At 39.5% G+C, this 61,674-nt stretch overlaps 1 protein-coding gene across 3 annotated transcripts; it reads right to left on the bottom strand.

The window, feature by feature from the left end:
- Nucleotides 1–28,732: 28,732 nt before the first annotated feature.
- On the bottom strand, nucleotides 28,733–59,818 carry sema3d (sema domain, immunoglobulin domain (Ig), short basic domain, secreted, (semaphorin) 3D). Of its 3 annotated transcripts, XM_085412069.1 has the most exons (19): nucleotides 59,511–59,818; nucleotides 59,243–59,286; nucleotides 53,114–53,370; nucleotides 50,341–50,501; nucleotides 48,247–48,309; nucleotides 48,008–48,127; nucleotides 47,819–47,912; nucleotides 47,336–47,464; nucleotides 45,408–45,544; nucleotides 43,483–43,597; nucleotides 43,169–43,238; nucleotides 42,940–43,084; nucleotides 42,210–42,432; nucleotides 41,909–41,997; nucleotides 41,669–41,710; nucleotides 40,123–40,280; nucleotides 35,332–35,396; nucleotides 34,671–34,810; nucleotides 28,733–30,665 (listed from the first exon to the last, which is right to left on the bottom strand). In XM_085412069.1, the coding sequence occupies exons 3-19, from the start codon at nucleotides 53,334–53,336 to the stop codon at nucleotides 30,201–30,203; spliced, it is 2,439 nt and encodes an 812-aa protein (XP_085268195.1). In that variant the 5' UTR covers nucleotides 53,337–53,370; nucleotides 59,243–59,286; nucleotides 59,511–59,818; the 3' UTR covers nucleotides 28,733–30,200. The 3 variants fall into 3 exon arrangements, with proteins under 3 accessions (XP_085268195.1, XP_085268196.1, XP_085268194.1); XM_085412070.1 differs by lacking the exons at nucleotides 59,243–59,286; nucleotides 59,511–59,818 and adding an exon at nucleotides 57,406–57,496; XM_085412068.1 differs by lacking the exon at nucleotides 59,243–59,286 and having other exon boundaries at nucleotides 28,734–30,665; nucleotides 59,511–59,817.
- Between the last annotated feature and the right edge of the window lie 1,856 nt (nucleotides 59,819–61,674).

The raw sequence follows: 61,674 nt of genomic DNA on the forward strand, positions 1-61,674 counted from the left end.
AGAAGAACAAGAAGCACTGGAAGTGATGGTATGGCCCCATCAGAGCCCTGATCACAACATCAACGAGTGTTTCTGGGATTACATGAAGAGACAGAAGGATGCGAGGAAGCCTACGTCCCCATAAGATCTGTGGTTATTTCTACCATCCAAGTTCCTTCAAAAACTGTGTGCAAGTGTACCTAGAGGAATTGATTATGTTTTGGGTGGTCACACCAAATACTGATTTGATTTAGATTTCTCCTTTATTCACCCACTGCATTTTGTTGATTGATGAAAACAAATGAATAACACTTCAATTTTTGAAAGCATTCTTTGTTAACAAACTTTTGCTCAGTACTGTATGCATTTCATCACTTGATCTGTTGTCTCTTTGTTCCTTTAGAATGACTCACAGAAGCATTTTTATGACTGATGTTCCTATCAGTGGGATGTGATCAGTGATTGTTGAGTTGTGAACAGTATTTTTTAGCAAGATCATGGTTTATCATTACACAGTCCTACAGTCCTTTTGATCATTTTTTCCTCCCTGACTTCCACATGATGCAGACTGTTGAACCATTACATCACAATTAATATGCCTGCTAGAGGGCTTTATCACTTGAAAGCACAGTTATCCCAATCTAACTGATGTTTGTACTTTAAAGCAGTGCACATTTAAGTGTATTCTGGACTGTAAATCAACAATGTAGTAAATCCCCTTTAAATTTATGTTGTCATTTATTTATTTATCATATGATCTAAAGCAATTTTATGTAGTAACATTTAATTGCCCTGTTATAATGTGCTCACAGTGACGAAGTTTAACAATTACTGCTGTTTAATAAAAGCATTGTGACTTACGTAGAAGGAAATCATTTTATCTTTTGAGCTTAATATGTAGATTATAGCAAAACCCCAAAGCATTTCTTGGCAATTTCCTTTGTTTACACTTTTCAGAAACAAACCCGGAGACAACTCACAGTGGGCCAATTTTTCAAGAGCCCCTTCATCGCTTGTTTAAAGTTGGAGTTAAACTGTGTGATTAAATATTATTTAGTCTCAGTGAAACTATTTCAATGAAAGAGTGCTTAACAAATCTATCAGACCACCATCCAATGGAAGGTTTATGGCACAGCTGTCCTAAATTAACGGTGGTGGTAATTACCCAAATCTTGTTTTATGTTTCTATCATGGTAAATCCACCAGTATGTGCAAGCCCTTTAAACGCAGTGAAATGCATATTGATTAATTTTTGACTTATATAAAACATCCAACAGCTGTTAACGATCAAACATTTGTGCAGGTTGCACGGTCAGCTGTCATTTCATTTTGTGGGTAAAAGCAAACACAGGGCTAACTAAGCCTTAGCTACTTGTATGAAGAGTGACAGAAAACCAAAGAAGAGACAATGCTTTCTGTCCGGTGTTAATGGAGTTGCTTTTTTAAACTTGAACTTTATAGTGATATAACTTTTGAACCATTTAAACCTGGTTGAGAAGTAGCAGATGCGTTAAATTCACCCCTTTTACCCTCACCTCCATGTGGTAACAGTCAGCTACACTTAATGAGAGGTACTCTGTTGTATTGTGCCCACAGAAAGCAGTGCTGTGTGCATGGTTCTGACTTTGAAACAGCTGACCATGTGAGAGGAAAAATTTAGACCAAATGCCAGGAGACAAAGTGTTTTCAGTTCATGCTGGCCCAAATAGAACGGAGAATCAGCATGTTGTGAATCCTAGAGAGTGCATTTAGAACTTTGCAGGCGCTGGGACATTAATAATGGTGTTTGCTTTATTTGATTCTGATTTTTAATCGTTACTTTGTGTTACTGCATGCAAATATACAAGTGGTCCTGCTGAAATAAGTGGTCCAAGTGTCCCTGTCTTAGTTTTCCTCTTTGCTCTTCTGAAGACAGGCAGCTGTGAGCAATCTCTAGCTCTCTATAACACATGAGGCTCTGCTCTCTGCTTGTGCGTGTACATGCGTGTCTGTGTGTGCGAGTGTACGAAGCACATGGATTTTTTGTGTTAGAGTATTTGGGCATGCTATTTGGACCAACTTGAGCCACTGTCAGCACTCTTAACAAGTCCCCAGCATGCAACATGACAGTAAATAAGCTTCCTTGCCTTTCAGCCACTCACTTAAAGGCACTTGAACTTAGCTTTTAATTAGAGACTTAAAAGACCACTGTTAACACACACAAACATGGGGTATACTGCCCAGAGGACTGGAAAATTTACACAACATATAGTCTTTTGCAGTTTTAATTCCTTTAACAATCTGAAAAATACCCAATGGGGGATGGGTCATGGGAACGGACTTACAGATTTGGGTATGTGTCTGTGGAAGGGAGAGTTTAATGTACATGCTCAACAAAGTTTATAGTGTGCAGTAGAAAGATTACTAAAATAGCAAATACGTAAGACACTGTACTTTTGGAAGGTTACTAAGTAAATAATCTCCACAAACAGCTGCATGTGATTATGGAGAATCGGCTCTGGTGTCCATTTGCAATTTACAGTACTTGAAGAATACTTTGAATCCTTTTGACCAATCAAATTTGAGCAAGCTTTGGTTGCATACAGGTAAAGTGTTCATATATAATGCAAAATAGACAAGAACTGAGCTTCCATTGATCTTTTTTTAATTTATCTGCAAACATAAGCAATGAGCAGCTAGGGGAACACAAAGTCTTGGCCCTCAGTACTGTGATAGTTTCCCTTTATAAACAACAGACTCAAGAACAATATGTTAATTATCAGAATGCATAGACTTCATAAAAGCCTCCGGTTTATTACTGAACACTGAACTCTTCACAATTCCATTAACTGGCCGGGCATCATAAATCATGCACACACAGTGTTGCTCTCCTGGTTACCATGATGATGTTATGTACACACTCAGAAACGCACCAGGTTTTGTTATGATATCATACAGCACGTCTTCTGCCCCCCAGGCTAAATTTTCAGGCTCAGTTTCCATCACCCCAACAACACCAACAAACTGTAAATGAGACTTTTTTTATTGCCATGACAAAAGATGTGATCACCGAACTCCTTTCCCCGACAGCGTGACATTAGCAACGACAAGACAATAGACCTTCCCTGCATAACTACCAACAAGTGTCCCATCTCTTACCAAACACTGACATATCACATCTCCTCTAATAATGCTGGAAGAATGCCGTTGAAACAAACAAAAGGGTGTACACTTACAATTATTAATCCAGATCGATGTTTCCTCCGAGTCCATGGTATTTGAAAGAGTGTGTGTGAAAACCTTTGCCTTCAGGGTGTGTGAATGAGAGCGCATGTGGATGAATGTGCAATGAGTCTAGCTTTGTGTTGGGGATTGGAGTAACAGAAGATGAGTTTAGACGAGCAGTAATATCAGCCCTTTCTACATTACTATTGCTTACCATTAGTATTTCTAATTCTCTGGGGTTTTTTAAAGGTAAATTGCACTTGTATTTGTGTATCTTTCTTCAATAGTTACAGGCGATATTGAAAAACAAGCATACTAATGTGTAAAACTGTTATGTGTCACAAAAGCACCTGGGAGGAGAAGAGTGGTGACGTCAGCCAGTCTCAAAGGAGAAGAGGGCTGATACTGGGCATGCCCGCCTGCTACCTTGGGCATGTACTCCCAGGTTCCTTGGGGAACCTGGGAGTACAAAGTATTTAGCAAGAGTAAGAGATTGGGAAGCAGGTGAATGAAGAGTGTAGACTGGGAACTATATTGTACAGGCAAATGCCTCCCAAAGGAAAAAGAATGTGATAGGATATAAACAACGTACCACTGAGATTGAACCAATAAAAAAAGACTCATCAGTAAATCATTCATGGAGTATGTCTGACTGACTGTGAGTTCCAGATGCCACAGACATATAAAAGGCTGCAGTATGTACAGCTTGTGGTTCCCAAATGACAAAGATTTACAACTTTCCAAAGTGCTGTACACAGTAGAACAGCCTGCCTGGTAACCATTCAGAATATACCAACAGAGCAGCAAATATTTCCTTCCCAACTGTCCAACTCATGACTTCATGTGACCTGTTTCTTGTAAGTGCTCATTCAGAAAACACTCACACATAAAAGAATATCAACGGCTATTAAGCAGAGTTGTGTCATGACATCAAATTAGCGTAGTTCTCTGTCAGAGATCATTAATGTTATGCCCACTGGGCCTAGACTGCAATCCGTTGAGCTTACCAGCTTGCACACACACACACACACACACATACACACACACAGAAATAGAACCACATAAAGTCATGGTGTTGCATGTGGTTTTCATCACCATCCGCTGTCACCACCATGCGGCAATGGAACAGCCACATCTCCTGCACCTACAAAGCAAGCAATTTTAAAATAGCTCACATCCCAGAAAGGCCACCTCTGAGGCAGCATTTCCTACACTTAATTTATTTGCACATATTAGTCTCATAAAGTAAAAACAGATGGATGACACCGCGTGAAAATTCTGTCAACCCACATGTAATCTTATATGTTTAGATTTATTTAATTCTGTCTGTTTGCATTATTAAATTAATATCAGAAGATGCAAAAACTATGATACAGGATGTCACAACTATGGTGAGTCGTATGTGTTAGTACAGTACTCCTATTGTATTATTACAAATAGATGTGAGAGAGGAGTATAGATTCATTTTGGAATACAATAAAATTTCAATTCAAGCTTTTGACCCAACCCATCTTTGTGAGCTCTGACAAGTTCATAAACCCTGTAAGACCCCTTGAGAGCATGTTAGTATTGTGAACTTAGGATACTGTTTAGCCAATGATAAGTAAAGAAACCACACCACAAGCTTTAAATTCCACAAAGACAGAAAAAGAGCTGTTTTCATCATGTCTCAATAGTGGAACTAAGGTAACTGTTTTTATATACAGTACTGTGGAAAATCTTGAGCCAGCCCTCATTTCTCTTTATTTTTTAAGAAAATTTTAAATAAGTACAGTGATTTATTGAAACATAAGTTAACATGGCCACCTTTGTTCTTTAACACAGTCAGAACTCTTTTGGACAAGCTTTTAATTTCTTCAGGTAGCCTTCGCAAATAGTTACCTAGGATGTAGAATAATAAAAAGCTTTCTTTATTGGCTGGTTTCTGTTGTATTCTCTGTCAAGAAGATCCAACTCTGCTTCAATAATATTGAGGCCAGGGCTTTGGGTGTGCCTTACTTTTTGTTTGTCTATTCATGCATTAGTGTGTTTGCAATTGTGGTGTAGAAAGACACTAGTGCACGTCACTTTCCAGATAATAATGCGTGGTTGATATTATCTGACCATTCTTTTCTGCATTTATAATTCCATAGGTTTTCTTTTCATCTCCAACACAACTGGCTGAAATAAAGCCTCAAATCATGACAAAACCTCCACCATTTTTACAGATGGCTGCGGACACTCACCGTCTTACCTCTCTTTGTGTTCATCACTCCATAATATCTGTTGCTACTGATCACTGTTTCAACTCCTTAAGAATGGTTTCTTCCATTGAGACTATTTCTGATAAGCGTTCAAAAAACAAGCCTCTCTGGTCCTATCTTTTCTTGATTTTTTTTTTCCATTTCTTAAGGACATGACTCTCAGATACTGTTCAGCAAAATACTATTTTATGCCTGTCAAACTGTGTTAACTTTGGCATTGTTCATAGAATCAACTAGAGAAATGGGGACATAATTATGTGTTTTTCCAACAGGTTTTTGCAACTGCTAGTCACAGGTATACAATTTAAAACTGGCTCTAATCTATATTGTCTGTTATGTATAAACACAACATGCTGGAATGATTCATAGTTCAATGTGAAGTATCTTAACAAACACAAGGTATAATGAATTGACTGGAAATGAATAAAAAGGTGATTAATGTAAAAAGAAAGAGCGTAAAAGACGTTCAGAAAGTCTGGAGAATTATCATTCAAGACCACTTTACAAAGATTACAAGAAAGTCTGGTTCCTTTACAGAAAAATATCAAGAGTGGGTCAAAGCTTTTGCCAGGTATTATGCATGTCTCTTGCAGCACATTTGAAGAAAAAAAAAAACATCAAAAATAATGAGTCTAAAGCTATGTTTTTATTTAGTACTATGCAGTCATTTCTGCTTAAGTTGTCTCCAACAATGTATACATGCATGCAGTCATTTGGGGTTGGTATTATTGCTGTCTAGTAGTGTGAGTATTTATTTCTAAAATCAGGTCATTACTAAGACCACAGCAACCAATGCAGACTTGGCATAAGGTGTGTGAGTAACTGTTAAAATTTTTTACCATTGTTATTATGTTTTTACCACATGAATGATTTCACAACATGATAAACAACTCAATTATGCCCCTAAAATAAATGGATGGAATTATTGATCAAATGGCTGCAAAAGTGACTCAATTCTTACAAAATCATTTTCAGTTAAATGTGTGTCTATGTAGAGTGGGTAGAAGCTGAAATGGGTGTCTGTCCTGGTCCCTGTCCCAGGCTGCGCTCACCAGGGTCATGAAGTTATCCAGTGTCACCACAGGACTATTGGATGGCTGTCAGCACGCTAAATTAAAAACCACAAGCACGCAGCATTTAATTCTGGTGTTTTTACCCCTAATGGAGTGGGACTGCTTGCCGCCATGGTGCTGGGAGATGTGTGTGTGTGTCTATACATGGATGAATGTGTGTGTTCTTGATTACCTGTACAAAGCCCCTCTGTACTAACTGTTTTACTGTCTTTCCTGCCTTTCTTCATAATGTAGCAGAGCCAGAAAGAATGATCCAATCTAGCACTACATAAAAACCACAGATGAATCCTTTATCGCCTGTGACCCATTTTTTTTCAGCAATGTCTAATTTAAATCAAATTACTCCAAATGGCAGGATAATTTAAGCTCACCAAAAAGTCACGAGTCTAATGAAAATCAAGGAACAAATAGCCAAGAGACAGTACAAAGTCTTTAGAGATAATTGTATGTCTGCACAGATTAGCATAGTGTTGGTGCACTTGGTAAACAACAGCTACTCAAGGCTCCAGTGTGATTTGTGGCTTAACAACAGAAGAGCAGTAGACCCCGTTAGAATGTTTACAAGCTTAAAATTAAACTTAATCGCCTAAATTGGACACTGTTGAGTAATTACAGTTATAAGTAGAACTTCTGTGAAATCAGCAGTTTTGATTGAATGAATAGAGTTTTGGTGTGAGGATGTTAATGTGAACTTTTAAATACTCCACATGCACGGACCATAGCAGACCTTTGACTAGTAATAAAGCATATTTGTGTTCAGCCATTTCGGATATGTGACATTTCTCCGACCTCCATTGTAAAAGAGCACCGCACAATCAAGATTCTGCAGATGGCCTTTAACTACCTTGGTAATGGAAAAGTGAAGAGAGAAATGAATGCGACTGGACATTAAAAAGGGGGATAAAATTGTGATGACATAACTTCTAACCTTTCTGTGTGGAGTTGGCATGTTCTCCCTGTGCCCGTGTAGGTTTTCTCCAGGTACTCCATAGTTTGAAACTGCAGCTTCAATAGGATATAAGCTCCATTTGGGGATCCACAGGAGGATGCATGAGATAAATGATAAACTATTATTTTGTATGTAACCCAAAAAGCTGCTTTAAAGGTTTGACTTTGTACGTTTTTGGGGGATGTTATCTACTTTTATCCTTTTCCCTACAGTGTCAAATTGTATCTTATGGAATAGTTTTTGGAGAAGTGACAACGTTTGAAAATGTCTTTTACATCCCATCTTTATGTTCAGCATCAACAAAATAATAAGGACTAATTGCTTGCAGCACTGAAACTGCACAGCACACAAATATAATAATTCTGGATGAATTGAGACAAAATTCCTTTCCTCTACTTGGAAATTTGAGACCATGACAAACTGATTATTATCTTACAGTTAATCTCTGACGAATTGCTGCATAAAGTATTTCCTCCAAGAACGTTTACACAGACATTAGCAAAAGCCTGGTCAAGCTTCAGTATATCAAATAGTCAAGATAGTGTTTATAATCTCAAGTCAAACCGTTAAAAACTAAATAAAATAGAAAAAACTCTCCAAGTATGCCAGGGAAAACTTTTAATAAAGGCTTGGGACAGCTTACCTGTCCCAAGCCCAAAAATCTATGATTGGGATAAAATACACCTTTTACAATGTGAAGTATAAGTTAAAATTCAAACTTCCCTCTGCAAGAGTCTTCTGTGAAATTCCTTAATTACCACAGTTATTGGGCATCATGTCTAAGGACACCCACTGAACTCTGTCAGATGTAGCTGCATGTTGAAAGCCATCTCTGACATGGTACCTTGTGTGTGCAGTCATGCAAAGAGCTGGTGTTTCCATACAGATTTTCATCTTGTCAACAATTAGTCTGGATTTTCCTTGAGGCATTCATTTATTCCCATATGGAAAATAAATAGACAAAACTTATAAAAGACTTGCATAAAATGTGGCCTACTTCATATAGTGAATCAAATAAGGCTTATATGAAGTGGACACTTTCATATATTGTTTTAGTAAGTATTCAAAACATACAAGTTTCATTTATATAATTTTTCTAGGGATCTTATATCTGTTTTCACTCTTGTATGCTTTTCATAAAAGTTTCACATAAGACAGATACAAACTTTATAAGATTTATATATATCTTTTCCATATGGGTTAGACCATATGTTTTTATGGTATTTGCTTTACTGGGAATTTTCTCATCAGTTTTACTTATTAAGAATAGTTTCAATTAAATTCAGTTAAATTCAATTTAATTCTATTCAGTCTTATTTATATAGTACCACTTCACAACTGTCGCTTCAAAGCACTTTATAATGCAGGATACAGACCCTAAAATTTTAAACAAAACAATAGAAGAAAAAGAAAAGTTGTTGTTTATTTCAGTTTAAATGCTGTCTGTGAGATGTAAAATATGTTATTTGACATTGTAAATCCCTCTCAGGTTTTTAGAGTGCATCCTCCCATTGTGTTTACGCAGACATATCAGAGCTCTGGTCAAGCTTCAGCATATCAAATTGCTGGGATAGAGACAGGGTACCTTATGTAGTTCATTAGAGTGGAACCATCTGTAGGGCATTAGAGCTTCAGTATGCACTTCTTGTCCTCAGCTGTATATAAATACACACTGTTCTCTCTAATCTGGCCTGCTCAGCCTAACTGTTTATTTTTTTAACCTGAGACGGAAATGTTTGGTAACTGAATCTGCAGTGGACTTGTGGACTTTTTAGACTGTAGGTGACTAGAAACTGAGGAGTTTAGGTGTGTCCAATACTGATAGCAATTGCAGTTTCCTTTAAAAAAGCCATTTTGGCCTTGAGCAGGTGTTTTGGACAATAAGCTGCTTTAAAAGCACAAGAAGCTTGTTTGGTTCAATTACCAGTAAGTCGTGGATTTTTTTAAATCCAGTCTAAGTGGCATTCATAAATGTTAATCTTATACATTGCATGGAGTTTTTGAATAATCTGAGAAACTCTAAGTGACACGTTTTTTCTAACTGTGTACACCAACAGTGTATGTGAAGCTGAGCAATTGAGATGTCATTGAGCTGACTGTAGACTTAGAGTTTTAAAATGGTCTTGGTTTAATTACTGTAACTCTTAGATTTACATACTAAGTCCTAATTGTAATCAGTGTCGTGGTTGTTGTATAAAAAATGCAGTGCATTACTTAATTAATTGCCAGAGAAAGTAATTACGTTCTCGTTACTCCATAAAATGACCCGAAACACGCTGTCACATAATTACCAGTTAACAATATAAACCTTAGGCTAGGCAATAAGGACACACATATAATCTTTCTTTTAGTTTTTAGTAGGAACATAAAGCTGACAACACAAAAAAAGAAAAAGAATAAACAACAAAACAGCCCCAAAACACTTTGAGGTGATCACAACATTGTCTGAAAAGGTGGAAACAGAGAATTGTCTGCTCATCAGAGAATTGTTACCTGTCGAAGTTCTGCTGGGCTGGGGTCAGCGTGCGCTCAGCTTTTTGATTTGTAATGATGTTTGCTGTTTTGTTAAGTTTATTTAATATGGGTTATTGTGTTGTTTTCTGTTTCAGTTGAAAAATATTACTGCTTCTGTCCTTTGTCCTCTATAATTATGTGTGCATAATTATCAAACTATTATTATTAATCGCTCAGTGAATTTTAGTTAAAGCTTCCTTCAGTCTTTCCTCCTAATCTAGCCTACTTGTTCCAATGCCTGAGACCACTAGTCGCCGGGCTGGTACAAAGTGTCAACATCTTGTCAGCTTTGTTACAGACTAACACCTCTCTTAATTCCAAGTTGGCTGTGAGCTCAAATGGTTCACAGTCAGAATAAACTGTCATCTCCTCTGTTCCTAAATTTAAATTAAATAAAAATTCATCCATGTTCTGATTCCAGACAGCTACTTGGTTCTCTTGGGCTTCAGCCAGTCCACCATAGAAGAAGCAGTAATATTGGTTGGATCCAACAGATCCAACAAATCAAAGTCAAAGTCACACAATACCTAATCACAAGCACTGCTGCATGTCAACAACATTAGAATAAATAAATACATTAGAATAACAAGAAGAAATGTCTAAAAATTAACAAACACAGAAATATTAATCTAAGTGAGCTCTGTCTGTTTGTTCTACACTGAGGTATAAGGTAACGGCAACCTGAGAGGAACTTCCTGAACTCAGATGACAAAACTTGTTCGGCATGAATAATAATGGTTTTTTTGGCTTTTTTAATCACTCGATTTTCCCAGAATGAACACAAATCTGTATCTATTCATACACATAAATCCCTGTGCGTTAGTTTGGTACCATGTTAGTGCAGTAGTTAGCACTGTTGCTTCACAGCACAAAAGAGTTCAGCTCCACCATCTAGCTGGGGCCTTACTGTGTGGCTTTTCCATGTTCTCCCCTGTGTTTGTGTGGGTTCTCTCTGGGTACTCAGGCTTCCTCCCAAAGTCATACAATTAATGAGTTTAGGTGAACTGATGATTCTAAATTGCCCACAGGTGTGCTTGTGAATGCTTGTCTGTCTCTGTGTGTTAGCCCCGTGATAGCTGGGATAGGCTCCATCCCTGTTGTGACCCTGATAAGGATAACTGGAAGATAATAGATGGGTTCTTTTTTATTTATGTGTGAGTAACTTTCACTACTGTTACTTTTTTCCTCACTACTGCTTATACTGTATTTGGATCCTCACGAAACAAAATATTTTCACAGTGGTATAAGATAATTTTTTCCTTTAAGTAATGAATGCTTTGTTCAACAAAAAAAGAACAGTGGAAGAGCAGAAAAGAAGCCATGTCATCTATTCGTCCACTCTAGTTTCACCACTCCCTCAGGGCATTTTGTCACAGGTGGTTACCGTTTGTATCTGACAAGGGGGTGATTTATACTCAAAGCAGGAGTGCCACATGGTAGCCATGGTAGGACCAAAGAAACCCCCAAAACAACCTTGTGAGCCACACAGTAAAAGTGAGAGGATAAAAAAGTGAGGGTTATTAATAAAATTGAAAATTAAGAGTGAAATATTATAAACATTTTGGGGGGCTTGGGGGCAGTTGGAGCTTAAGTGGGAGTGAGAGGGCACATAAATTTACATATTAGCACTTACTGCCTTTTTATCCACTTAATATTAAAGACATGTTTATGTAATGTTTTATTGCAGCTTAAGCATTTACTACCTGACAGGACCTTTTAACAAAATGAGAACCATAGGTCTTCCCACTACAATCAAAGCATGCTGGAATTAATTTCTCTTTAGTTTTACTACACAAGTTTTACAAATTTTATAGTAAAAGCATCACATCTTCAATAATAAAAGTAAACAGATTTCTTTGGTATTAACACCAGGACTGTAACTGATAAAATGTTGCAACATGTTTATAAAAAAATGCTTGCACACAAACACACAGACTGATTATAAGTCATGCAGGACAGCTGGTCATCTGTCTAGCCTAAGAGCAAATGAGTAGTTAGCCATTTCAGGACAATGGCCACAGTGTCCATTTGGCTCTGACCCCTCACACACTCCAGGGCAGCATGGAGAAAACATTCACAGCACTGCGGGAGGCCTCAACCAAATGCACACAATACTGGCCCCTGTGACACTGTCCATGCATCCTGTTGCTGTCAGTGCTCTTTCATCTCTCACTCTCTCTGTTTCGTGCTTTCTCTCACTCTTTCCGTGAATTTAGACTCATTTCAGCTACTAATATTTAAAAGTCAAATCACTGAAAACCTTTCTAACCTTAATTGCTCAATTTAACAGTTAATCAGGGAAAAAAAACTATCAGCTAAATAGGATATAAATAATTATATAAATTTGAATATCAGCAATAATGGCAGTGAGTTAAATGATGTGTTTTTTCCTTTCTTAAACTACATAATGCACTGCTTTGCCAAACCACTAACCAGAAACAATGGACATCAGAGATGTGAAACTAGAAAGAGGAAAAAGAAAAGCAGAGCCAAAGCCATGGGTGTGAAAACAGGTCATATAAGCTGTTGCGTTTGTGTAGGACCAACGAAGCAGGGTGGGGTGAACAAAAACTATATATAACTACTGTCATGGTCCTGGGCCATGTTGGCCCAGTGTTCTTAGTTTTCTTGTATGTTTGTATTTTGTTCCTTGCTTAGGCCATGTTTTCTGAGTTGCCCTGTTGTGTTGTTCCCTAAGTGTTTTCCCTTCATGGCTTTTACCCCCTGTGTGCCCCTCTGTGTATTTATGAGCCCTCGTCTCCCTTTGTGGTTGTTTCATGTTTTCCCAGCCCGTTATGTCTGTGTTTTCCCCGTGCTCTCTCTCCTCCGGTCTGAACCTCTGTGCACTTCCTGTTTACTTTGTGACTCTCACGCCCGTACATGTCATGTTCAGTTCACCCCGCCCTGTCTCGTTATGATTATCAGTGTCACCTGTGTTCCCCGTGTGTTCCCACTTTCCTCGTTAACCCTCTGTGTATTTCTGTCTGCGTCTCCCTCTGTTCAGCGTGACGTCGTCCCTCATGTTGTGTGAATCTCCCTGTGCCTTCCTGCGAATGTTAGTTTACTTTTTCCCAGTTAGTTCTGTATTTCCTGTATTCTGCCGTGCCAGCATTAAAGCTGTGTTCTTTAAGTTCATCCCCGTGTCTGTGAGTTTTGCATTTGGGTCCTCCTCCTGCTTGCCACACAGCGATCCATGACAACTACAGTGAGGGTACTTTGGTGTGGCTGCTCATCTCTTCACCCTATAACTGACTCCAGCTCTATAAACTAAAGAGGTACTATAGTACAACCACAACTCTTCCTCTTACCTTTTATTAGAGCCAAAGTTATACAGAGACTGAAAGCTGTGCTGGCTTTACAAAACCATTCATAAATTCATACTTGATCTCAAATAAACAGGTTTCCCACAAGTAATTTTAAAAGCAAATGATTTTTATTCACTTCACTAAAGAGTTTAGAGACAGCTTGTTCCAGTACTTTGTTAAGAAGTAGTGAAATAATCACAACCACATCCTAGTTTATAAATAGCAACACTTTTTAAACATTGGAGCATGTTGTGTTTGTTGTAATGGACCCATTAAATGGTCCATGTTTTTGCAAAGGTAAAGCAAATTTTTGTTTGTTTCCCAAGCCTGCAATAGAAAGCTAACCTGTGCAGCTGTCACTGTGACAGCTGGGATGGGCTACAGCCTCACTGGAAAAGGTGATGAAAATGGATGAATGTTTCTTTCCAGCTTGCCAGAATGGAAGATAATATAAGAGAAGCTAGGGCAGCACTTCAATCTGGGTTCCTGCTGGTGATTAATGTGTGTGAATGTGAACCTGAACTTGATGGCTCACCTTTGAACACTGGAGGCCACATGCAGACACTAGTGAAAAACGCACAGACACCACACACAGAGTGGGAGAAATAAATAGCTCAAGTGTGAGGGTGGTGAGTGTGTACATGGGTTGTATCTGTAGTGGGATAGCACTTTTACAGAATTTCAGACCATGCTAATAGAAAATTAGTTTGCTACTATTCATGGCAAGATCATGTAGTTTCATATTCAGCAAAAATCTTTTTTTTTCATGCACTGATGAATGTGTGCAAAGGTCTGGGGCAACTTACGTCATAACTCTAACCTGAGTCCCTCCTTGTATTTGAATCCATGTCAAATTCTTTATTCCCCATTTCACACAACATCATAAAAATTCTTTATTCCTACCTACCCTCATCCTGCCAACTTTCCCCTTGTCCTTACTCCATTTCCTATGTCCCTGGGCTTCTGTACTTCTTTTTCCCCTCAAGCACCATCACTTCTTCCCCTCCTCCCTCCCACAGGCTGCACAGTAAAACAGGAGCATGCAGGCTCATGGGAGGCCATTAACCACCAGAAATGCTGTCTTACAGCTCTGCTGCAGTGCAAACGACTGCAGATTCCTTTACACATCCATGAGCCCAATGTGGTAGACCAGCACATAATGTAGCCATACTTCAAATGACTTCTGGCCCTGCATATTGAATACCTACTGAGCTGTGGTCACAAATGTTTGCAGGTGTGTAAAATAGAGCGCCCCAGTTAACTTCCTTGTAGTATTTCCATTATAGTTTCCATGAGTGTAAGTGACTTTGAGGAAAAGAGGATTGCTTGGCCACAGTCTTTGTTAGGACAACAATGATGAAATTAAATAAAATCTTTGTCCTCCTAGCTCTTCCACTGTCACGCACACAGACACACTCCATAAGGCTGAAGCTGGCTCCCAATTTTGCATGTGGTCTGTAAGACAATACCATCATTATGAAGTGGTACATGCCCAATTAACCTTTAACCTTAATAGGCAATATATTTTGGGGGAGGCTCAGCTGTCGCTGATCTCAAAATGTGTACATACACATACTGTAGACACACACAGGTTAAACCTTAAAGGAAAAACATGAGGCATTTTCAGACAGTCACATAAAATAGCTTAAAGAATATATATATGAAACATCTAGTTATGAAGCTGTCAGTGAGAGGCTCGATTAACATTAGTGGAAAATAAGAGGTAATAGCATCACGTTTGGGTTTCCTGCAGCACATGCAGAGCTGCTACCTCCACTTTTTAAATGGAGAGTTTGCAGGAACAGCAAATGTATACGAGCACAAGTACAGGCCTTTTTTTCTTTATGAAAGAATCCAGATTCCATTTCTTTGACCTTGCGCCTTTACGTTACCCTAAAAGCTACCTTTAAAATGAGCTATAAGCTGTTTTTTTTTTTTACAATGTTAAAAGAATAGAAATACAAGCAATTATATATTTAAGCTCTTAGTGTAAAACAGCAGAGAAATATGATCTAGCTTGTAGCTAGTAAATATATGATTGCATTCCTAATTGAAATGGGAAACACATGGTACAAAATATATTGCTTTACAATAAATTGAAGTTATGTCCTGTTCTTACTACTTAATGTAAAATAGAGCTACTGTTGATTTATGCAGATGCTATTGACAATACCATAAAAATCCCACTGAGGTATCAGCTTTCTGCAAGATGAAAAATATAATAAGATGAATACTGCTTTCTCTTCATTGCATCAGATGTGAGGCCGTCACCAGTTATATTTCAAGTACAGACAGCCTGCTTAGTTAACATGATCAGCATAACACTTAGTTAATTTAAGTTTTCAATAGGAACATAAGTTTGTACTTTATGTCTTTCTTCAAATTGGCTTCACAGGTAAAGATATTATTATTATTATTATTATTAAAGAAGTGTCTTAAGACAGTGTGTGTAATGTAACAGAGCCCCGCTTAACTGCTCCCCAGAGACAGGCTTGAAACTGAAGCTAAGAATAGCCCTGGCTGCATTACCTCTTGTAAAGGGGGAGATAAGGGTGAGTTGGAAGGAGAGGAAAGAGTCAAGGGGGCAAGTGACACTGTGCCGCATGGGAGATGACAAGTAGACACGGGAGCCTTAGTCCATTGCAGGACAGCTCTTTTACCTGGCACAGATAGTATATACACATGACCTAACCAGTGACCCTTCCAACCTCTCAGAGACAAGAATGCATGCATATGCGCACAAACACATGCAAACACACACATTTTGAAGGTTTTTGGGCACCTTACATGTCAGACATGCTTAACTTTTGTTTTTTGGAAATTAAATTTAAATTTTTAGCATTTTATTGCTTGAGTAACAGGAAGTGGTGTTTAAGATGCCCAATACCGTTAGGTTTGATGGCATGGCGAGTAGCAGGTAGGTGGAGATACATGAAGGAATATAGTGGCCAGACGTTAAGGAATAAGTTCTTCATTTTAGAATTGTAATGATCCAGTATTATTAGCATTTTTTAAAAGACAGATGAAAGCTGCATTACTACTTGATCACTGCTGTAATTCCAACATGTGCTTCTATAACAGACCAACAAGGATCTTTTTGCTCGTTCTTCATTTGTTTTTGTTTTTCATTTTTTACAAGTGTCTGGGTTTGAGGATAGATGGATGGGCACACAGACACACACAGAGGAACGACAAAAACAACATATCTCTGGGTGCCATACAGTGTGATCTGTACTACTCACATGTCACACTGACACATATGCACTCACAGTCTTCTCAGATGTCAGGTGAGAGGTTGTGACCCTGCACTAACAGCTCTGTTTCCTTTACCACTGAATATGAGAACCTCCTCCAGGATCTCTGAATGGTTCAAAAAAGGAAACGCTGCACTGAATGACCTGTCAAAATAGGTACACGGCAGCACGCCAAGGAATAAATGCATATGTGTACAGTTTTGTGTGTCTGTGTTGACATTAAGAAAATGGAGACATGAATAGCTATATTCATCCTGGCAAAACAGCTACTCCAGGCGATGGTGCTACAGCAGTATTGGTAGTGATGTCTGATAATCACCTGTCATTTGAGATAATTGGGTAATTGGGGTAATGGACTTCACTGTGGTCCACTCTGAGCTCATCATTTCAAACAGGTATGGAAGGTTATATTTATACCATCTACACTAGCTGCCTAGGCATACAAAAGGATGAGCCAGAGGTAATTAGTGCCTGCTTCTGTTTTCATTTTACAGACCAGAGAATGACCACTGAGACAGATAGAAGAAAAGGATTTGAGAGAAAAGGAGAAAAAATAAAGAATGAGCTAAAAACAATAAGCAGAATAAGAGCTAAATAACATAAATAAATAAATAAAGCAACCGAAATGCTTTGCCAGGTGTTTAATTGGGACTCGGGGTTATTTAGTGTATGACACAGGGAAAGACAGAATGCATTACCATAGCAGTCTAACATTATGGTCCCGCTGCTATTACAGATTTAATGACACGCTGTGTGGTAGCCAACTACATTTAACCCTCTCATCTGCATAATAGTGCTGCCCTTACAACACTCACAGCGGAGTAATACCTCATTGTAATTAATCTCCCTCCCTTTATCTCTCCCTTGCACCCATTCATGTACACACACTCACACATTTACGCACAAGAGAAATTGACCATTAGCACACATTTTGCAAAAACGAAAGCACTATAAAGTTTATTCTGCAAATTTGTCCATGTAAAATATTATCAAGCTAAACAAATGTATCCCTCTGACATTACATACCACGGGTTATTACGTGGGCTATTAAAATCATGGCCATGTGGGAATTTACTCTATTATTTGTAACTAAAGGTGACAAAGCATGTATAGTTGTTGGGTTGGATGCAGAAAAAATGTATTATAGGAAAATATTTTATTTGCAATCTCAACATTGGTGATGTAAATGAGGCAAGCAGCCCAGGTGAATGAACTTTGAGTCCATAGTCTTTGAAACTTTCTATCATTGCCTAGATAGGTGTCAGGCACAAGTGACAGCAAAGCCAGTAACCAGTGAGCAGCAGTTAAAAACTGGAAAGACTGAATGAATCGTATAAAACGACACTTTTCGCCGAGAATGCTTTGCCATTTATCAAATTTATTGAGACTTTTATTTCTTCTCTTTCTCTTAATAACACTCAGCCACGCACACATGCATACATACTTATATACTGTAGGGAGCAGGAATCTGAACCACCATAAAATTCATAGCAGGTTGAATGTGACCTCCATTTCTTGCGTGAAATACATTCTCTGCTTATTCCTTCACATATTTCAACTTTAAGCATGGCCAAAAGAACCATAAAAAGGCAATGAGTGCAGTCATCTATCATTTGCAGAAGGCTACCGAACATTGTCTGTTCTGATGATAGCAGTGCCCTTCATGCTTGCCAAAACTGGTGCCTTGGTACCTCCTTATTATGCAGACACTGGATGTGATTGTAAGCATTTGGTGTTCAGATAAGGGTTAAGGTGGGCATTTGCTGATCCTACGGACGATTTTGGATGTAAATCCTTTAACTAAATAAATAGGCAACTTTATGCTTTTCAATATATATAGATATTTGCAAATTTGTTTAGCACATGCAGAAATATTAATCCATCAGGCATTTGTGTGTTTTGTGTTGGTTGGCCCTCATGTTGGAATGCAGGAATGTGCCTGCCATGAAGCAACATGACAACCGACATGCACATGGATTTCAGAAAGACATCAAAGACTGAGCCATATGGGTAAGGTTACCAAAACCACAGGAAGGAAGACGGCAGGAAGGAAGCCGAAATGAAAGAAAGCACATATATATATATATATATATATATATATATATATATATATATATATATATATATATATATATATATATATATATATATATAAAAAACACAATTCATTTTACATTCTAATATAAATAATAACCATAATAGACTACCATGTGCCTGGTGATGATTAAGGAAAGTAATTAGTTTGCAATGAATGTAGAATGAGCTCATTAAGACAAATGCAGGGAGACTGAGGCTTATCACAGTCAAAGACACACTGGCAGCTTCTCCTTTATGAAAGCACTGAATCATCCGTCTTACAAATCTGTTTAAAAAACCAGGAAGCTGTGTGGCAACCTACTGTGATCACCAGGCCATGACAGCAGTGTTTTGAATGATGAAGTAATGCATGGGTTGAAGAGCAATGGATGTCATTTTTCATTTACATATCTACACAAAAGGCCTGAAAACTGGACCATTTCTCCTTTGATTGCTGTTATTTTCTGAGCCATCTGAATGAATGGCAGTTCACCGAGAAAAGGAATTTCCCTCAGTATCAGCATGGCCCACCATTTATCTGTACAAGTAAAGCTGATTAATACTGAGAATGCCAATATTCACTTCTTACACTCTACTACAGTGCCGTACCAGCACCAAGCGTTGTTGGCAATTGTAAAGAAAAAAGTGTCACATCAAATATATGTCGATTTAATATTGCACTCTGCGTGCAGTAACATTACTGCAATATACCTACTGAGATTGTGTGATTTTTGTTATTATTAAGCATGTGGTCTCTCATTTTATTGCTTTTTCTGGAAGTGAACTTTCCCCAGCTTTGGTCTTATGTAATCTTGTTGTGAATTTGGCTCGGCACCTGGCAGCTTAAATCAAATTCCCCTTGGTCTCAATAAAACAGTTCTGCTTGGAACTTATCCACTGTGAGACAGAAAGGAACATTGTGCGTGCTATTGCAAAAGAACAACTGATTCTGTGAAAAGGCCAGTGTGCCAGTGGAAACCAAGGTAAGCATGCAGAAGTTCTTGCATAAATGTTTTGAGTTTAAGTAAACAGACTCTCCAAATTCATTCAATAGAGACATGAAAATCAAGGCGTGAGTACTCTTGATTGTGCTTAGCAGTACCAAGTGGAAATCCACAGCCCTACAGCTGTTATGGTGACAAACATTTTATTTAAGCTTTTGATCTCCCATCACTGGCAGCTCAACACCATTCACACCTCTGGAAAATACTTAGATCATTCCATGCATGCACATACACGCATACCTTGTTTGCTAATGTGTTAAAAAGGGCAATGATACTTTTCCACTGCAAAGGTCCTTACTCTTCCTACTGTTCCACTAAAATTTGGGCTCTGCAATTTTTTTTCTTTAGCTCAATGTAATTTGTAGGTCAGTGCAGGTGGAAATTGTAATAATTAAACATAACATATAGTACAGCAAACATCAAGATCAGTGAGTATAATGCATTTAGAACTATAACGATATCGATGGATGTTTATTTTTTCTTAAATTAATGACAATAAATTTTAAATAAATCAGTGTAAGTGTAACAAAAAAGAATAAACAATAAAAATAACAATTAAGCACATGTAATATATGAAATTAAGTCCAAATAGCTGTAAAGCACTGATATACTCAAACAATTCAAACCATGTTTAAGGTGTGCACAGGTCTGTGATCAGGTTTGGTGATTTTTCACATAAAAGCTGAACCAGCTTAAGCACATATCAACTGTGTATGACTCAAAATCAATCACAGAGAAAATGCAAAAATAAAACTTAATTTTTAAAAAACAAATAACAAAACAATTAAGAAGCAGTTTTGCACACACTTAGCTCTGTCACTGAGTAAGCAAGACAAGCTTCAACGTGATTTTTTTTAACCAGTTGTCACTAGTTATTCTGCTTAACAAGTCCAACAAATGTCTTACCATAGAGTAGATCGAAGTCAGAGTCAAAGAGGAGCATTGCAAGGTGTTTGGTGTCAGCTGTCAAATCCTTGGTGGCATAATGTCATGTGCTTTGACTGATAAAGGAGGAGATGCCATTACATGCCACCAGGCAGAAGAGGTATGCTACAGTAATTCCCTCAAAGTATCCACTTTTCTCTTTCACCTCTCCCTTGCTCTGCTGTCTCCTCTCCCTTTCCTCACATTAACACCTGATAGCTGTGACCACTTATCAGGTATCCTACCCAGTCTCTAAAATCAAAATGTTTAAAAGCTCTCATGGTTTTCTTATATACTCTTATCTTCCCTTCTTTTTAGGGGGTCCCAGCGTTATTTTTCAAGATTTTTACAACTGTCAGACAAAAACATCAAAATTACCTTTACTTCTGTGTCTGTATGTGTGTGGGGGACAAACTGACACTCATGGCTTAACTGCTTAACCGCTCTATGCTGGCTGGCATTTTGTCCATGACTCCTAACCCTGTCTAACAGTAATGTAATAGAGACAAATCAAACATACTTCTGTAGATTAAATGAAATATAAACTGGCTGAAAAGAAATGAGAGTAGACATCTGCGCATCCTTTTCTTACAGTCAATATCTATTACATCAGGAAAATATTTTCCAAATGAATTCAGGGCAGGTCATGTGGCTTGACAGCAAAACAAGGATAAAGTAAAGATATGTGACCAATTGGAAAACCAGATTAAAAGGCTAAAGGTCAATGAGGTGTGGCATCAAACTGCACTGAGTCATATCGATTTCATGGATATGTACACTGTGGCCCCTGGGATCTGTGGATGCCAGCAGCAATATGAGACACACACACAAGCAAGTGTGCACACACATGAGGGTGCAAACTCCCATAGTAATATATAAGCGCAACTAGTTAGGAAGATTTTCTGTTCTGGTGTTACGTACACAAACAGCTACAGTGGGGCAAAAAAGTATTTAGTCAGCCACCGATTGTGCAAGTTCCCCCACTTAAAATGATGACAGAGGTCAGTAATTTGCACCAGAGGTACACTTCAACTGTGAGAGACAGAATGTGGAAAAAAAAAAATCCATGAATCCACATGGTAGGATTTGTAAAGAATTTATTCGTAAATCAGGGTGGAAAATAAGTATTTGGTCAATAACAAAAATACAACTCAATACTTTGTAACATAACCTTTGTTGGCAATAACGGAGGTCAAACGTTTACTATAGGTCTTTACCAGGTTTGCGCACACAGTAGCTGGTATTTTGGCCCATTCCTCCATGCAGATCTTCTCGAGAGCAGTGATGTTTTGGGGCTGTCGCCGAGCAACACGGACTTTCAACTCCCGCCACAGATTTTCTATGGGGTTGAGGTGTGGAGACTGGCTAGGCCACTCCAGGACTTTCAAATGCTTCTTACGGAGCCACTCCTTTGTTGCCCGGGCGGTGTGTTTTGGATCATTGTCATGTTGGAAGACCCAGCCTCGTTTCATCTTCAAAGTTCTCACTGATGGAAGGAGGTTTTGGCTCAAAATCTCACGATACATGGCCCCATTCATTCTGTCCTTAACACGGATCAGTCGTCCTGTCCCCTTGGCAGAAAAACAGCCCCATAGCATGATGTTTCCACCCCCATGCTTCACAGTAGGTATGGTGTTCTTGGGATGCAACTCAGTATTCTTCTTCCTCCAAACACGACGAGTTGACTTTATACCAAAAAGTTCTACTTTGGTTTCATCTGACCACATGACATTCTCCCAATCCTCTGCTGTATCATCCATGTGCTCTCTGGCAAACTTCAGACGGGCCTGGACATGCACTGGCTTCAGCAGCGGAACACGTCTGGCACTGCGGGATTTGATTCCCTGCCGTTGTAGTGTGTTACTGATGGTGACCTTTGTTACTTTGGTCCCAGCTCTCTGCAGGTCATTCACCAGGTCCCCCCGTGTGGTTCTGGGATCTTTGCTCACCGTTCTCATGATCATTTTGACCCCACGGGATGAGATCTTGCGTGGAGCCCCAGATCGTGGGAGATTATCAGTGGTCTTGTATGTCTTCCATTTTCTGATGATTGCTCCCACAGTTGATTTTTTCACACCAAGCTGCTTGCCTATTGTAGATTCACTCTTCCCAGTCTGGTGCAGGTCTACAATATTTTTCCTGGTGTCCTTCGAAAGCTCTTTGGTCTTGGCCATGGCGGAGTTTGGAGTCTGACTGTTTGAGGCTGTGGACAGGTGTCTTTTATACAGATGATGAGTTCAAACAGGTGCCATTCATACAGGTAACGAGTGGGGGACAGAAAAGCTTCTTACAGAAGACGTTACAGGTCTGTGAGAGCCAGAGATTTTCCTTGTTTGAGGTGACCAAATACTTATTTTCCACCCTAATTTATGAATAAATTCTTTACAAATCCTACCATGTGAATTCATGGATTTTTTTTTCACATTCTGTCTCTCACAGTTGAAGTGTACCTCTGGTGAAAATTACTGACCTCTGTCATCATTTTAAGTGGGGGAACTTGCACAATCGGTGGCTGACTAAATACCTTTTTGCCCCACTGTATACTGACACTGTGCAATTCCTAATACAATAAGCCTCATGCTGATATAGACATTCGGTTTAGATTGCCATGCCATTAATCACATATAATGAACTGTATAACAAATGTTTTCTCCGGCTCTTTACCTACACAGAATCTAGAATTTCAAATATGAAACGTGAGTAAAGTAGATTCAGACATAGTAATGGTCTAAAAATGTATTCACAGTAGCCATTCAATCAAAATTACAGAACCCATGGACTAAATCTTTATAACAACTGGGAATATCAGCTATGCAAATATAGTCAACAAGGGAAATTATTACAGATTTTTTTTTGTTATTATTCTAAAACTATAAAATGTTCAGTGTTACATTTATTGCTGTCTACACAACAACTAAACAACTTGGTAAAGTTGTACCTATTGGCACTTTTACTAGGAGTGCATCACAAAAACACATAATTTGTTCTCATTTCTAGAACCTATGAAAAATACCAAAGATAAGAGACTCTGACGGGCATAAAATATGTATTTTTGCACCAACAATGTGATTCCCAAAGAGCTATTGGCCAAAAACATGCCATATCTCAGTATGCTGTTCAGTGTGTCCTTCTGAAGAAATTGGAGAATCAGAGGACGAAAGGAGAAAAGACAGGCCTAAACAAAACTTGCAACCTAAGATGAATCATATCTGAAAGTCATATCCTTAAGAAATGGGAAAGAATCCAGCAAAGAACTTACACAGGACCCGAGAGATGCATCTGGCTCATCAGTTGATTCATCTACTCTTTGTCAGGCCCCATATAAAATGGCCTCAGTGGAAGGATGGCTGTCAAGAAGCCATTCTTAAGGAAGGGAATTAGGGAGAAAAGCTATGGTATGCAAAAATGACACAAGAACTGGACTGAAAGTCAGTGGTCTTATGCACAGAAAATTCCAAGTTTGAAATTTTTGGCAGGTCCGCCGGTGTCTGTAGGCATCTGCAAAACACGGTGGAAGCTCGGTCATTGTTTTTCGACATGCATGTCAGCCAGTGGTGTTGGAGAGCTTTTCTATATCGATGACTTTATGATTGCAGAAAAACACAAACGGATTTTAAACCATTTTGCAACACCATCTGCAAGAATTCATTGTTCAGCATGACAGAAATCCCAAACACATCCCCAATGTAGTAAAAGCATATCTGGAAAGAAACACACAGTGGAAGACTATCAATCATTGACTGGCCTCCCCAGAGGCTGAACCTCAGTGTGGAATTATCTTGACAGCTAATACAAGAAAAGCCAGGACAATTAAAAGTCCTTGAAGAAGCCCAGAGAGCTATTCCTGAAGACTACTTAAAGAATTGACAAGAAAGCTTATCTAAGTTAGTCATACAAAATACTACAACAAAGCATCTTAGAGCAAATTTGTTCTAGCACAATGAAGAACAAACAAAAGTTTCAAGAATTATTTTTCTTCACATTCCCAGTCATCTAAATTCCAACTTCAACCACAAACAATTGTTTTTTTTTTAACCTTGATGAATGAAATAACCACCCAGTCATATTGAATACTAATACCTTTATACATCAGTGCGAGACTTGTCAGCAATAGATTAAAGTCAACAAAGTATTAAACTGTGCCAATGCCTACCCAGAGTAACTGACAAGAATCTGACACTTTAAACACACACTGTCTATGTTTTGACATAGCTGAGTTCATTACACTGACAACCAGTCTGGAAGTTGAGCCTGAAGGCTGTTTGAAAGGAAAATATAAAGAAAGCAAGAGGGACCATTTGTATATTGATCTCAAAAATCAAGCTTGAAATCTGAGTGCTTTCGTGACACCCCAGCATGGAAAACTGTTGAAAACCCTCCATCAGATGTTCTGGAGGTTTTCCATGTTTACTAAAGCTCATCAACTCTCTTGCTGATTCGGGGTTCCACAGTACAGAGCAGACACTGGAGACGATTGCTTCCAGTCATGCACATTAGTCCAGTGTCTCTTCCCCTTCATGTAATATTTCAGTTTCTCTTTACTCTCATTGGGACTCCTCTCTTCCTCTACAAACCAAGGTACACATGACAGTCTCACATTTAACAGATGAACCTACACCAAACAGATGAACCAAAAAAGGAGAAGAAAGATGAGAGGGGGCAAAAAGCCAAAACATGCTGGTGAGTAAAGTTAATTTGTAAAACTCTGGTAACCAGTAGACCTTACATAAACCAGACATGGAAAAACAAAGCAGAAAATTTTGAATAAATATTGTTTTTACTTTAATGGCACAAGTGCCATCGCTTAAAAATACAACTAAAGAGTTTTTAATTATATTCAGCGGCACAAATACGGAGGATGAATTCTTTTCAGAGACAGTTTCAGGCTCATTTGTTTTGTTTTCATTTTACTTGCGTCAGAGACAGCATGATGTGGTGGACATGACAAAAACCTCTCTCTCACTGAAGACTTGAATTTGTGATCATCGCCTCATCTGTGGTTAAGCTTAGGAAACAAAAATCTTTAGCAGGGCAAGGATTGCAACACAGAGTTTGGGGCTTGCCAAAAACATTTATCTAACAACATTTTCTCACAGTGTTAAATAGAAAATATTATGAGGTAACATTGGCATTTGTTCACCCATTGTGCCATTTCAGTTATTATTTTAGGGCTCCAGCTCCTTTCACTGTAAACTAAGGATCTGCACATTAAGCTTTCTTTGTGATATATATGAAATTCAAGTTAAAGGAATTGTGGAAAATTCGGAATAGTTTTAAGATTTGTGTCTTTTTCATGTTCTGGTAGTGAAAACCAATTGCCAGATAAACTAGATTAAGCTATAAGAGACAGATCAAATAAAAAGTATTCACCATTGGTAATCAGTATGTGAGCCATGTACTGTATAATTTATTTTAATACAATTCTTATGTGATTTTACTCAAGAAACTTGTACGAACAACCAAATAAGAACTTGCCAGTACCCAGGGACTTTTAGACTCTGAGAAAAACTGTGACCTGATTAAAATCTCTCTAAAGGACAGTATGTTTGGTATATGATATTTAACAGCAGTAAACACACTACACCCAGTGCAGGTAAACATACATCCTGACTGAGCCCTGTTTACAAAAACTGTCCACAGCAAGGGAGACCAACAGGGCAGAGGCAGACATCTCTTCTGCAAGGAGGTTCAAAGGAGCTCTTTGTACAGCAGATGAAAACATCTATCATAGGGGGTGTTTAGAATATTGCATGTCCTGCCACAGATCCCGGAGAGAAGAGAGATCACTTATGTCTGTAAATGAGGCTGAGGGAGTACAGGTAGTCATTACTCAGAGGAAACAACTGTTTCTACCTCTTACTCACATACCTCTCCCCTTCCAATACCCGCAGGCCACCATCAATACCGCCCAACCCGACAGCTATCATAGACCACTTGGCGGTCTCCACCCATGCTCAGAAGTTCACTGTCAACGCCTGACAAACACACATCTGCACAGCTGTAAATGCCCTGTAATATAGAACCAGAAACACCTCCTTGGTCTGACATCTCAATTCCGCTCTGTTCTCCCTCTAGTCTTCCTGTCAAAGTTTTTGATATCTTGATTCAGGCATGGCACTGTGGAGGTTGTGGAACAGGGTTCATTAGAAAACACCTTTGCAAAGGAGTTTTGCACCTGGGCACATGTGCATAAAGTGACGTTAATACTTTCTCTGTGTTGTCAGGCTAATGGAAGCTGATAGATTCAGGTCAACAGGTATTGCTATGTGGTTTTTGTTTTTTTGTTTTTTCTTGGTCTCAACTAATGCCAGGCAGTTTCACTTACACTATTGATAACTGTTTTTGATGTGTATTTTCACTTTAAATCAATTGAAACACTGGAATGTGTTGTTCAGTTGACCCAGGCTATAAAAAAGGGAAAAACACTGCTGCTGACAGTTTTATCCTTTAACACTGGTAATGATTAATTCTTGTTGCACAAGTCAATATTAGTTCATATAGTGCCAAATTACAACTGCCACCTGTAGGTGCTTTATGTTGTAAGGTAAAGACACTAAAACAAGCACTAAAACACCTACATAGCTTTGTAGATCATATCTAACCTGTAGATCCCATCTATAGAACCAATTCTTGCTGTAGTTGCCCATGTGGATCACTGATCATAGAGAAACCAATTTTTACAAATGTAACTGATTGTCACGGTTCTGGGTCATTTTGACCCTGCTTTTTCGGTTTCTTGTATTTTGGTGTGTTTCCAGATTGTGCTCATTATAATTATGTTCTGATTCTTTAGCTATCCTATGATGATGATGATTATTATTTCTGGGTTTAGTTTAGGTTTTGCCTGTGCTTAGTCTTCTCTGCCTGTATGTCCCTCTGTCTGTCCATGGTGTCTTGTCTGGTCCTCTGTGTCTGTTAGTTTCCTGTTTTATTCTGAAGGTCCCTGTCTTATGTGAGTGTGTTCAGGTTACATTTCCCCTGTCTCGTCAGCTGTGATTTCTCCCAGGTGTGTTCCCCACCTGTCTCTCATCCCTTGATTACTGCCGTGTGTATATAAGCCCTGTGTTTCCTTTGTTCTCTGTCGTGTCGTCAATGTCTACTCACCCTCAGTTTCAGCTGTGTGTTCTGTTAACTGTATTTACCTGCCTGTTAGTTTATATTTTCCAGTTTAGTTAGTCTTCTGTTTGATCAGCAGCCTGCAATAAAGCAGTTTATTCTGAGTTTACTTTTGCCTCCGTGAGTCCTGCATTTTGGGTCCTTCCCCTCTGCCTTCCTGCACACAGCCATGACACTGATGGAGAAAAAGAAGTATACTGTGTACGTGTGCCTTTGTCTGTGTGTGAATACACTGTAAGGCTTCGCTCCAGGGGCTCCTAAGCACACTTGCTTGCTCATTACACCAATCACATCAAATTAACCACTTCCTTCTAGAAATTCTGGTTCCTTTCCATGGTTCTGTTTCCTCATTTAACCCCCACTGTTTCTGTCTGCCTGTCTAGAACAGCAAATCACTTCACTCATGGGTTGTTTTCCAGCCACATGTGAGGGTCAAGTTAACTCTGAGCATACATAGTATGCTTATGTCTACAATTACGATCTCTTATGGCATCTGACAACAGATCTTCTGTGCAGGATAGCACATTATCATTCAGCCTTATATATAAATAAGGAACACTAAGTTGTAATAAATAATAAGATAATAAGTTGATGCTGTTGAAATGAAACCATTAGCAATAGCAACACTGAGCAGTGAGCTGATATTTTTGACAGTTATCACCCTTAGTGGTCTTTCAAATTGTTTTTTTTTTTTTTTGAGAGTGTGGTGGTACTGTGGCAGTTGGCTGTGATGGTCTAAAGAGGGGAAATGAAAATGCCACAGTACAGGACGATGTGAAGTATAAATAAATGTTTGGTAAGCTGAACTAATTTTGATTTAAGAAAATACATTGTCTTAAAATATGCATGTACATTTGTTTATGTGAAATAAGTTGATAAATAATTTAATGTAAAAAAAATGTGAAAAATAATATTTTAATGTAATAATATTTAGAAGAAAAGATTTTCTAGTTTTTATAAAGTCCTCTTGCTGTTTCCGTTCGGGGGAGATGCAGTTTATTCTTTACAGCTGACTGATAAATAAACAATAGACAGAGAGGAAGCATTTGAAATATTTATTGTCTTTGTTACAAGAAGCTCTGAAAATCACTGTGGAAAAGCACAAAATGGTAGACCTATTTATACAGTTAGATAGGGAGAAAGTAAGCACAATAAAATGTGTCTCTGTAAGAAAAACACAGTGTCCATCATAAAGGCAGTTATAGCTATTTATGATAGACCAGTTATGGTCTATGAGGCAATGATAATAATATTTCTAAAAGTCATATTTTTTTATATATATATTTGAGTTTGAGACTAATTTTCTATGTGACTCTTCTTCCAGTATTTCAGCAGCTCACTCAAAATGAAATTTAAGATGTTACCACTAAATCAATTAAAACAGGACTCCCATGACTGTGATGATGCCTTTCACAGAAGAGCCTTGTCATTTTATTTTCAGCCTGAAATACAAGCACCGTGTATCATATTACTTCCATTTCTTTGTAAGTCTGTACATAAAATTCAGGCCAGGCACACTGGGTTGCATAATGCTTGGTTTTCATGCTCATGCCTCTGACACTGATGCCATCTCAACTTTTTATTTTTATTTTGGGAAATCTGTAACTGGGTTTGATCACAGCCTTTTATATTTCAAATGGTTTCTACTGAAGTTGCCACTTTCTCTTCTTCTTCTTGTCTTTTACACATTTACCTTTACACGCTCACACACACAGGGACACACACTAAAAAACAAACCAGCTGGTCCTGAATCATTCTGACATCTGCATACAGTGTACAGGGACCCGTGTTGCTATATCAGGAGAGGCTCAGCTGAGCTAACCCTAACTAATTCCGAGTATGCCTGTCATATACTTGAGACTGCCAGTAACTGCAGCAGTAAAGTTTTTGCATACTGATTTTATCTGTGCACAGAATATAAGTAAGCAATAAATTTAAGGAACAGAGGCTCCAAGACACATTTATTTAAATAACGTTCACAAACAGTTATAATAAAAAAAAAACCTCTATTGCACCTACAGTACACAAGAGTAAATGGATTGTACAAAAATATGTCATTTTTTTTAGAATAACATCATAAATGATTACTGTTATAGGTCAGTAATAAGACTAAACTTAGCATGCTATGTCTCCTGTACATGTCATATCAATATTTACAGTCATACATAATGAAAGTAATGGCGTCATCTTAATTCCAATATTACAAATCCTAACTTTTAATGTCATTAAGTGACCAAATGGAATATTAGCCCTATGAAACTTTGGAGTAAAACGAGCAACAGCAGTCTGTCAAACTACGGAGGCTTGAGTGATATCAATGGATAATTTATTTACAAAGTTAACTGTGCGTTTTCCTGTAACATACCTCTACTACTTCAAGTTGCTTGCTAAGTATATTGCATTTTTGCACTGCATATTTCACTGATCGTCTTTCATGTCACTTTAAGAGTTAAAGTTTACTTGCTCATCTGACACTGCAGTTTCACAGTTCTGAGTCACATTAGCTTGATCCTTAAACCAGTTAATATAAACATCCTTAATGTTTCTATATCCTGTCGCCTATTGTTCTGCTGTCCTCACTACCCTCCCTTGCTTCTGATGTTCTTTCTTTTCCACATTCTCTCTGTGGTGTCTCCTGTTCCGGCTTTTCTTCATTTCCTGGATGTGTTTCCATTTGCCATTTCCTAAGCCTCGCCCTCGAACCCTCAACGGCCTCTTATCCAGCCACAGTGCATCGCAGTACTCTTCTAGAGAGCTGAAGGGAGAGCTCATCGCTCTCAGGTAGTCTTTATATCGCTGACGTGCCTCTGTTCCATGGTGTAGCCCCCCGGCAGAGTCGTCACTCGGCTTGGCTTTTCTGTCTAGCTGTCCATTTGTAACAACTTGTAGAGTGACACGGAGGAGAGTATGGGTGAAGTGTGTGTGCTCTTGAGCTACACAGATATACACACCGGCATCAGAAGCATGAAGGGAGCGAATTAGGAGACCTCTTTCCGTGTGAATTACTCGATCATCAAATCTGACCTGAGAGACAACAAGAAACATATAAGAGCTACATAATGCCAACCCACCACCACAAACCCCAGCTAACACATCACCCTCCTAGGGCTGTTCGATATAACGATATATATCGGATGACGATATAAAAACGTCTATCGTTTCACATTTTACGCTATCGTTTTTCGTGGTGTCGCAAAATAAACTGTTTACGGCAATATTTTTTCATTATTTTGATGGTCACTGTAGTGGCCATCAAAGAAAACAGCGGCCGTTATAACTTATGTCTAAAAATTTATTATTTCATGCATCAGTTAAAACACTCGACTCCAGGTACGACGCCCAGCTGGAAACACTTCACGCAAGTCGAGCTGCCCGAGATTCACAGAATTTACAGAAAATGTTACATTTTTGTGATTTCTGTCGTTATGGGACGATAGATGTCTTAATATCGGGATATGAGATTTTGGTCATATCGCACAGCCCTACACCCTCCTCAAACACATACATTTCTGAAGATTTGTAACCAAGTTGTGTTGAACAAGGTAATGACCCCTAAAACGGGAAGCATATGGAATTAGGTGTGGCGAGTATAGTTCACGGCGTGGGTGGGCACAGGTCATTATGTGATGAGAGATCTTTAGATGCATAATGAGAGTAAACGTTGAGCGCTGCTGGGAATGTATGTGCTTGTTGTTAAGGTAAGTGGCATGCTAATGTTTTTGGCCCTATTTCCGTCTAGCATCCACCACGGTTCATCGGATGATGTGACTGCTGTCAGAGCCTAAAAAAACAAAGCTGTGTTAAGAGGACACAGAAAGAGCATGAGGGAGTGAGTCCAGCATGTGTGAAAGTGTGGCTGCTTCAAAGGGATACCTCCCACAGCTGCACTTTGACCCCCAGAGGTGTAACTGATAAGAAATGCAGAATATTACCATGTCTTTTGCCCATGTGCTTGCTGTGGTCTTGTTTTACCATTTTTTTCTTACATACACAGGTGTCTCTGTGTGTGTGTGTGTGTGTGTGTGTGTGTGTGTGTGTGTGTGTGTGTGTGTGTGTGTGTGTTTGGATAGCTCTGTGGTGGTTTCCAGATCTGACACTAATGATGTGTAGTCAAGGCAGAGGCACACCCACAGGTTTCAGAGTCTTTCTGGATGTTGTCTTTTGCACACATTAGACCTACTAGCCAGTCTCATACCACATTCTCATTTCCTGACACACCTGACTGACTTGACAAAACATATGGTATACGTATTAAAAACATAAAAATCACACTTACGTGGCTCTCTGTCCTCTGCCTTTTAAAATCATCCAATTAGCATTCATGTGCCTATCTGATTGCTTTTTAAGTCGCCTGCACTCTTCCATCCAAAACCAAGGCATCTGTGACTAAATAGCAATGCCAGGCTTTTAAACTTAGCCAGATGGTCTGTCTTTATTTGTATGCCTGTGTGTGGATATGTCTGTGTGTGTCTGGGCATGCAATCACATCAGCAACTCCTACAAGGGAAAGCAATCCAGTGTATAGTGTATAGTGGTGTATAGCGTTCATAAACACACTTATGCTCTTCTGTTTTAACAACTTTGCATGAATGTGGAGTAAAGCAATGAAATGTTATTTAATGATGACGTTTAAACTGTTAAATGAAACACAGGCGAGAATATTTGCAGTCTACTTCTAAGTTAATTTGATGCTTTAAGTATCAAATTAAGAAATTCCCACCTAAGCTGAGAAATAGGTGCTTTGTGCTAATGAGCATTGAGCAACACATTTAACCTTTTCCATACTTTTCTTATTAGAGATTACCCAATGGGCTAGCATTGCAGGCTCCAGGAGGTAAACACGTGTGCACAAACATGATGTGAGAAAGATGGCAACATTTCTTCTAGCTCACATCTTTAATAGCTGAGTTTTACTAGGAGATAAGAGGAGGCACTGGATAAGGAGATTATGAGTTGAGTAAGTTTTAGACTGGGCTGCAGGTGCTATGAACAGCTGGCTGAGGTTGCCTTTATCAAAACCCAGAAACACAGGAGGGAAAACTGTGGGAAATTGTGGACACAGCATGAAAGTTTTGAGGAAGCTAAGTAGGCAAGGAGTATTGGGGCAGGACGTGAGCAAAGATTAGGGTCGGGCTGAGGAGGAAGTTAACGGCCAGGGAAGATAAAAGGATGACAGAAGAAAACAGGGCAGAAAAGAAGAGATTGAAATGTGCAAGACACTTAAATGATCACATGCTTTGCAGCTGTGAGAACACATAAACCACCTTACACAGCTAGAAGGCCAAGATCCAACTACTGTAATAGGGATGTAGTTTCAATTCCGCATCCAAAAAAGGCCTAAAAACATAGATCCAAACTTTATACATAACACACATATCGGCAAACACACCATTGCCACTAGGTAATTAAAACAAAGAGAAAAATTAAGACAGTTAAAGAAATCAAATGGTATTAGTTGCAAGAATGCTATCTGAACATATTCAAGATATCGCCCACACAACTGACTATGAATTCCAACATCTGAAAAGTGTGCGCTCCTCTGACCTCCAGCTTGTTTTTCACTTAATCTCCATCCTTTTTATGATCAATGTTTGCTGCTTTGAAGCAGCACAATCTTGTGTTTACTATAATTGTACGTATAAACCGACATGACAAAGAAGTAAAAAGGCCAATAATTTAAGTACCAGAAATTATTATATAATTACTTTATGTTGTCTGAGTTCACAAACGAGAAAAAAAGTGTTTTAAGGCAATATTGCTCATAAACTACTTTGCTCTTCCACTGTTCAGTTTGCAAATGTATTTGGAAATACTATAGTATAATATATAGTAACTATGTATAGTCACATAATAATCTCATAATCATGCTCCAGCTTTGGCTGTGTTTTTTTGTAATTATTATTATTTTTAGCTTATATAGCTTCCCTGTATTTGTCTAATCCTTGTCATGATTATCTTATTATCATGTTTTTCTTTTAGCACTGTTTTCAACCTATACTCAAAATTATCTCCATTATATTTGTATTTTAACTCTTTTGCCTGCAAAGTACTTTTATGGTATGAATCCTAAGGAGCTATGTGCTTACTTAAAATTCAAAACACCTGAAATTTTAAATCACTTTTCTTTATTTGACTCCATCCAAGCCGCCATCACTTTGTCAACAGTGCAACAGGTCACATATTATTCATCCCTACACACACAAACACAGAAAACACCACATTGTGTTTATTGCACCAAAACCCGTGGCTGTCCCTGGGGAGTTCTCTGTTATAGTTTTTCACTGTAGGGGTACATAAAGAAACACAGACACATGCATTCATCCACCCACAGACAAAAAGCAGAGCTTTGTGCAGTGTGAGCCCATAAAGAAGCACATGGGTCTTTAGTGGCCTATGCACCTGTCACTGTGCTTACATTCACCCCTGAGAGAGAGGACAGAGCACAGTGGTAGGAGGAAATTAGTGTAGTGGGAAGTAGAGAGGTTAAGCACTAAAAGGGCCACTTGCAGTGGGTGCAGGATAGATTGTATGTTTGGATAGGGGGAGGGGAAGGCACTGAGGTGCTGAGTAAGCACATCTCTGTTGTCTCAATCAGGAGACAACTGTCATCATTATTTAGTTCCTTTCCACACCTCAAATACAAATATATTACCTCTTTCTGCTTTTATGCCTTTCTGTTCCCACCCTATTGTTTTTGCAATGGCTGGAAACTTTGCTGTCAAGGCCTTAGACATTATTAAAAATATGCGTATGCAGAGATTTTTAGTACAAATAATTGCTGAGAAGTTCAACACTCCAAAAGCAGTGCACATGAAGTCCGCTGTGGTGTGTTTTGATGTTTTGAAGCATTTCTGTGAGAAATTAGTGCCGCTGTAGCAAACACTGTTCCTAGGCACTCTAACCTTTCCCCACTTTTTGATGTAGGAAGAAAATAAATGCAACCCCTTCAACATGAACCCAAGAAAAGCAAAAGACTTTCAGACTACAGAAGGAGAGCTGAATCTATGAAAAATGCAGTAATATTCTAACCTCCTCTCTGCGTTCAGATTCCAGTCTTTGCATGTACCATCGAATCCGGGCCTGCTGAGATTTGGGGATACACTCGAAAAATGTGGAGTTGCTCTGCACCCCAAAGAGAATTTTCTCCTCCACACTCCCAGTACCAAGACCTGTAAAAACCAAAAGTAGTGTCTATGTTTTCTCAGGTTCTAACAAAGATACAGTATCTGATGTATGTCTCATAATTAGATTATTTTTTGTGACAATTATGCAGTACCAGGCAAAGGACATCACTGTCATTAAAAACATGTTTGTTGCATGACATGAAAACCCCAACAATGGATACACAAGCACACAAATTTCAGCTGTGTCAGCCAACATGAAAGTATCTTGGACATATTGTCATATTTCTTTGAAAAACTTCCGTTCTCCGTTGATTCTGTCTCTTCATGTGATCCCAATCTGACTCTGTAATCTTGACATCGGAGCTCCGTGGGAGCCATACCATCTGTTGCAGGATTTTTTTGTCTTTCTTGACACTGTTTATAGTTCTTCTTGAATCTGTCTGCGGGTTTAGGTTCATTATCAAGCAGACAGAATTTGAAGTGATCAGATGCTTTCCTGATTTTTTAAGAAATGCTTTACAAAAACAAACAGTGGCCGAACCCCTTAAGACATAAAGTGTACATACTGTCTTCTGTGTCCCAGCACTGCATGGCAGGGTCTCCATTCTTGATGTCCTGTCTTCTAGCTCGCCTTGCAAGTAAACACAGAAACAAAGCAAAAAACAAGGAAGCGTATGACCACTTTAGTCTTCAGTATTGAGATGCAGAATTTAAAGTATAAAGAACTTATATGCTTTACGCTCACAGTCCAGTATTCTCCACGAGGGGAGTTTCACAAAATTAGCATCTAGCTAATTTAATATACATTGTGTACATTATATTAGTAGATTATCCACTCATGAAGTCCTTATTAGACATTTATCTGAATTCTATTCTATGAATTACAATTTTAGCATCACCATATTATCACAGTTAAAGGTTCGACAGGAATTAGACATTATAAAACAAACAGCCATAATTAGCCAAAAAAGCCAAAATCAAAGTTGGTAATAACACTGTTATATGAAAATTATGTGAAATTCTTTTCAGTCATTAAAGTAAGTAAATCCAGATTGATGTTAACACTGCAACATGCGAAAACTGAAAAACAAAACAAAACAAAAATCAGAAAAAGGGTTTTTAATACCTTTATTTGTGTTTCTCAATACTGCATTTTGTAAATCAGTCAAACAAATAGTTATTAAAATGAATGTTTCTGACACACTTCACGTGAATGCCAAATTTGCCATTACTTGTGATAAACCTGTGAAGAAATTGTCTGAGAATTACTATTTTTTCAAAAGCACTTAAAATGTAGGGAGGCATTAGCTTTATAGTTGTATAGCTAAAGAAGAAGAACCACTCCATTTTATTCCATAAGATAATCTTGTCTATCACTACAATAGGATATCAAAAAAAAAAAATATATATATATATATATATATATATATATATATATATATATATATATATATATATATACCACTACGCTATCCAGCCTTTGGAACAGAGGATCGCAAGTTCGATTCCCGCCTGGGGCGTCTGTATCCAGTAAGGGTCCTAAGGCTAGACCCCCTATGCTAAGCAAGCCTACCGCAGACATGAGCGAGACAGATAAATATGAAAGCATGCCGGCTCGGACGTCGCCCGGATCAACAAGGTCCGCGTCAGGTGTTGAGGAACCAGGGCACCCTGATGAAAAGTGGGCTACTGGAACAAGAAGGCATCAGTGGGCAAGAGACGAAAACAGGGCGTTGTTGGAATGAGATGTTGTTAATGCAGCACTACGGACAATACCTACAACCACGATTACCGACACTAACAAACTGATCTACAATACGGCAGCAGTGATCAGTGAGATGCTTGGCTACAAGTTGAACAGCCACAAGGGGCAGTACCCTCCATGGAGAAGGAGGCTAGAGGGCAAGATCAAAGTAGCACGGAGGGAGGTTAGCCAACTAACGGAGCTGCAGAAAGGTGCGACAAAGAAGGTGCATAAGAAATACAGCAAGCTGTCCATACCTGAGGCCTTGGAAACTGCCAAGCAAAGACTCACAGCCTTGGCCAGCCGCTTGAGGAGGTACACCAGTGAGATAGAAGGCAGGAGAATAAACCAGCTGTTCTCCACAGAACCAGCAAAGGTGTACTCTCAGTGGCAAGGGAACAATAAGAGAACAGCACCACCAAGGCTGGAGACGGAGCAATACTGGAAGAGCATATGGGAGAAGGACGCAACCCATAACGGCAATGCTCAGTGGCTAGTGGATCTGAGGGCAGACCATAGCGACCTCCCTGAACAGGGTCCAGTAACCATCACAGTGGCAGATATCCAAGAAAGGGTCTCCAGTATGAAGAGTTGGACAGCACCAGGGCCCGACATGGTTCACGCCTACTGGCTAAAGAAGCTGACTGCACTCCACGAGCGTCTGGCAGCACAAATGAACCAGCTGCTAGTTAACGAGAGACACCCGGAATGGCTAACTGAAGGTCGGACGGTCCTGATCCCCAAGGACCCCAAAAAGGGACCGGTCCCCTCCAACTACCGACCAATAACCTGCCTCAGTACTACATGGAAGCTCCTGTCAGGCATCATATCGGCTAAGCTGAACAGGCACATGGGTCAATACATGAGCGGGACACAGAAAGGAATTGGCAAGAATACCAGAGGCGCAAAACACCAGCTACTGGTAGACAGAACAGTCAGCCGAGACTGCAAGACCAGACTGACCAACCTGTGCACGGCCTGGATTGATTACAAGAAGGCCTATGACTCAATGCCCCACAGCTGGATACTGGAATGCCTAGAATTGTACAAGATCAATGGGACCCTAAGAGCCTTCATCAGGAACTCAATGGGGATGTGGCGTACAACACTAGAGGCCAACTCCAAGCCCATAGCACAAGTCACCATCAAGTGCGGGATCTACCAAGGAGATGCTCTGTCCCCACTGCTGTTCTGCATAGGCCTGAACCCCCTCAGTGAGATCATTAACAAGACTGGCTACGGATACCGACTACGGAACGGAGCAGTTGTCAGCCACCTCCTGTACATGGATGACATCAAGCTGTATGCCAAGAGTGAACGAGACATCGATTCACTGATCCACACTACCAGGCTATACAGCAATGACATTGGAATGTCGTTCAGACTGGAGAAGTGTAGTAGGATGGTAACAAAGAGAGGGAAGGTAGTCAGAACTGAGGGGATTGAACTACCAGAAGGCAACATTGCAGACGTAGAGGACAGTTACAAGTACCTGGGGATCCAGCAGGCAAATGGGAACCATGAAGAGGCTAGAAAAGCTGCAACCACCAAGTACCTGCAGAGGGTCAGGCAAGTCCTAAGGAGTCAGCTGAATGGTAAGAACAAGATCCGGGCCATCAACACCCACGCCCTACCCGTGATCAGGTACCCTGCTGGGGTAATAGGCTGGCCAAAGGAGGAGATAGAAGCCACTGACATAAAGACAAGAAAGCTCCTTACCATGCATGGAGGGTTTCACCCCAAGTCCAGCACCCTGAGGCTGTACGCTAAGCGGAAGGAAGGGGGCCGGGGACTGGTGAGTGTCAGCACCACAGTCCAGGATGAGACAACGAACATCCAAGAATACATTGGGAAGATGGCCCCAACTGACCGAGTGCTCAGTGAATACCTCAGGCAGCAGAAACCCAAGAAAGAGGAGGGAAAGAGGAGGGAGACGAGGAACCATCATGGAAGGACAGGCCCCTGCACGGTATGTACCACCGGCAGATAGAGGAGGTGGCTGATATCCAGAAATCCTACCAGTGGCTGGACAAAGCTGGACTGAAAGACAGCACAGAGGCACTAATCATGGCAGCACAAGAACAAGCTCTGAGTACAAGATCCATAGAGGCTGGGGTCTATCACACCAGGCAAGACCCCAGGTGCAGGCTGTGTAAAGATGCCCCAGAGACAATCCAGCACATAACAGCAGGGTGCAAGATGCTAGCAGGCAAGGCATACATGGAACGCCATAACCAAGTGGCCAGCATAGTGTACAGGAACATCTGTGCCGAGTACAACCTGGAAGTCCCAAGGTCAAAATGGGAGATGCCCCCAAGGGTGGTGGAGAATGAACGATCTAAGATCCTGTGGGACTTCCAGATACAGACGGACAAAATGGTGGTGGCTAACCAACCGGACATAGTGGTGGTAGACAAACAGAAGAAGACGGCCGTAGTGATCGATGTAGCGGTTCCGAATGACAGCAATATCAGGAAGAAGGAACACGAGAAGCTGGAGAAATACCAAGGGCTCAGAGAAGAGCTCGAGAGGATGTGGAGGGTGAAGGTAACGGTGGTCCCCGTGGTAATCGGAGCACTAGGTGCGGTGACTCCCAAGCTAGGCGAGTGGCTCCAGCAGATCCCGGGAATAACATCGGAGATCTCTGTCCAGAAGAGCGCAGTCCTGGGAACAGCTAAGATACTGCGCAGGACCCTCAAGCTCCCAGGCCTCTGGTAGAGGACCCGAGCTTGAAGGATAAACCGCCCGCAGGGGCGTGCTGGGTGTTTTTTTATATATATATATATATATATATATATATATATATATAGACACATACACACAGAGTTGAGGGCATCATCTTGTTGGCATTTTTATCTGTTTTCCTGCAAAAACATTTAGTGTACCAGTTTTGGTTTTTTTTTTTTAAAGAAGAAAGAAACAAGTTTCTTTGACCTCTGACTTGTGTTGCTCACTTGGGCTCCTTCAGTTTGTATTGATTTCTTCCTCCACTTCCTGCTAGTCCTGTGTGGTGGGACATCTGTAGCCTACATTCCCTGACACTCTGAAGGTCTGCTTTCAAAGAGCCCTGGAGGGCTCCACTATTGTACAAACCATAACAAAATCCCTACTGGGCAATAATATGGCACTATGAACCCAAACTGTAGGGCACAGTTTGTTCAGAGCTTGGATTCATGCAAGCAAGCTCACAAACAAAAACACAGAACAGGATTTGATTTTCACCTCAAGGACCACACTCTGCAAGTGTGGAATGACAGTGTCAGCCGAAAACACGCTGAAACATCTTTAATCATTGCCTGAGAAAAATAATTACCTAATGGCTTGGAAAATATTGTGAGGTGAAGAGAATGAAAACAGAAAAAAAATTTAGGGAGAGCTATGAACGTCTGAGAGTTCCAGCATTAAGAACTAGCCTTGGAAACACACACAAACAGACACACCCCCTGGCAAACTATGGAACCAACGAGTCAGTGTTCACCGGTCCACATTTGCACTCTAATGATTTCCTTTTATTTTGGGGTTTGTTCAGATACTTGTTTCAGGCTTACTGCTTTGAATTAATGCATGAGGACATTTCAAAAATACAAAAGTACTACAAGTGTCATGTGCATACCTCTTAGAGGCAGGGATATATCGTGCGCATGTGTGTCCATCCCAGGCACAGTAGGGATCTCGTGCCAGGCAGCATTCAGCACAAGCCTGGCCATATAGGTGGCATCTGCTGAGTGAAACCTGGGCTAGACCCTCACTTGAACCCACGTAGAGCTGTTGCTATGGTAAAACACAACATTGCTTCAAGACATACAAACATACAAAGCACCTTCAACTTTAACAATTGTACATCATCAACAGAGGACATATCACTATGTTGCGTAAATAGTTAATTAGTTAAGTCTGCTAAAGCTAAAACTATTTTTTATGGAAAAAATATTTGTTCTATATTAAAATTATATTTATTAAAAAGTTTTCCTCTTTCCGCATTAGCATTCTTCATCTATCAGAACATGTTTGCTTTAAATGAATCACACAGAGATTTAAAGATTTCCCCTTCTTAGCATAACATTTTCTTTGTACACTATGTACTATTTTTATAAAGAAAAAGATTCTACGCAACATTAAATACACTACATTTAAACTGCTCTGAGTGAGTAAAAGCCGGCTTCCACTAAATTCTTGATCTGTTGCAGATAAAAATCACATTACAATACAGAACGAAGATGGCATTAATCAACAGAAACAAGGCTGCTAGGACAACAAAACATAAACACCTACACAGAACAGTAGACTACAGACGGAAGGCCTTGAGTGAACTATGTGAGGTGATACTTGTGATTTGAAGGCATTTTTGCTTCAGTGTAGTATGGGATGTAATTACAGAGTTGGCACTGAAACAAGTTCATATAAAACAGATCTGGTAGTTTCTTGAAGTTGTTTCACCAGCTTCGTCAGCTCTAAGCTTGGAATTTAAGAAGAAGCTTCTTGGATAAGAAGTGAAACGTCTTCAAGAAACTTAAAGAAATCTTTGCTGCTCTAAAAAGTTCGGTTGCAAGGTTGCTATTGATCTAGTATGCTTTAGTGCATAGTCTTCATATGGTTTCCTTTGTGGTGTAGGACCAATTTAAGATAGCGTATACTGCTGAAAGAATGGCTGCATATAGATATGAGTCTGATATATTTTTTATTTTATTAAAAGCACATGGTTAAGTTTCTTAAATGATTACTACTTTTTGAAAATCAGGTTATAACTTAAAGAATACTCCAAGATATTCTTAGGTTTCTGTGAAGGCTGACATTTGGCTTGCAAAATGAATAGGCTGAATTTCGCAGTTGCAACTGGATCTAGTCTGACTCGCCTCAAAACTCTAGCGGGCAAGCACACAGACACAGGTCAAACACTGTTGGTGATTAATGGAAGCTGTGATTGGGGTTGAAGTGTCTACTGACATTCCTGACCCTTATATAATGAGGCGTAAGGGTGAGAGAGCTACAAGAAAATGGGGAAGACTACAGACAGAGAGGAAAACCAAAACATGAATAACAAGATAAAAACTATATGATTTGTGCCACACAAGCCATGTGCATATAACTTAATGCATGTGGCTTAATCGAAGCGAAGAGCAAATTTGCACGAACAATTGCACAAAGTGTGCAGAACAAACCTGTTTAGACGAGATCTCCAAACTAAGGATAGGCGAGGGATTCTGCAAAAAGAAAACAAACTCCATCAACTTAAAAGCTAATGGATATTAATTATTGGAGGTCAGTTATGTATTCATTACATATAAATATTTCACTGTCTTATAAGTCACTGACAGCTACACTATGAGGAAACAAAACTCAGCAAATCAGTGTGTAACATATGTGTGTATTTATTTAAATAACTGTGTTTTGAACTAAACCTGGAACACTTGAAGCTCTTCAAGAACCACTTCCTCTGTTGACCAGTTTTCTTGAGTGATGCTCACTACCTTAAGAATGGAGCCAACATCTAGGAGAGTGAGACAGAAAGAAAGAGGGGTGAAATTACCACCAGAATATCTTCAGAGAGTTGTTTGAGAAGCATATAAAACATAGACTGCATATGTTCATTTCACCCTACACAAAATCTGTCCAATGCCAACGAAAACAACAAGTAATATACTGCCCTCTGCTGGTCAAATGTTGACTTTCACAAAAACTAGGAGGAGAGGTGTGACTCACCTGTTCCCACGAACATAACCTCATACTGGCCATCATCTGCCAAAACTCTGTCCACCACAATGTGAGTCAAGGTGTAGTCAACTTTGACACGTGTGAACACAGGACGACCAGTGAGAGGGTAGACAGAGTGATACATCAGAGGGTGGAATCGAATAAATCTGACAACTTCATCCGGGAAGTCTTTAGTGGTCTTGATCTTTGGATCATATGTTTTGCTTGGGCACTAAAATTACAAAAAAATCACAGCTGATTAGTGACCGTGTTTTCTATATTTCCTTCCACCAGTTCAACTATGGAGCAGATTCACTCAAACAATTTATTGGTATGTGTCTCCTTCTAGAGGCTAAAATAAGAACAGCAGGAGACAAAGCATATGTGAAACATCTGTTTCACACTTGATGTCAGCACCAAATTGTCCATCACATTACTTCGCTTAATTAATCTTTTTTTTTTTAAACAAAATGAAACATGAATCTGATTAACTTCTCAAGTAACCTCATCAAAGTGTAAGTGAAGGTCATGCATTACCAGGCTGCATGTGCAGATGTAAGTATGCCCTCCAGCAAACCTTTACATTAAAGCCATGTTTATAATTTTTCGATTAGGAGGAAAATTAAACACCTTATCCAATATATGGAAACAGAATAGCTAACAGTGATAAGTGCAGAAGGTACAGATGATTTCTTTTCTTTTTTTTCCTTTATGCTCTTCTCTTTGGCATACAACATACCGTTCCAGGACGGGGATATGGTATCCTCCCCTCATATTCTACCCAGCGGTGGTCAGGCCCCTCCTTGTGGGCATAAGGTCCATTAAACACAGCCCTTATGTCTGCCATGCTATAAACACACACTGCTGAGCCACGGAAAATGGAACTGGAGGAAAAGTAAAAAGAACAGGTCAGGTTAATGCTTGGAGAAACAGGAAAGGACCTGAGGTTGTGTTGATAAAAATCATACCTAGAGGTTGTGAAGACTGCATACACTATGGGGTTTTTGTCATCTCTGGTTGGGAGTAGAAAGACATCCTCTACAAAATAAAAAAGAATGAAAAAGGGTTTTTTTTTGTTATCAATAACCAAACAGAAAAGATTTAGGCGAGCATCCAACAATAAATTGCAGTATTGAAGAACTGCAGTTGGTAGCACCATTAGCCATGTGGTACTGTTGATGCATTTCCGTCCTTGTATGAAATTTTCTCCGAAGACAATTTTTAGAACATATAACTGACTTTATTGACCAGATTTTCAGTTTTTAATCTTACAGTCACTTACGGAGCTGATCAAAGTGTGTGTCCACGCCATCTGGCCCAGGGATGGAACACACAAGTCTGGCTTTGAGGAAGGTTGTCCATTTATTGGTCAGACTCCTCAGCCCACCCACATCATTCTGAAACACAACCACACACTCTGTAACAAACCATCGTCGGAGAGTGCAGCTGTCCAACGCGGCTGAACACGAACTGTAATTAATAATATACATTTGAGCATAAACACTGTAATCCAGCCAATGCGGTTGGAAAGACAACACAGAGCATCATAGACTGACTCAGGTTTCCTTCACTAATTATGAAAATAAACAAGTGAACCACATGCCTCTGGAATACATTTGCTTGTTTAACTTGCACAAAGAAGACCTTCAGTCAGGAGTAACTGAAAAGTGAAAGGAAAACACTGAGAAGGGTGAAAAACATAAAAGGAAAACGAACGAAGGGGAAGTGCAGCGTGATGAAGGGGAGAATTCAAATGCTGATTAATAATGCAGGTTTTACTTTAGCATATGAATTGCTGTTTTAAATTGAGACCTTTGACTGAGGTATGGTAAGAGGGTTCAAGTGTATCTCCTTGTCACGCATTGAAAACTTAAAAGACCCCCCTTGTTAAGCTTAGCCAAGTGGTGTAGAAAGGGCTGTTATGGTTTAACACACAAAAAACACACTTGTGCTTAAGAGACCCCCCAAAATGTAAGCACTTAATGGGGATCTTTCACAATGGTGATAATCTTCAAAGAGGATTGATGTAAGGAGCTGTCATTCACAATGCAGATAATGAATATGAACCAAAGTACAAAGTACATGAGAGACACATGGCTCAGAGAAGAAAGGGCCGTAATTCAGACGAATCTCCTTCCAGTCTGCTTTACGGCTTATTCTCAAGTCATAACCACGCTGAAAGCTTTTTTCTAAGAATGCAGTCCTGGATCGTGCATGCTAATATTAAACTGCCATGTCACCTAGTTCCACTCTGAGAACTAATTGGACACTGTGTTATAATGCCTGGTCTGTTACATAGAGTTGAATCTTTTGATTTCTGGATTTTGTCATTTATTGGCTGTTTTCTGTTTGGTCTTATAGCTTGTTTGTTTTTTTTAAGTATAGGTTGAGGGCTTGATTCCTGTTTTGATTTCATTTTTCATCCTCACAGTTATGTTTAAGCATCTTTGAAAAGGTGATTTACAGTGGCTTGTAAAAGTATTTGGCCCCCTTGAACTTGATCTTGTCTCCCTCTCTTGATTGCCTATATCCGTCTAGTTTGCCCCAGCTGTCTCCACTTCTATAGTCTCTATTTTGTTATTTTTCTTATGCACTTTGTATTTATGGACTTTTCATCAGCCATAATAAATGGCTTGCTTTTTGTTGTGTTTAGTCTGCCTCTTGCGACACACGGCGTGGTGCACAGAGAGCCTCAGATCATGCAACTGCACTGCTTATGCCCACAGTCAGCGGTGCAGCTAAACTTATAGTTGTTTTGACGTGCTGTCAAACAGAACCTAAGTGGCAGTGACACATTATCATCAAAGGTCTTTCAGAAAAGAAATTACCTATATTGACCTCAGTGACTGACTAGGTAGTAAAAACACAGCAAAAATAAGAATTCTAACCATGATTTACTGCTCCAGACAGAGTTGGATGACCACAAAAGAATTGGGATAAAATTGGGAACGGTTCCTCCCAGCCAAAGATTCACACCCGATCAGGACACCATCTCTTATTTTACAAGGTCCTATCTACTTTAGGCTGTCTTTTCAAGCACCAGTTCTCTGCTACTACCACATCACTACCTGGGCCTCAGCATCCATGTACAGCATCATACTGTCTTTCATTGGCTTTGCTGTTGCTCATTAGTTATATTGTACCAGCCCCTTCACCCCTCCACCATATATCTCCTACTTTCCACACCTCTCTCCTGTAATATCTCACCTTGCACACACGAGCCACTCGGGAGAGGATGCTTTTGTCGTTGCCTTCCCAGGACACCTCGCGGAAGAAAAAGTATACTTTATCATCATCTGGATTGTAGGTGTCTGCAATGGGATGGGCAGCTATAAACCTGGCCTCTGAAGACACAGAATGGAGAAGACAGAGAAAATAGCATTAAAATGAGTCATAATGGTTTTGGCATGAACTGCAGTCTTAAGGTAGCATTAAAACTACACTTAGCATGTGTTTATTTACAGTCGTCTTCTATTTCTGCAGAGAGATTTGATGTATTACTCTCTCTTTACTAAGTGTAAAGCTGAAATGGGCTGAACATAAACTGCACTTAGGTACATGCAGCAATTGTAAAAGAAGATTTAATTGACTTTAAAAGCAGTTTTGTTTAAATTTACATGATTTTCAGTATGTCAGGCAGTATCAATTATGCATCAGTGCAGCATAAAGATACTCTTACACACCCTGGGTTAAACATCTGATTTATATGTGAGCATCTATGACAAGTGTATATGTCCTGTACTTAAAATCTTTGTTACTGGTTTTTTTGGCCTCTTTGGGACGTGAAAGCAATCTATCAACATGAAACTGACACGATACTTCTGGATGTTTTAGCAAACATTTAAAAACTGAATAATGCAAAGGGAAGTACCTGCTGTGGTTAGACACAATGCTGATGCAAAGGTGACAGTAAAGCAGGACAGCTGTGAATGCAACAATTGCAAAAGAAGATACAGCAGAAAAAACTTCAAACAGTCCAGACATCTGAATGGAACAAAAGAGTTGAGAGATAATTCTATGTCTAAAATGTTTTTGATTGTGAAAAAATTAAAAAATAAAACTGTCACGGGCCTATGAATAAGAATATATTATGTTTTATGTGATGATCCTGTGTGTATGTGCAAAATTTAATCTGTACACTTGCTAATTATCAAATGGATAATTAATACTTACAATACAGTTAAACTGCACAAAGCATGTTTGCCTCTGAAAATTACTGGAGGGCAAATAGGTTATTTTTGGATTGATTTTAACTGTTCAAGCTACTAAGAATTATTAGTAAGCACAATTTTCAACTGCATTTACGGCACTGGACACTGTATTAAAACAACAAGTGCTACATATGATGTAGGAAAATAGCAGTGAGGAGAAACAACAGCATGTTGCCATCAGGTGGGAACAGGCCCAAAAGTTTAAACGTTACAGTGACATTACATCAACATTAGCTCGACACCTAGAAGCCAAGCCAACCACTAGAGGGTGATTCCCCAACTGGAACGGCTTAATGCATTATAGCTAACACATGGGACAGAAGGTCATTGCTAGTCATGAAAAGATGTTCCACTGAAACACCGAAACACTCCAAGAAATGGGAAAACGAGACGGCCGCCCTGTGTCGACACTCACTGTTTACACACACCGACAGAGAGGGAGAGGGAGAGGGAGAGAGAGAGCGCGCATTACTCCAAAAATCTCTGACTGTGTAGTTGTGAAATGTGGAGACCATGTGTAAGGATTTAGGTTCTAGTGACAACTGTTGATACATGACAGTCCATCAGTGGCTATAAAACACTGCAAACAGGAGATGATGCATGCAGAGAAGGTCACTCCTCAGTCCTAAGTGATGACTGTGCATACCCCTGGCTAACATGCGGTGTGACTAGGACTGTGAACTTTGTGGCACACTGTAAATTCCCCCATAGGCGTGGTCCTGGCTCAGCTATGGCAATCATATAAAAGTTCCAGCTAAATGAGTAAGTGGGCGGTTTCCTTCCCTCTGGAATGCCAATAACCATCCTGAGGGCACAGAGAGGCTCTTTGTATCAGTAGAGAGGCCAGAAGTTATGCGAAAAAGCAATAACAAGTTTGGAGTGCAGTCAGCCTGTTAACGTGGATGTGTGCAAGCATGTGTGTACCATTGATCCAGTAGTCTTCAGAGATGTCTGTGCGTATGTAGTGTTGGTCAGGAGGAGGGCCTAGGGAGCGTGTGAACGTTGTATCTTTGCCCAGGAAGTCTGAAGATGTGCCCGCATACAGGTACTGATCTAAATAGAAGCACAGTAGACTTAGAAAACAAATCTTACAGCTTTTTTTTTAAATATATACAGAGTGAGTAAGATTTCAATTAACATACTGAAACAAGCACATGCAAGAGACACAATTGTTTTGCATTTGTCTGCCAAGTAACTTTGTTGTTGCTGCAGAGACACGTAAGCTTGTGTCTTTCTTGGCCCCCAAAAATGGGAGAAGAGGGCTGACAAACAAAGACATGAATACAAATTCATTGCAAATAACTGAGTGAAGTGAAGCGTGGCGCTCTGCAGCTATAAAATTCTCGCTCAATAAAAGATAAGGCAGGTAGAGGACTGCTTTGTACAATGTCACCTATGTTATCTTACCTGTGAGGACTGATGTAAATGGCTGCAAGGGATCAAAAGGACATTTCAACCTGCCAGACTCCTCTGTATTAGACAGCAGCTTCAAAACGCCATCCTGAGAGACAAAATTAAGAGGATTCACAAACGTAAGCCTATTTATCAACTCTAGTCAAAATGTTTCCTGTTAAGATCCACTCATGCCCACTTTACCTTTTTGTGGCCAGTGATTTCAATGAATGCACAAGTGGGGTGGAAGGCCCCTGTCCCACAGGCATAGACATGTGTTCGGTTGTAATTGTGAAGGACCCTGATAAAATTTGCACATTCCAGCTGGAACAAGCAGGGACAGAAAAAGAACATGTATGAGGTACACTGGAAGGACTGATTGAACACATACATTTAGTAATCACAGAAACTTAAACTCTATAGATTTCTTTAGAAACACTTACATTTTCATTTTTGCCAGCCAGTTTGCACATTTCCACGTTTTCCTTCAGAGCAGGCCAGTGAATCTAATAACCGATAAATCAGAAATATTTCACTTCTTACAATATAACCAGAATGTGAGCATTCAGCTTCAATTTACAGAAGACCTGTTGCAGTTCTTTATAGTTTGCATGCTATGCTAAAATATTTAAGTTCTAAAGATTAAAATTTTTAGTTGTGACAAACATTCCATGAATAGCTGTTACTTTTGAGAATATAGAGTAGGATACAAGATTTTCTGGATTTCTTTTAGATCCTTTAACCTGATTCTTTTTTAATGAATCATTTAAGTTAAAAAGTTAAAAACAAGAGCAGGCCCCTGAACGCTCAAACTTTTTTTCCTTTGCTTTAAATAGTATTTTATTTCATTCTATTTTTACACCGAAATATGCTAAACGTAAAATGAAACGAATAATAACTACACAATGTTTTCCCTTTCATCTCTATCCATATCTAAATAACAAATGGCATTTTTACAGTATTTAAACACCTGTAGGTGTTGTGGTAAGAGATTAGCTGAGGTATAACATCCAGCCTCCCTTTAATGTATGCCACCATACTCATACATGTGTTATAACAGGCTTATGTGCTTAGTGTGTTACCTCCACTAAATCCTACCATGGAGTGCTATCCCCAAACTTATTCATGGATGAATTATCATACAGAAAAGCAGCGTTACAATACGATGTGCTGAGCGAGAACAGTGTGCCTGTGTTAGTGTTTTAATTAGTTTTGGATAGAGTTTCATGTGATCGCTGACCTTGTTTCACCTAGTAAAAATGAGTAATTTACTTTAGCATATATAGTTATTTAAAGACTTAAATTATGTGGACTTCTTTATAATAAAAGGTAAAAACACCTGGAATGCTTGTGAGCATCATAAAGCCCTGACTTTCAGGGGCTTTTAGTCCCAGTCCAGGTATGCGTGTTCAGTAATTGATAAACACTGAGTTTGCAGGGGAAGATCACATTCACTGTCAAGGCTGATCTCACAGGGCTCAGAGGGTCAGACTTTCTGTTCATATCTCTCTGGCATCTATATCAATGACCCCTAAAGGCAACAGAAATGCAACACTTTAAGAGCAAGACTAAGAGTTAAAACAACCAGATAAAGATCAAATAAACACACCGTCTTCCCACCAGTGGATCAACCTCAGCTGCATAAACACACTAACATCTACAAATGTTAACATATGGCATCCATCCAAATGCATTTGTGTGTTTGTGTAAAGTCTGAGCATGCACACTCCATCAAACGTGTACATACCTGATGTATGTAATTGTGTGTGTGCTCCATGCGTGTGGGTGGGGGCAAGGACTCTAAGTTGATGACCCTGACCTTACTAGACAGATAACTTCAGACTGCTATTGACTGAAAGATCAGTGTTTCCCTAAAACAATACATAGCTGAGTGCATTTCAGGAAAATTCTAATGGAAAAAACGATTCTTATCGCCCTACTTAATTGCCAAACAGGTAGCAGCTAAATGTTCCATAATGCATTGTTCACATTAACTAACAGGTCAGTTAACGTGTGTGAAAGCTTTAAACTTAAATTTCTTCAAGTAATATAAGGTTTTTAAACCAATACTGAGGTATTCTTGTTTTAGTTTTACAAGTGGTCCTCGATATTTTACTCATTTATACTCTACCCAACTCAGCTTGTTTTGTTGTTTGTTTGTGGCATTTCAAACAGGAAGTTGGAGAGTGCCTTCTGGTGGAAAAACATCAACACTCATAAGGTTGTGCACCTGGTTTCTTCTTTATTTTTATAATTTTCATTTATTGTCCATTATAAATGCTAATACAGCTATATCAGCAAACAGCTAATATCTATAAATATATTGACCCTCCTGATATATCATTCTGGCTCTACTTTACACTCCTGTAAATATATTGACGTGTACCTGAAAAAATGTCTACATTATAACAAATGACATGAACAAATGCAAAAATAAGCACTGCTCTTTACTTAGTACAGTGTCTTGTCTTTTTACGTCTGAACCTGGATTATTCTTTATGCTATATTGATTTTACACATGCATATATATAGCATACCTTTGTAGGGGATTCAGCCAGATTGTCAGGGTCAAGCAAGTAGATGTGGTCCCTGGCTCCCAACAGAAGACGACCCCTCTCTTCATCCAACAACAGCGACTGCGAATGAAGGCCATTGGAGGGGCTCAAAAACAGAGATACACTGCCCACCTTCAGCAGTTCTGTCCCAGTATGAGAAAGACACAGACAAACACATTAACAAATATCCCCACTGCCATGTAAAATGCAGTATTGTGAGTCAAATTAAACTAAAGTGAAAAAACATATTTTGGTAGGACTACACTGTGGGGCGCAATTTATTCTCAGCAGTTTAAAACCAGTATAATCCCAAAGACAGTCACTGAGATGAAAAAAGTCTCGACTTAAAGTTGCATAATCCTGTTTAGCTACACATGCTCATAAATACGATTTTTTTTTCAATTTAGATAGCATAGTATCTCAGTAAGTAGACTTTTAGACAGGAATACCTGTTGTTCATCCATTACACAATAGTACGATTTTGCTATTCACTTGTACATTTTTATGCAGAACACGTACTGTTTTTATATGAAATTATATATACAGTTTGCTTGCTTTAGACCTGGACTCGCAGCTTGTAAGGTCCATAGGTTTCTGAAAGCTGAATATGTTCGACATTTTTAGCTCAGGATCGTGTCTTTGATCTCCATTAGAGGAACTCTCTTCTATCACGAGGCTCTTTTCAGCGCACCACACTTGCCACATGCCTTGAGTAAACACTGGCTCGGTGCAGAGGAGTCCTGTGGGAGTCACTCTGAAAGGATTGACACTGTGATTACCCTCTTGGTGAGAATGATTGGAGAGGTTACCAACCTTCAATATTTGAACTTTTGGGACCCCTCCTCACCACACAATCTCCCTTAATACCTCCCCTTTACACTGAACCCCCATGTGCTGATGTATCTCCCTCCTACACACATATCATGCCCCAAACAGACAAAACTCACAAAGAGATTAGGCCTGCTAGCCCTTGGTGTGGTGTGCAGTAATCTGTTCTGTAAACACACAGCACTATGAGCCTATTGAAGCTTAGCATAGTCTCCACACATTTCTTCAAAGAGGAGAGCCCTAAACAACATGAAAACCTCTTGATTAGCTTTGTTATTGGAACTCAATGTTGCTTTCATGCACGCAGTTATTGGAGTAAGACTTGATCAAGCTTTAGACTTAGAGACCTCTTCAGAGCTGTAAGCAATGCCTGAATCTGCCCTTTCTCACATGTAGCACATGGCAGGAGGTCAACTGCATCAGACACATTGTCACTGCTAAAAATACCTCATATGGTGAAGGATAGGGGTGTGCAGGATGCAGGTCACATCACACCCATATGCTTGCTATGATTTATCCAGACAATTATCCTGCTCAATTCCCATTTGTAATCAAAGACTTTGTAGCTACCAGGGTAACACGTTCATTTATTGAATGATCCATCTGGTCATTTCTGTTTTCACTTGTAGCTCCACCAAAACCTGATTATGGTGAAACAATTACAGTCTCAGGAATAAATATGCAATGTAGGATGCCTCTGGTTTCAGAATATTCAGAGGAGCATGGCAGACACTATTATATTTTAGGTCAGACAGACATATTGATTAGAAGCTAATGCTACATGTTCACTAGATGAAAACTAAAGTTCTTGGGTTTTTATTTTAAAGCAGTTTGTTTAGAGGTACTCCCTCAATGAGGGATTTTTACTTTTTATAATTTCACCCTTTAGTCATTGAATCTGTATTTGGGCTTACGTAAAGCTGATGCTATGCTGGAAGTGAATTCACTGCTGGGTGGTGTTGCTTTTGAACAGTGTCCACTAATGAAATGATGACAAGAGGAGCAGGATGCATGCACTTGGTTAAGCTTTTGTTATTTTTGACAGATTTGTCTTTGCCTCAGTGATTCTCACTGAGAGAACCAAATATGGCTATTGCTGTCAAATAGCCATTCACTTTAGTGAAGATTAAAGTAGCATGTAGCCAAATTAAAGGCAATCAGACTACATGACATGATAAAGTACTTTACTTTACTGGCTTGGAAGAAACATAAAATAAGACAAACCGTAGAGCTAAATACTAGGCTAACTGCTGAAAAAACAGTGTCCACAGTAATCTTTATTCCTGCAGCTACTTGCATATGTTTTTGTTGGACACATACAGTAGGACATGCATATGTATCTATTTCCAGGCATAGTTGGTTTTAGAAGCCTTGACCAAAAGACCAAAAGCTTTTGGAGGTTGAAGTCAGAGTGAGTTCACTTTCAGGTCACAGTGGGGATTCAATTTTATGGAACAAAAGTTAAGTTAATATGTGTGGTTCCTTGTAGCTGATACACAGCATTAGGGATGACGACTTTGAAGTAAAGTTTGCACTCAGGTTTGAGGAATGCAAAAATATAACTTCCTAACTTTTGGTGGCACAAAGCAAACACACTTGGTTTATGCAAAGCCACATACATGGACACAGAGCACATTTATACGGTCAGATGATATCCACACAGCAGACTGATGGATCAGTAAGTGAGAAACATTTCACTTTGCTTCATGTTTAAGTGCTACAGATCATCTCCATAAACTTCACTAAATTCTCCTCTTACCATTTCCTCTGCCTGTTGCACAAGTCACATTCAAGTAAGAAAAAAAAGATGCACACTGAAAGATGGAAAGATGTATGACAAGAAAGAAAAAAATGAAAAGATAAAATCCTATGTCAAACAGCAATATTGTTTGAATTAAAACAAACATCAGCAATATTTAGTTCTTACCTCTATGGCTGAGTTTGACCCTGGGGACACTCTGTTTGATGCTTGCTCCAACAGGGAGGATGGCCAACAAAATCAGTCCAAACAGTGTGACCTCCAGATGGAATAGAGCCATAAACTTCTTCCCTTTGCCTCCATAATTACTGCCAGACAAGCAGAACATAGCCCCAACCTCATTCCAGGTCTGATTGCCAGAGTCCTCTTTCTTCATACTGTGTGGAGTCATCTTGTAGTGTTTTCACTTTGTGCTTTTCTGCAACCTTGGAGGGAGACCAGTGTAAAGAGTCAAGCTAGGGAGGAGCAATCATAAGTGTATGAGGATGCAAGCAGTCTCATCTAACTCCAGAGAGGGGGAATATACACAAACTTCTGTGGCTGTTTCGCCATGGAGCCCTACAGGCATGTCCCCTTCCTTTGCCCATCCTACATCAGCTGTTGCTTGTCACCGGCTCTCCTTTTGTTTCGCCTTTAAATCTGTTTGCCCCAAACAAAGGTCAGACTAACAAAACAGTTGCATTCTACTACTTTTCATCAGGCACGTCTCCGCTTTTCTCTCTCCTCCCATATCCTTTTCACATGGATAACTCAACTTAATTCTTTGCCTTAAGGATACTTGCCAGTAGCTTAAGGATTGGTTGATGACCCTGTCACTTCCTCCTTTATACCATGTAAAAAATGGGCCATGCCCTGTTTAGGACGTCACAATCAATTAAAAATGCCCAGACATTAGTTCACATTCTGAAAAGTTAGCTGTCTGACTAGGATTGAAAAGCTGTGCTTTTAAATAAATGTGTGGTTTAGAATAAGTAGCAGGAGCACAGACTGTTACAAGTTTAAAAAAAAAAAAAAAAAAAAAGAAGTAAGAAGGAAAAAAGACAAGAACTAAAAAATAACTACTTACTTGTTATATTCTGAAAATCTGTGTTTTAATAAATTTATATTTTCTTCAGTGGTACTTGGACACCTAAAAAGTGAAGCAGTGGAACTAGTATATAAAGCTTTGTCACTGAACCCTGATACTAATTTTCCTTCTTAAAATTAAAGTTGCTTGTCAGCACAATTCATACAATACAAGATAATATTCAGATTAACTTCACCTCAAACAGGGTGCAGAATCATGCAAAATGTTTTTTTTTACACACATTGCAGCTTCATGAAATCTGTGCCCTTTATTACACCGTTGATGCATTCATTGCATCTTCTAAGTACAGACTGAGTACCGTCCCTGTCTTTAACCTGCATTCCTGCAAATCCCACAGCCATTAGGATACTAATTAACCAGACTATTGATGGAGAAATTAATGAATGCATTGAAAGAATGCCTCCCCTTAAGACCTTTTGCCACCATCATTACTTTCCTTCCACCCAGTTTCAGAAAGCACACATCAACCTGTCAAGTGACAACATAAACAATGTCAAGCTAAAGCTAGATTAGATATGACATTCACACTCCTATATCTCTAATATTGACAGCATGTATACTCCTTAGAAGTCCACCACATATAGAGAATAGCCATTTGATAATGTGTAAGCAGCACCTTAAAAAAAAAAGGTGATATCCTGAGTAAATATACTGACCCGGGTCTTTGCCCATTGATTTGTACTGCAAGGTAAAATGTGAAACAGATATTAGGTGTTCGACTACAACTCACTTAAGTTTATTTGATTTCTTTCTTCAGTCATCTGATGTTTAAAACTGTAGCTCTTTGTGCAGAAACAGGGGTGAGCGGCACCCTTCCAAGTGCCCCATAGCTTTAAAACGAAGAGGATTAGACTCTGATAAACAGACTGGTGTTTATTTAGGATGACAAATTGAGACGTGTTCACACCTTCAGGGTTAGAAATACAGATATAGAGCTCTGCGTGATGGATGGGCAATCAGCAAAGAGAGTGAGAAAGTTAGGAGGCTAAAATCCCTGTAGTCTTTGCACTTTGTGAGCGATACTGATAGTGCTGATGGTGAAGCTTATCCTCCCTACAGTATTTTCAGGAGAGCAGTGACACAATTTCACTCAAGTGATAAGCACTTCAGTAATGCATCTCTTTTCACAGCTTGAGTGCCCACATCTATCTGCAGCACAGACATGTGCAACACCCCGCTAGAAGAATGACCCCCAGGAAAAGAAAAGTACAAGTCTTGGAAGAAAAACAAAAAAAAAAAATTCTTGAGTAATAGATGACACACACTGGAAGAGGAATACCAGAGTACCAGTGAGTCAGTACTTTGAATGTGTCAATAACGGAAATGAAAAGAGAAATAAGGGAAAAAGTGCACAAGAGATGTGAATAATGGGGGAAACCAACTTCTTGTGCCATGTAAGTTAAGCTAACACCCCTATTTCCTGGTGACTAGAGTCCTTGTTGTCTTTGGCAGCATGGCCGGCACACAGTGCAGGGTGTCAGGAGAAACAATCCTGATAGAGATGGTGACAGATTTAAAGCTAGCAGCCAAGGGCTCCTGGCTTCTGATCTCTCACCAACACAAAGCACCTTTAAATATACTGACTCTTCTGTTTCGGTTTAAACAATACAGTCTTTGCATGCCATAAAACATCTACTCAGTTAGTATTATCAGTGAATCTAGTAGCCGACACGCTGTACAAGAATCGTAAAGAGAAACTAGCTCAAGTGAATACACAACAGAAGTTGCCAGCAGTCATGAGAAAAGAGCAGATGGTGAAGAAGTGCTCTGGCTATGGGCATGCTTGCACCAAGACCACCCCTAATGAGGCATTTAGCAACACCCAGGTGCCCTGTAGAGTACACTATTATCTAACTCCTCCATCTCCACAGGACGGAGTGCATTAGCACAGCTATTTGTCTTTATTCCCTGACCACAGGCACTGACCTAGCAGAACAACATAGGTAATTGTTTCTAGTTCTCAAGACATTAATTGTTTTTCTTGGCAAGAGTCAATCATCTTTTCTTTAGCCTTGTATTTAAGCAAGCATGCAACTCTCTGTGTGTGAGCTAATGTCTCACAGGAAAAATGCTAAAAATACAAACTACAAAGAATATGGAAGAAACATTACATTTTAAAGTGGGTTTACAAACTATAACTCCAGGTATAGATGGAAGTAATTAAGGAAACACGTCACTGTTCCATAAAGACAGGAATCAACCTTACTTTTTGTGTTTTAAACATGTCATGTCTTTTATTTTTATGTTAGACTTTATGACCACATTAAAATAACAGTAGCAAAGCGGTCAATAAGATAAGCTGTCAATAAGACTGATATAAAGGCTCATAATCAGCGGCTTTAAAGTATGCTAGGAATTAACTGCTGGTTCAAAAAATGTAAATATGAAACATGTGATCCCTGAGGTATTATTCTGGATACAGAATAATACCCCCCCCCCCCCCCACAAGCTACAATACATGCTTATAAATTAAAGCTTTTGGGGAACTTTCATAGTATAAATGTGCAAGTTTTTTGTGTAATTTGTTTACTCATTTTATTAAGTAGACATCAAGGCCACAAACTGTGATTCATTTAGCATTTTAATCACTAACGTGATCCCACATTATCTGACTGAAACATAATATCTAACAGCGCAGCATGTGCATCTCCTGGGAAATTAGATATCGCTCCAGAAATTGAATGCAAAATAAATTGCCAAAATATCCCCTTACACGCAACATTTAATCATCCAAAACATGGCGATGGAGACAGAGATGGGCTTTGAAGTTGAAAACACTGCAGTAAATTAGTCCCAAATAATGAAGGAATACACAGTGCAAACCATGCTTGGTAAAGATGCCAAATATTTCTCCATGCAACAGAATAGGGTTGATCCCTTACTAGTCGGACAGCCTGGATTTCCTGAATCTGTTACCTTTAATTATATCATATAACTTCTAAAATGTTTGATTACCAAATCTCTCTCATAACTATACAAAATTAGACTCTATGGACTCCAGACAGTTGATTCTACTGCCCTGGTCAATGGATTTAAGTGAGGATTTCCCAGAGTAAATGACTCAGGTCTTAATTTAAACAATATAAACCCACAATTACACTTTGCTCTAAACCAATATGCATGAAATCTGTGAATGGAAATGCCTAGACAAGAGGACATTCCAGTTGAATTTCTTCCGTTCTGGAAGTGAAGAGTACGTCTGTGGGGAATACCAAAGAAGATGGATTAAATTCCAACCCTGAGGTCCTGTCTGTCTACATTTTGTCTGTATCTCAAAACACTGGAAAGGGAACACTCCTGGAGGCTGCTGGTATGGAAACCAAATACACCAAAGCCAAATAATATGCCCCAGCACCTGTTATTAAAGACTCACTTTATGTTTACTGTTGGTCTTCAACAATAGAAGACAAGGTTCACAGCTCCTCACAACCACATGCAGTTGTCACAGAGCCAGCTCAGGTCTCCTGTCACACACAAGGGTTAATGGAAAGCTGGGAGGAAGCAGCAAGGAGTGATACTTGATCTATGGTTTAACTCGTCAACAGAGAAAATGGCAATTAAAAAACATGAGCTGAAAACAAAGCCAGGGAATATGTAAAAGAGAGAACAGACCATGTAACTGAGACGGTTGGATGAAGATAAACATGCAGGTAGTTTTGCCGATAATTGACAACAAAACCAGTAACTCTACTCACACAGAACAGGTCATGACGCCGGAAAGCCACTCAGAATCTGTATGAGTGCCTGCATGTATGAACAAATGTGTGCGTGTAAGCTAATACCATCCTGAGGGAGGCAGATGGGAGCAATATAGGGCATGAAAACAGTGACTGACATTTGTAAGTGCACCCACTTGTATCCTCATGGCCTGAGGATATAGGGGTACACCCATCTAGGCTACGCAACAACTCTTCTCAAGACCAAACTGTCATCTACACACTTGAGAAGCAACTGTATTGTTCTTTGTAAGTGCTGGAAAGACTCTGTTATGCAGTTTATCTCCATATGAGCCTAAGCACAGTTCATTTACAGAGTGGGGACACAGAGAGGCCACAGAAAAACAGCCAAACCGAGCCAGTCAGTCTGTCTGCAAGTCACTGGCACCTAGCTGTTGTAGACACTCTAAACATACTAACATCACTGCAGTAAATGTGTCTTCTCAGTTGCTTTGTCTGTCAGCACTGAGGGATTTTGCAAACATAACCATATTAGGCTAGTGTGCAGCATACAAGTATGTTTTAATAACACTTTCCACCTGAAACCTGTTGAGTTTTGCAAAAGACCCCTTTAAGGTTTTAGTTTTCATCACTGTCCAGGAAAAAGCCTCAGCATGAGACTGCACTGACTTCTGACAGAGCTCAGAAGTGTTGCTGTAGGCCATTTAAAACACAGCTCACTATTGATGCTGTGGTTGTTTTAGAGAAATGTTGGATTGGTCCAGACATGCCACATAGAACTGGAATGAATTAGTGCACACAGGAGGCACAACTGTAGCACGGCATGGGAAGGGCATTGATTGGCATAGCAAACAATGGAATACACCCCTTTAATCAGTCCAACATAGTAACTTATTTTTTCACATGGAAGGTTCCTATCACAGCCACAGCAGTCTTGAGCCTTCCCCATTCCCGGCCAAGTAAACATGGGGATGTGTGTGTATACTGCAGTGTGTATGTATTAGGTATGCCTGACAGCATCTCAATGACGCAATGTTTGGACGCTGTTTAAAGGAGAAAATCAGACAAGATTTTCTGTCTTGTCTTTCTGTCGCCCAAGGCAGAAGTCATTTATTTACCTCAGTCATGCTGATCGAAACCCCTGAAACACTGCCAGAGAAATCAATGCATCCACACAAGTACAAACTCCCCTCCCTCCCTCCCTTGTTTACCTCTCTCAGAACCACCAGATCCCAGTCCAAAGTTAGGTAAACCTTTAAAAAAATATATGGGGAGAGTGGACCAGTGAGAAAGAACTACATCACTACTTGTTTTCTTTTCTGCTGGACTGTAAACCACTAACATGCACAAACACAAATAAATGACCTCAATGAGGTAAATGTGTCCACGTCAACATTTTACTGTATGTATGATTAATTCAGACAGTAGACATGTACTTGGCTTAAGTCCATATAGTCACATTCAGTTTGGGGGCATTTAGAATTCCCACCCCCTCCCCAAACACTGTGCAAAGACAAAAATTCTCCCTCTTACCAACTTCTCATATATCCATATACAGTCTCTGTACTTTAAACGATCTATCAAGAAAAAGAAAACAATAAAGAAACTTAAATATTGATTAATACGTTTAAGTTTGTAAATCCAGCTTAATAAAATGTACAGATACACATAAAGCGTTAAACCCCCTTTAAAACTCTGCAGTATTAATTTATTAATTTAAACTCTACTGTGGTCCACCTGACACACGGTTATAACTTGGTGTAGATTATTACCCTCGTTATTATTATGGCGTGTTCCTCACCTGCTCGCTCGCTGACTTCGTCTCTTCTCGCGTGCAAGTGCACCACATGAATAGCAGTGTCTCAGAAAGTTGTCCGTTGCAAACACACACACAAAAAAACGACCAAAAGTATGACACTTGGCACAACTTCAACCCGACCAAAAGGAAAGTGGATGGATAAAATGAGGTCTTCCTGCAGATATTTCCACTCCCTGTAACGTTAGTTAAACTGAAAAGCGCTCTTGAACTCTTCGTGCACTGCGTGTGTGTATTTTGGATGGCTGGGTAGTCTGTGGCAGTACGCCCCGGGAAAGACAGACGGCAAACTCCCAGTTGTGCTGCTGCTGCTGCTGCTGCTGCTGCTGGAGGGGAGGGGCCCTCAGCATCTGTACCGCCGTTCTTTTGGACGCTCCACAGCTTCAGTTCCATCCCTCCGAAAGTGCTCCGACTATTAGAGTTACGATGGGCCTTATTAACGGTTATGTATTTCGGCTAATAGCATGATCAAAACAGCTTAAAACTGATCTGAAAAGCATTCATAACCATGAATAGACTCACCAGTCACAGCTCGTGTTACTGCAAAACATGTTAGTGATCATGTGGTATTTTATAATTATTAGTGGCAAAACTATGGCTGAAAATATTATTGCAGTCAGCTCATTGGACTGACCTAACCACTGAGGACTGCCTCACATTTTTCTGTGGTGCTTTTCTCCTCTTATTGACCACTCAGTGCTTCACTCTACAATAATGCCCTCACCCGTTTTTTCTTTAAGCATGCATCAATTTATCTGTCACACCAGTGAATACATTGGGGGCAAGCCTGATTTCAGTATCTTGCTAAGTGCACTTCCACCTACAAGCTGTACAGTAGGAGGTGGGGATCAAACCAATGACATTCCAGTTTATAGATGATTACCTGTGTTTAATTATTTAATTTTACATTGTTTTCAAGTAAATTGGAGTAACTCACATCGATTTAATCACGAAAATATGTTGTAATCCCCTGGGGAAATGGTTAAACTGTCCGTGTTTTGATATATATAGCCATTTGTGTCCAGTCAAAGTCTATGCGGCTCATTTTTGTAAACTTGTGTGTACTCTGGGTTTCCCTGATCTACTAACAAGCAGAAAGAACCAAGAGCTGAATGTTGGTTCAGGCAGCAGATTTTGGCTGTGTGTCACAAAAGACTGTGCAACGAATGGAGGAGTTGATTTTGAAGTAAACATGGATTTCTTTGGCACTCTCTATTCATGTACACACAGACGTGAGTCAATCCAAATCTGCACTTCTTGTGAGTTGTGGAAGGGTTAGAGCCAAACATGCACAAAAAATGAATTTATTCAAGAACAGAGCTGTAATGTTGGACCAAGAAAAAAGAGTTGCAGGATATCCCACCCATAAACTTAGATGAAAATGCTTGTTATTGATTTTTGGTTGTGATGATCATATCACTTTTCCAGTGGTGGGTGTGTATCTTCAACAAATTCGACTGGGTCCCAGTTACCCAAGAGGATTAGGTTAAAGGTCAACAGGTGAAAAGAGTATCCGCCCGCACTGTTGGGAGGTCTAGTGTCAGGGTGTGATCTTCCTCAGGATATCGTTCTCTTGCGCACACTCACGCAAATACACATACACAAGCGGAAAGCAGTTAGTGATGACTTGTACTGACGACATAAGGTTGCACACTGTCCAATGTTCATTTGATCCCTGCCCATTCTCCAGAGAGCTTTGTCAAAAGTGTGTGTGTGTGTATACTTGTAATGTAAACCTGTTTTTGTTTTTTAGGTCAGGATAATGTTTGGAACATATGTTATATGATGAGATGATAGTATGTGGTTAGACGATATGGTATGGTTGGGGTAAATGATTGGGAAATTAATGTAAGTTCATGTGTGAAGTGACTGAAACAACTGTGTGTGCCTGCGTGTGTGAGGAATTGAGTAAAATACTTGCACAAATTGATTGATTTCCTTGGGATTTTCCCTGGGATTTGGGTTGAGTGACATAAGAGTTTAGCCTCATACTGGCATACATTAATAATAATAATAATAATGGATTGGATTTATATAGCGCTTTTCAAGGCACCCAAAGCGCTTTACATTACTACATTTCACAAACTCAAAGCACATATATTTGTCTCCAAAAACACCCAAATGTTTGTTTATTTATTTATCACGTACT

The sequence above is a fragment of the Rhamphochromis longiceps genome, linkage group LG7, assembly GCF_057381845.1.
Source record: "Rhamphochromis longiceps isolate RC_006_pf linkage group LG7, R_longiceps_female_GT1.1, whole genome shotgun sequence".
Lineage (NCBI taxonomy): Eukaryota > Metazoa > Chordata > Actinopteri > Cichliformes > Cichlidae > Rhamphochromis > Rhamphochromis longiceps.

What these genes read in the sequence shown, in the direction of transcription:
- sema3d (XM_085412069.1), bottom strand. Translation starts at nt 53,336, where the DNA reads ATGACTCCACACAGTATGAAGAAAGAGGACTCTGGCAATCAGACCTGG. An exon ending in TGGCTGGCAAAAATGAAAAT is followed by an intron (nt 48,128 to 48,246) that starts GTAAGTGTTTCT and finishes TGCTTGTTCCAG; the next exon opens with CTGGAATGTGCAAATTTTAT. An exon ending in GGTTATGTTCGTGGGAACAG is followed by an intron (nt 41,998 to 42,209) that starts GTGAGTCACACC and finishes TCACTCTCCTAG; the next exon opens with ATGTTGGCTCCATTCTTAAG.